General features: G+C 31.1%; 4 protein-coding genes and 2 pseudogenes across 6 annotated transcripts; 4 read left to right on the top strand and 2 right to left on the bottom strand.

Moving 5' to 3' along the window:
* Window positions 1-27,669: 27,669 nt before the first annotated feature.
* LOC145760281 (uncharacterized) lies at window positions 27,670-29,566 on the top strand (annotated as a pseudogene).
* A 196-nt stretch (window positions 29,567-29,762) lies between these two features.
* LOC145760280 (uncharacterized) lies at window positions 29,763-31,252 on the bottom strand (annotated as a pseudogene).
* Window positions 31,253-36,857: 5,605 nt separating this feature from the next.
* On the bottom strand, window positions 36,858-49,468 carry LOC145759138 (solute carrier family 23 member 1-like). The gene is made up of 13 exons (XM_082572893.1): window positions 49,332-49,468; window positions 49,112-49,261; window positions 48,603-48,769; window positions 48,072-48,258; window positions 42,215-42,396; window positions 41,925-42,045; window positions 41,143-41,279; window positions 40,631-40,798; window positions 40,208-40,328; window positions 39,495-39,667; window positions 38,505-38,686; window positions 38,237-38,354; window positions 36,858-37,870 (listed from the first exon to the last, which is right to left on the bottom strand). Exons 1-13 carry the CDS (start codon window positions 49,341-49,343, stop codon window positions 37,801-37,803), a joined length of 1,788 nt encoding a protein of 595 aa, XP_082429019.1. The 5' UTR covers window positions 49,344-49,468; the 3' UTR covers window positions 36,858-37,800.
* LOC145759518 (uncharacterized) lies at window positions 43,114-45,489 on the top strand. The gene is made up of 2 exons (XM_082573357.1): window positions 43,114-43,855; window positions 43,997-45,489. The coding sequence occupies exons 1-2, from the start codon at window positions 43,114-43,116 to the stop codon at window positions 45,487-45,489; spliced, it is 2,235 nt and encodes a 744-aa protein (XP_082429483.1).
* A 1,599-nt stretch (window positions 49,469-51,067) lies between the features above and the next one.
* Window positions 51,068-52,242, top strand: LOC145759388 (mediator of RNA polymerase II transcription subunit 17-like). The gene has a single exon (XM_082573206.1). The coding sequence runs from the start codon at window positions 51,506-51,508 to the stop codon at window positions 52,115-52,117; it is 612 nt and encodes a 203-aa protein (XP_082429332.1). The 5' UTR covers window positions 51,068-51,505; the 3' UTR covers window positions 52,118-52,242.
* A 230-nt stretch (window positions 52,243-52,472) lies between these two features.
* LOC145759389 (transmembrane protein 208-like) lies at window positions 52,473-56,837 on the top strand. 3 transcript variants are annotated; one of them, XM_082573207.1, is made up of 6 exons: window positions 52,473-53,378; window positions 53,746-53,844; window positions 55,122-55,181; window positions 55,505-55,608; window positions 55,958-56,042; window positions 56,651-56,837. In XM_082573207.1, the coding sequence occupies exons 3-6, from the start codon at window positions 55,122-55,124 to the stop codon at window positions 56,744-56,746; spliced, it is 345 nt and encodes a 114-aa protein (XP_082429333.1). In that variant the 5' UTR covers window positions 52,473-53,378; window positions 53,746-53,844; the 3' UTR covers window positions 56,747-56,837. The 3 variants fall into 3 exon arrangements, 2 of the variants coding, with proteins under 2 accessions (XP_082429333.1, XP_082429334.1); XM_082573208.1 differs by having other exon boundaries at window positions 56,618-56,792; XR_014286525.1 differs by lacking the exons at window positions 55,505-55,608; window positions 55,958-56,042; window positions 56,651-56,837 and having other exon boundaries at window positions 55,122-55,131.
* The last annotated feature ends 15,252 nt before the right edge of the window (window positions 56,838-72,089 follow it).

Genomic DNA, 72,089 nt, shown 5'->3' with positions numbered 1-72,089 from the left:
GATACTATTATTGTAATGATTTTGTTACTGGCTTTATCTAATTACGGTAAATGAAATTTTATTCCTAAAATATCTAAATCCGTTTATGATCTTCTTGATGGCATCTGTGAGTTGGGCAACAAACTGACAATATACAGGAATGCCAGACTATTCGGCCCCCGGACACCTCGACCAAGACACTTCGGCCCGAAGATTTTTTTTAAACGGCGGGGATTTCGTATTTTAATTACCGCAAAAAAATTGTAATTTGCGTATTTATAAACAGTTTTTTAGACAGTATTTGAAATAAAATAAGCAGTAAATTAATACTTTTTTTTTAATTTTACAAACTTTTGTTTATTAATTTTGTTTATACCTACATTGACCTATACCCTTCTATTTTACCCATTCCCGCTATTACTAATCTTCCTTTTTTTTAATTGACTTCCTTTAATTTATACATCCTTATTTGCTCTTTTCTTTGATTGACTTACTTTTTCTTTTTTTCTGTTAAGTTGAAAAGTTTTTTTACACCTGTAATACATTTTATAAAACTTTAAAGATCTTCTTGACATGTTTTTCTTGTTTCAACTTTTAGTTTATATCTTTTCCTTCCCTTTTTTCTTTTCCTGGATGAGAGCAACCCCTTCGTCGTTGGATCTGGGCTTTAAACCAACAGTGCTCACTTTTCCAAAAACAACTACATTTTTAAGTGATTACTGTAACCTACTGTGTTTTATTATCCCCGCCGGTATCTTTCTGGTATGACGCTTTCACCCCTACGTCACTTCCCCTTTTAGCTTACCGCCACTTCTTATGTTAGTTAAAGTGTTGACTTGAGATTTGAGGTTGCTTTATATTAATTATGATATTGTTTATGTAAATACTAATGGATTCTATTTAAATAAGGTTTACCGTTATTAAATTGATAAACTGTTGAATATTGTGAATTAATATTAAGAACTTAGTACACGGTTATAACAATATAATTGGAAATAATTTTTTTACCCTAAAACTACAAGATGCAACATAAAGAAAGTTAGTTACCAGATTATTTAACAAAAGTTACATAGTGGATTAGGTTAAGAATATATTTCAATTTTAAAAAGTATGTTTTTGTAAAAAAATTTTAATTTTGTGTTATAGCCGCTAACGACGATAGGTTTTTTTTAAATAAATGGAAAGGAAACAAATAAAACGGAAACAAAAAAAGTTGAAACAAATGAAACGGAAACACCAAAACAAAAATTTAAACCGTATATTATCCGCTCATTTTTTCGAAAACCATTTGACCGTACAGACATTTATCTAAAAGTTCAAAGGCGACGTTTTTTTTTTTAAATTAACAGTAGTTTTTAAATATAAGGTTGAGTTGAATATCGGTACTACAAAAACTGTAATTTTCGACAACGTACTTTTTTTCCGTGATGTTACTGTAATTTGTTTGGTTTTCGGTAAGAATACTTGCGTTCAGAATATAAAGATACGGTTTAAATTTTACCACTGCCGGGTCAACAAAATCAGGCACAAAATAAATATAAATATTAACTGAATATGCATAAGAATAATATACGGATATATTGCTTATATAAAATTTAGTTTTTAAATTTATTTTAAGGAGGTTGAAAGTTAGGTTTATAAAGAAAAGTTGTAACATTAAAAATGTTTTTTTAATGCATCCACTTTGTCTAAATATTACATTAAATTTAATAATTCTGTGGTACTCTAGCCCGGTTTTAATATTTTTTTTTAATTTTTAGATGATTCCTGTAACAAATATTTTTATCCTCAACGTAGAAAGGTCGAATGCGCAACCTAAACATAGAGTAACAACACTTAATCTGACCTAGTCTCAGGTTGCCTTTAGCAGTTTGAAATAGTATATAGATTATAATTTCACGATAACTAAACCGCTGGTTCAGCAAGAAATTATACAATGTATAACGCCTACTTAAGGGCGCTACAGCATGAGAGCAGTGGAGATTAAACGCACGACTTCATTTGGTCTAGCAAGTGTTTTCACCACTACACCACGCTGTCGGTTTTTGTACACATTATTTAACTCATGAATATCGGACACATTTTTATTGGACTTTTTGTGGAAAATTTTTAAAATATTTTAATTGACTAGACTGAACTTGTGACCTTTTAAATCTTTACAATTTTTGTCATTTTTTAATCACGTACTATTCTCTAAATATAAACATAACAATAATATAGCCATTTCGAAGTGTTTTGTTTTTAACAGTTCAAGAAATTATGATAGTTGACTAAACTCTTAAACTTATTGTTTTTATATTTAGAAATAAGAAAATTATATCTGTAACAATTAAACCCTATGCCTTATATTACACAATAAACATATACATGTTTTTTGTGTTTACCAGTTTAAAAAATTATGACGTTTTTTTAATTTTTTCAATTAATTTTTTTTTAATTTTTCCAATCAAATTGCCTTTGCTTAACTTTTTTATATCGCGTTAAACAAAAATGCGATAAGTTACATAATGAACAAGTTAGTTTTAAGTTTGATGATTTTAAGTTTAAACGTTGTATCTGGGCAATGGTATATATATAACAATGAAGAATATTATATTAGTTTAACTAAGGTAAACTATACAACAGCAGTGAAAAAATGTGCAGAAATGAATGCCAAGTTGGCTACTTTAAAAACATCTGGAAATCGCAATTTTAGTAAAGAATTAAAATCGATAAAAAGTAATATTTAATATTAAAAAAATAATAAGTTTTTTTTTACTTGTGTAAAACTTATATTCTGAAAACTAATTGGGACTTTCAGTTAAGTTTTTAACCTTTTTTGAGACGCTAAATGTTTGTTTTTGCTCCCCTTAATGATCGTTGTCTGGACCGCACAACTAGTTTACATGAAATTCGTATTTAATTATTATGTGCAAAGGTCGAATGCGTTTTTTTTAGAATATAATTGCCCGATAATTTTTCTGCTGATTATGTGCTGGCATAACATAAGTTAATACGATTTATAACACACTTTACTTAGATACTTGTTACAATTTGGCACTAAAAACGAAATAAATTTGTTGACTCGTATTTTCAGTGATTTATTTTAAATTCTGCGATCTTTAAGAAAAAACTTATTTTAAATATTTATATTAATAACATTTCAGTAAGAAGTAGCTCATTCTGGATTGGCCTAACTAGAACAAATCCAGGTAATATTAATTCCTCTTTTAAGTGGAACGATAACACAACTTTGCTGAGCAACCAATCCAATTGGAATAATGGTGAACCTGATAATTGGGAAGAGAATGAGAATTGTGTTGGGTTAAGGAGTGATGATTTAAAGTGGAGGGATCATCAATGTCATTATCGTATCAGATATATTTGCCAACGAAATTTACAAGGTAGGTAACTTTGATTACCTTTTTTTATTTAAAAAAAATAGATATATATATATATACTTTTTTTTATTTAAAATTCGAAAATAATTTTAAAATTTTTGTTATTTTACTACTACCACTATGACAACCTTATTTTCGGCAACAATCCCGACCACAATACCTTTGCACTTTTTACAGCCCAACAACATTTTAAGGTTGGCATGTATATTATTTTTGTAGTCAGAAATTTATATAGATTTACCCTAATCATTTGTGATATGTAAAATGTGAATCTATTATATTTTATAATGTCAGTTTACATGTTTAATATCGTTTATATTAACTTTTTATTTAGAACCTTCCTTTGATAATAGGATGTGCAACCGCTGCAACACTTTTACTTCTTATCATTCTTGTTAACCTTCTTTTATATTTTAAACGCAAAAATCGGGCATGTAAGTAAAACGAAATACATTTTTAAGTTTATAGGGTATGTGTTAGCTACCTGATTACATCACATGTGCAAATAGTATGGCATTATTGCGATTAAAACATGATTTTTTACCGCGGTAAACTTCTGCAAAGGCTCGTATGCTACACTATGAAACAATTCGTTTATTAATACCTTTAACAGCGGTTGGTATTGTTATAAGACAATACAAAAGTATGGGATGCGGTATAGTGCGGACTGTATATAAACCTAAACAAAAGTTCGCGGAATACGAGACGGAACGTAACTTTTGTACTTTACTTAATGCACCTAAAGGGATGAATGATGATGGGAAGTTTACTTTAAAAGCTAAGACGGTATAAAAAATTTTGGTATTTCCCGCACGCAACCACAACTTTCCGCCTGCCATATTTTAGTTTTAAATGACTGTAAGTTTTTTTTAACTATCAAGTCGATCTTAAATATTGTTTATTCAAATCGTTAAATCAGTTTTTGATTTTTATTTTGCAGCCGAACGAGATCCTGACTATGTAGAAGCTGTTGCGCGTAAGTTTATTTTATGTTTTTATAACCCCGTTTTTCATTTAGCCTTGGTTTATACCCATTTTGAAATGTTTCAATTTAATATTTGTTTTTAAACTTTTTTTATTCAAATTTCCCCTTATTAAATATTTAAGTTACACTACACCAGACACAATCGCCAATTTTTTTTTCTATAGATTTTGCAATAGACTTATTATGACTCTTTTGAGCGCTTCCTAAAATAGATTTAAGACAAATATCTTTGATTGTGACGTTATAAACTTATACATTTTTTTAATTTTTACATTGTGAGTAATGTAAAGTCCTTATAGATAAAACTTCAAGCTCTTTTGGGTTCTAAAGCGAATCGTATTTGGCATTGCTGCGAATTGAACTGCTTAAATAACTTACACTATCTTATTTTCTATATACAGAATTCTTATATTGTTTTTTCAAGTCTTAAATTATATTTTTTTTAATTAATTTGTAACTTATTTGACAGACAGACAAAATGATAGACATGTAAAAGCTGTCGCAGGTGAGTTTATTTTAAAAATTTATATCTCACATTCTTAAATTAAACTGTAGAATAAAAAAGTTTATAAATATGATCCTATGCAATTTCAACATATACGCCATCTGACATTTTTTATATCCTTTTAAGGTGATAGGTTTTTAATATTTTTATCGGGTAAGGGTGTGCGGTTTGGGACGTCTCTGAGCTATCCGTAAACGCCGGGCTCAAGGGCGAATAGTGTGGCATTTGTGAGGCTCGAACCTGAAACCTTTCGGCTCGTAGTCGGAGGCCATGACCGGTTTACCAAACTACCGGACGCCATCAGACAATTTGCTGATTAATGTTTTGACAGTGGTTTGTTATCACCTGACATGGTAATTTCAGTGCCTTAACACCAAAATCACACTTAAAAATATTTGTTATATAACAGATCTTTAACAATGTTAATTCAAGACTAGATTAATAAATTTTTTTTTTTATAAAATTGGATTTTTTTTTGCTGGCGAACCATATCATGAACATGTAGAAGCTGATACAAGTAAGTTTATTTCAAAATTTTAATATTTTGCGTTGTTTTTATATGTTGAGGTCGCGCATTCAACCTCCCCTTATCAAAAGTAAAAATATAAACTGTTATTGGGAAATATTTAAAGGGTGTTTTAAGCCCATTTAATTTACACTTGCTAACCCCTTTTTATATAGATTTTGTTATACATTTATTATAAATCTCTGGCACGCTTTTTAAAAATAGTTTTAAATAAAGATTGTTGATTGTTTAATTTATTTAATAGAAAATTGACAAGGAATTAACATGCTCCCATTAAAACTGAAAACAAGCTTGAACAAAAATACACCATTTTGGGATTTTATTGAGAATACACATCCAAACTTGCGTAAAATTTAGATCATTAAGTAACAAAATGCTAAATTTTTTCAATTAAAAAAATGTAAAGCATTTATTTTCAATAATTTGCATTTTTGTTATTTATTTTGCCCAACCTTTAGATTATGCTATTTAACATTTCGTTGGTAAATTTTTAACTGTAGAAAAGTAAAAATGGTTATAATATATTGCCTGTTTTTGTTTTATGTGTGTTGAAATGTACAGTTTTTTTAAAATACTGACTTTGTTTAAATACTTTTGTTATATTGTTTTAAACGAGTTAGTTCAATAGTTTTTTTATGTTTAACTTCACACAACTATCAACAAATGAGTTGTTTGTACATTACTTTAAATTTGTAACTTTCTAAATTTTGACCTTTCCTTTTGTTAATTGATAAACAAATAACATATTTGCTATCGTCAAATAAAACATGTATATATTTATTGTTTTCGAATGAACTATATTTTTGTGTGACATAGAAAGTAAGTAGCGTAGTAAATGCATACAAGCTAGTACATTCACGTCATCACAAACATGGCTTCCAATCTGTTTTTTTTTAATTAAATTATTTTTTTTAAACTTGTTTAACTTAAAAAACAAGGTAAATTATTTTAAGTTAAAACTATTTTTGTGTTTAGTGACACCAACTTTATTAATTTCTTAGTAAAAAATATATTCAATATTGGACTTTAAATTTACGGACAGCACCTGTAATAGGCAGGATCGTGAATTAAAATTAGTTAAAACCCCAAGGTTAAGAATATAAAGTTAGTCTCTGTAAAGCAAGATAATTTGTGACTTGATTGGAGTAAAACAAGTTTCTAGTCAATTTGTATTCAAATTTATTTGTACTTATACCAGAAATTATGAGGACTTTTAAACGCGCCAACAGTAAATTTGTGTTTTATAGACTGATATTTTGGTGGACGATCCGTACATGCCAATGACTTATTTGCTATAATAAACTACCCTGGCAAATTTTTTTTACTATAATGAACTGACTTAATAGTTTAAATAAACCCAGGCCTTGGTAACCTTTTAAATCTTTACAATTTTAGTAACTTTTTGATCACGTAGGCACTCTCTAAATATAAACATAACAATAAAATGACATACCAATGTATTTGTCTTTAACAGTTCAAAAAATCGTGACAGTTAATTGAACTTTAAAAGTTATTGTTTTTATATTTAGAAATAGGAAAATTATTATTCTGTTAACTTTTAAACCCTATAGACCATATAACACAATAAACATATTATATGACAACAACTACTATGATACCCTTTTTTGACAACAACTACTATGACAACCTTATTTTTGGCAACAACTACTTTCATTATCACGACCACAATACCTTTGTACTTTTTTTAGTCCAACAACATTTTAAGGTTGGCATGTATATTATTTTTGTAGTTAACAATTAATATAGTTTTATCCTAATCATTTGTAAATGTGAATCTATTATATTTTAAAATGTTGGCTTTAATATTTTATATTGTTTTTAAAAACCTTTTATTTAGAACCTTCCGTTAATAATAGGATGTGCAACTGCTGGAACACTTTTACTTCTTATCATTCTTGTGAACCTTCTTTTATATTTTAATAGCAAAAATCGGACATGTAAGTAAAACTAAATACATTTTTAAGTTTATGAGGTATGTGTTAGCTACCTGATTACATCCATCACCTGTGCAAATAGTATGGCATTATAGGATTGAAACACGATTTTTTACCGCGGTAAACTGCTGCAAAGACTAGTACGCTACACCATGAAACAATTCGTCCATTTATACTATCAGCAGTGGTTGGTATTGTAATAAAACAATACAAAAGTACGGGATGCGAAATAGTGGGGACTGTATGTAAACGTTAAAGTTCGCGGACTACGAGACGAATCGTAACTTTTGTACTTTACTTAATCCGCCTAAAGGGAAATAGGATGATGGAAAGTTTACTTTAAAAGTTAAGACGGTATAAAAAAATTTCGGTATTTCCCACACGCAACCGCAATTTTCCGCTTTTCATATTTTAGTTTTAAATGACTGTGTAAGTTTTTTTAACTATCAAGTCGATCTTAATTATTGTTCATTCAAATCGTTAAATCAGTTTTTAATTTTTATTTTGCAGTCGAACCAGATCCTGACTATGTAGAAGCTGTTGCGCGTAATTTTATTTTATATTTTGTTTTTATAACCCCGTTTTTCATTTAGTCTTGGTTTATAACCATTTTGAAATGTTTCAATTTGTTGTTTGTTTTTAAACTTTTTTTATTCAAATTTCCCCTTATTAATATTTTTATCGGGTAAGGGTGTGCGGTTTGGGACGTCTCTGAGCTATCCGTAAACGCCGGGCTCAAGGGCGAATAGTGTGGCATTTGTGAGGCTCGAACCTGAAACCTTTCGGCTCGTAGTCGGAGGCCATGACCGGTTTACCAAACTACCGGTCGCCATCAGACAATTTGCTGATTAATGTTTTGACAGTGGTTTATTATCACCGCACATGGTAATTTCAGTGCCTTAACACCAAAATCACACTTAAAAATATTTGTTATATAACAGATCTTTAACAATGTTAATTCAAGACTAGATTAATAATTTTTTTTTTATAAAATTGGATTTTTTTTGCTGGCGAACCATATCATGAACATGTAAAAGCTGATACAAGTAAGTTTATTCCAAAATTCTAATATTTTGCGTTGTTATTATATGTTGAGGTCGCGCATTCGACCTCCCCTTATCAAAAGTAAAAATATAAACTGTTATTGGAAAATATTTAAAGGGTGTTTTAAGCTCATTTAATTTACACTTGCTAACCCCTTTTTATATAGATTTTGTTATACATTTATTATAAATCTCTGGCACGCTTTTTAAAAATAGTTTTAAATAAAGATTGTTGATTGTTTAATTTATTTAATAGAAAATTGACAAGGAATTAACATGCTCCCATTAAAACTGAAAACAAGCTTGAACAAAAATACACCATTTTGGGATTTTATTTAGAATACACATCCAAACTTGCGTAAAATTTAGATCATTAAGTAACAAAATGCTAAATCTTTTCAATTAAAAAAATGTAAAGCATTTATTTTTAATAATTTGCATTTTTGTTATTTATTTTGCCCAACCTTTAGATTATGCTATTTAACATTTCGTTGGTAAATTTTTAAATGTAGAAAAGTAAAAATGGTTATAATATATTGCCTGTTTTTGTTTTATGTGTGTTGAAATGTACAGTTTTTTTTAAATACTGACTTTGTTTAAATACTTTTGTTATATTGTTTTAAACGTTTTATAGACTGATATTTTGGTGGACGATCTGTACATGCCAATGACTTATTTGCTATAATAAACTACCCTGGCCAATTTTTTTTACTATAATGAACTGACTTAATAGTTTAAATAAACCCAGGCCTTGGTAACCTTTTAAATCTTTACAATTTTAGTAACTTTTTGATCACGTAGGCACTCTCTAAATATAAACATAACAATAATAATGCCATACCAATGTATTTGTCTTTAACAGTTCAGAAAATCGTGACAGTTAATTGAACTTTAAAAAGTATTGTTTTTATATTTAGAAATAGGAAAATTATTATTCTGTTAACTTTTAAACCCTATAAACCATATAACACAAACATATTATATGTTTTTTTTAACAGTACAACATATTTTGTCAGTTTTTTTCTTTTTTTTACAATATTAAGAAAATGTTGAAAACATTAACTGTAGCTATACTGTCTTTATATTTCGTATCGCATTAATTAAACCACACAGCAATTAGTTTTAAAATGAATAAGTTGGTTTTAAGTTTGACAATGGCATACATATGAGAATGTAGAATATTATTTTGGTTTAACTTGGATTACCTACGAAACAGCAGTGGCGAAATGTGCAGAAATGAACGCAAAGTTGGCAACGCTCAAGACTTCGGCGATCCGTGATTTTATTAAACAAAAACTTGAATCACTAGAAAGTGAGATTAAAATTACATATGTTTTAATACCTATTTGATAACGTTTCACTTAATACTTCTCGAACGAGCTGGTATTGTGTAAATTTTTAACTTTTAGTTGCTGGTTTCCCGTACTGGATCGGTCTAACAAGAACAAACCCAGAAAATGATGATTCCTCTTTTATGTGGAACGATGGTACAACTTTGCTAAGTAGTGAATCTGACTGGGATGGTGTTCAGCCTGACAGTCAGAGAGGGGTTGAAAATTGTGTTTTACTACGGGGTGGTAATTTAAAGTGGTGGGATCATCCATGTATTTATACTGAATATTATATCTGCCAAAAAAAATTACAAGCAAGTGAGTTACCTTTATTCTTAATAAATTACTTTAAATTATTTAATTTTTACACGAAGTAGTATTTAAAAAATATAAAACTTCACTTTTTTTATCCGATCAAAATATTATTTGTAAATTTTCGTTATTGTACAGGTGCTACTACTTCCATTATAACGACAACACTCATGACATCTACACCCATGACAACATCACCCTTAACACCAACAACCATGACAACACCACCCTTGACAACACCACCCATGACAACAACTATTATGATAACAACACATTTGAGAACAACCACTATGGCAACAGAAACAACGTTAAACCTAACAGCAGACTTACCTACAGTCCAACAACAACAATTAAAGGTCGATATATACGTAATTTTATTAGAGGACTAGTTTAATCAAGTTGTAGACTAATTATCAATAAATGTTAATAAGTTAATAAATTTAAATGTTTTAATTTGTATAAATAAGCATTTTTTCAGAACATTCCATTAATAATAACATTGGCCATTGCTGGAGTGCTTTTATTTATTTCTGCCTTCGCCAATCTCAGTCAACTTTATAAACGAAACAACAGTGCAGGTACGTTTAATACGTATATTGTTTTGTATTTTATTTTTTATTTCTTTAAAAATCATTAATTTATGTAATATTTACAGCTCATTATAAACTATATTGTTACATTAACTGCGCTGGTATTAGCCACATGTTAGCGTCACACAAGAAAATAGTCTAGTAATGCCGCCATTTACACTTTAAAGTATATTTTTTGTGGATATGTCAATGCCCTTACTACCGAGCGAAACTAAACTAAACAAAAAAAAACTGACTACAACATTGTCGCTTTCCAATAAACTGTTCTTTCTGCGTAAGTACAGGGTGTAATTTTTTATAAAAGTTAAACTTTGATAGGTACTCACAATGTAATAAATAGTTTCTTGAAATTACGTTACAGACAGACCAAATGGTGTTTATGTGGAATTTGTAGCAGGTAAGTTTATTTAAGTAGTTTTTGTTATATTATTGAACTAAACAATAAACTTTAGACAATTGAATGTTTAAGATGAATTGGTACCCCAAACTTTTAATTTTAAAAAAAGGTTAAAGAAATAATTCGAAATTTTTTTTACTAAATATTTGGCCTATAAATTAGTATTTTTAAACCGAAATCAATGAGTTTAAAGTGTTCTTTTTTGTGTAAAAACTTTTCGTTTTAGTAATGATTATGCTTCAGCGGGTACTGTCAATTATCTACATTTAATAAAGGCATTGCTATTTTAAAATTAATGTATACGAATACCAAACAGAGAAAATATGTTAAAATCTTTTTTGTTTAATTCAATTTCTTCCTTTTTTTTAAATTTATAGATTAATATTTTTAAATTGATTGGTCTAAAATTTTCTTAGTCTAATAATTAAATAAGTTTTTAGTCTAATAATTAAATGAGTAATGTTTAATTTATTAATTTAGTTAATATTCGTGATTAAGTAAAGTTTATGCATAGCTTTAATTATAAATAAAGATTAATTTTAAAAATGATCGAACGATTTCAAAGCATATTTTATTTATCGAATAAATCTAGTTTATTTTGCAGCCAATCAAGATGGTGAATATATTGAATTTGGCGCACGTAAGTGTATTTTGACCCGGACTATGAACAATATATATTTTTTTTTATTTAGGCTTATTAATAAATTGTAATTTATTTTGCAGCCGAACGAAATGCTAGTTACGTGAACTTTGATGCAGGTGCGTTTTTTCTAATGTGTTTTAAAGGAAGGCAGTGTATTTAAGACCTTTAGTTGTTTACATTTATTGCCCTGTCTAAACACATTATTTTGCAGCCAAACAAGATCATGAACATGTAGAAGCTGTCGCACGTGAGTTTTATTTTAATATATTGCGTTATTTAGTTTACCTGTGGACAATTGAATATATATGTTTGGACCAATATTTTTAATTTTAAATATTAAAAAAAATACTAAACAAATATTATCTTTAATGGGCGCTGTTTTTAAACATGTAAAATATATTGTCTATTAATTAGAATTTTTAAAAACTATTGTAAATAAGGTGTTTAATTATGAAAATTTATTAAATTGTAATATATTTTGCAGCCGAGCCAGATAATAAACCTCTACAAGCTGTTGCACATAGGTTTATTGTAATATTTTGAGTTACATTTTAACATTGTAACCAGAACTTAAACTTGCTTATTTAGTCTTACAACGTAGGGTTTTAACTAATTTTTATTTTGCAGCCAAACAAGATAATGATTATGTAGAAGCTATTGAATGTAAGTTTATTTTAATAACTTGTGATAAATTTCAACATTGTAACCGGAATTTTAACTTGCTTAGTCTTACAATGTAGGGTGTTAACAAATTCTTATTTTACAGCCAAACAAGATGATAAACCTGAACAAGCTATTGAATGTGAGTTTATTTCAGAATTTTGTGTTAAATTTCAACACGGTTGAACGTGAGCCATCCCGTGCCGTTTAAGCGACGTACAAAAGATTATGAATATTAAAAAAACTCAGAGACCGTATTTATGTATATTTATGTATATACAGGTTATAAATGGTACAAGCAAATTAACTTCTTTATTCAACAATCAGTTTAATGCCCATAAGGCAGTTGGACGCCCTAAATTTAATCGTTTATATCGAACATTGTCTAATGTATTTTCGTTTTTCCGTGTAAAATTTGCTATTTGTCATGTAAAGCCAGTGTGAACTGTGTGTAACTTTCCGTTCAATTGGACCGTATTATTTTAAAAATGCAAAGGATATGGGTTAATAGTGTGAACCTTTTTCGATACAAATATGTAAATTGACAGTTATCAATTTTTGCTTTTTTTTTCGTGATATTATCTCTGACAGTAGTATATTTTTTGGTTCCTAAAACACACACCTAATTTTTAATATATCAAGTTTTTCTTATTTAGGATTAGTTAACAGTTAAATATCATAATAGATAATGTATTTGATACTCAAAATACGTTTTCGTGTGTAATGTACTCGTAATTATGTTAGTTATTATGTATGTAACCTAGAAAACAGTTTTTGTTGTGTACGTGAGATAAACTTTTTTGTATAAGTGTAATGTAACCTTTCGGATAATAATGTGATAAAAGTGTTTAATTAATAAACAGATGTTGTCTGAAGATTTAACATAATATTTTAATTACATTTGACAGGTCTTAATTAGCATTATAAGGAGATATATCATCTTTCATTCCTATATCTTAAGCATTATAAGGAGATATATCACCTCTTATTCCTATAATTTATATCATCTTTCATTCATTCCTATAATTTATATCATCTTTCCTATAACTTAAGACTTGACAATTTTTATGATTTGATTTTTTTTTACCACATTACCTACAGACATGGTGAGTTCCCGACAGTGATTAAAATTAAACATATCAGAGTAGATAGGAGTTCAGTTTAGACAGAACTGTTCTGAAATAGATTTTTTGTCATTATACTTATTTTTTTTATTATTTTTAGTTCCAAATTTGGAAGAAGATAACTTTTGTTCCTAAGAATTTAAAAATCTAAAATTTTAGTATATTGTAAAGTATCATAATGCGTTTTAGGCCTCCTATTTACAATAATTAATTATCACTTATTTCTAATTATTATGTGTTTGTTTATTAAAATTTAAAAGTTGTTACTATTTTTTTTAAATTTTGGTCAGTTTTATATCGTACTCATATTAACTCAAAAATCAACTAAAAATTAAATTTTTGTTTGTTCATTAAAAATTAAAGTTCAATATTAAGCATCAGAAATTTAGTATGATGTATTTTATAACATGTGTAGTTAAAAAACATATTTCAAAAATAATTTTTGTTTGTTTATTATATTTAAATGCTTGTTTATTTATTAATAATCCAAAATCAATTTTAAATACCTAATATTTGATTAATAAATTGAGTTAATATTTTAAATTAGGTAATGTTTATACATATCTTTAGTCAAAATAATGATTAATTTTAAAAATAATCAAATAATTTCGAAACATTTTTAATTTATCAAATAATTCTAGTTATTAATATTATTATGGTTCGAAATCTTAGATTTCAATACATATTGTCATTATCAGTGTATTTATTATGGTTCAAAATCTTAAATTTCGAAACATATTGTTATTGTCATTACACTTAATATTATTTTTATTCTTTCTAGTCCTAGTTTTAAAAGAAAATAACTTTTGTACGTAAGAATTTATAAATCCTAAATTTTTGTATGTTGTGTAATATCATAGTGCGTCTCAGGCCTCCTATTTACAACATTTAATTGTTACTTATTACTAATTAATAAGTGTTTGTTTATTAAAATTTAAAGGTTGATATTAATTTTTTAAACTTTACTTAGTTTGTATCTTAATATTAATAACTCAAAAATGGATTAAAATTAAATTTTTGTTTGTTTATTATATTTAAATTCTTGTTTGTTCTTTAAAAATAAAAGTCTGAAATTAGACATTAAAAATTAAGTATAATGTATTTCATAATATAAGTAGGTAAAACATATTTAAAAAATAATTTTTGTTTGTTTAATATATTTAAATGCTTGTTTATTCATTAATAATTAAATATCAATTTTGGGATTCAAAAATTAAGTTTAATGTATATCCTGATATTGCCAACTAAAAACTTGGTTGCAAAATTAATTTTTGTTTGCTTGGTATATTTTACTGCTTGTTTGTTAATTAAAAAATTAAAGATCAATTTTAAATATCAAAAGGTTGGTCTAATGTATATGAATACCAATAAGATAAAATGGGTTAAAAACGTTTTTTGTTTATTACAATTAAATTTCCAATCATTTACTAAAATTTAAATGTTAATATTTTATATCAAATTTGTTTTGAAAATTTTAGTCTAATAATTTAAAAAGGTTCTAGTCTAAAATTCAATACATAATATTTGATTAATTAGTTTAGTTAATATTTTTACTTAAGTTATGTATATGCATATTTTTATTTACAATAAAAATTAATGTAAAAAAATAATTAAATAATTTCGAACCATATTTTATTTATCAAATAAATCTAGTCGTTATTATTTTTATTCTTACTAGTCCCAATTTTAAAAGAAGAAAACTTTTGTTCCTTAAAGTTTAAAAGTCTAAAATTTTAGTATGTTGTATAATATTATAATGCGTTTTAGGCCTCCTGAAGATTTAACTCTAGCTAAATATCGTGAATTTGGGTTTATTCATAAAATAATGAATCAGTGCGAGTTTAACGCTTGAATGATTTAATCGCGTTCTGGTCGCTGTAAAATATTGTCTTTTTCGCTTTCCGTGTTAAAGTAAATAATATTGGTTGAAAATATAAGTAAAATATGTGTAAAAGTATGTTTTCTCTCACATGTTTTTAATTTTACTCTCATATGTTTTTGATTTTAAATTTACTTGTTTTTTCTTTATCGATTTCGGTTTCAATTATATTCTAATACCCAGCACCTCAGGACGACAGAACTCCATCATCTAATATATTTTAGCAGCAAACGGAACCCTTATCCCCGTTTATGGAAAACAGGACTTGGCCTTTGATATCACGTAAAATTTACAGTCGAGTTTCGTTAAACTTCTATAGACACTCACATTATGGGTAGTTACTTTTTGTTCGAACACTCTTTAGCGATAGACTTTTCTAATAAACAATATACTCATACTCTTTTGTAACAATCCTGCGAACTCTTTAACTTTTTAACTCAGTGAGAAAGACTTTTACTGGCCAGAAACGAGTTAAAGGTGTACCAAACCCAGTTTCCCTGGTGTATTCTTTACGGTACACAGATGAAGATGGACCGACAACCTACCGACCACAGAAGAAAGCATGTCTAAAAACTTTGTCACTATTGATATATTTAAGGAATGCAAGAAGCTAGCGGATGAGACTTCATCTTCTTCTTGGGCTATGGTCGCACAAAGTTCGTCAGGGGTACCACAGGTAAATTGTTCAAACTCAAGGACCAACTGATAATGTGTAAACGCGGATTTGTTTCAAACTACACGTTTCCCAGCAAACAATGATAAGAAATCGCCCCAAACCCAATAAGAAATCTACTAATTCAAACTAGCCCACAGTTCGCCCCGTCTCATTTAAATTCGACAGATATTTTAAAAAAATTTGACGTTTATTGGAGGAAAATTGCAGTCAATTTTTCGTAGAGGTTAATCTTGCATAATTTTGCTTATAAGATTGGCACAGGCACATCGTTACCTGTAAAGCATGAAATCGTCTGACCAAAAGAGACTCATTTATAATGCCTAACATACATGATTTTACTGCTGAATTGGCAGATATAACCATTTTTTAATCTCAATTTAACTCATGTCTACTATAAAGTAACAGTACACCCAGATGATATACATAAGACATGTATACGAAAGACACATAACCACATTGTTTATAAGAATTTTCGCCACGGCTTCAACATTGTACGACAACGATCAAGAGTTCGTCTTCGGAGCCATAAACAGTTTGGCAAAACAGATATCGAGATCAATCATAACGGACGAACAGTTTTGCTTAATTTAATGGCCCTATTAGCTTCAAATTTCTTAGAGCAATGTTTCTGATTACTAACCCCATAGTTTGTACTTTACTTTTTATTTACCACTTATTATTCCATTTCTGGGGCCTTATTTTAACCATGTAAATTTTAAGGTACTACTTTACTGCTTTTAGAATCATTACATTGGCGAGCTCAACGTCAAACAAACAAAAGCGAGTTCCAACCACTGGATGACACAGCTCAAAATAAGAAAACTATGGCGTCGTAGACCGGAAGGGTCACCTTTTTATATGACATTTATCGGTTACTAATGTTATTCATTTTCCCGCTTGTTTTTGTTATAACGTTAACATTAGAAGTAAACCCGTTTTTATTTGTAAAAAATATAAATAATTTTCCACTTCATTGGTGACCCCGACCTCGAAATCGTCATTTTAAGTAAATTCTTCACGTGGATTTAGACAGTATTAGCAACGGAATCATGGCCGTAAGTAAAATTGCGGCGGTCGCACTTAAGCTGCCACCATTTTGGACAAGAAATCTCGCCGTTTGGTTTCACCTAGTTGAAGCCAGTTTGGTGTACGTAAAATTACCGACGACAACACAAAATATTATTATTATATCGTTTCGGCTGTACTAAACATTACAAAGCATACTAAACATTCTTTACAATCCGCCAGCATCAAACAAGTACGAATATTTAAAAGAACAGCTGATCAATAAGTGTTCGGTTTTAGAGGCAGAGCGGGCAGCTCGTCTGTGCTCAATGCCTGGTTCAGGAGACGGCACAGCTGTGCAGCTAAGGGATAAAAGGCTTGCCTTATATCCTTCCGGTAAGAATACCGATTTTATTTTTTGACATCTATTTGTATCTCCCCTTCCATTCGAAGTCCGTGCACAGCTGACACAAGATGTTACTTTAACTGCTGAAGATTTTCGAGCATTAGCTAAAGACGAAATTCTTACGGCCAGAGAAATTGCAATTACCAATACCGTTTACAAACAACCAGAAAAACAACTGACTTTTAAATATAGCGTCTGTATTCAACCCGCTAAATTAGGAAAAACGCCAAAAAAGTGTTGTAGTCCATGTTCGTTTTAAAATTTGGAAAACTCCCAAGCCGGTTGTCATTAGCTTCATTGGCGACCGGCGATGGCAATCTTTTTTACTTTACAGACCGCACCGCCGGCCACAGGTTTCTCGTCGACACCGGGGGCCCAGTTTAGCATTTTGCTGGCTGCCGCCAAAGAACGTCGCTATCGTGAACAAGGGCAATCGCTTATTGCTGCTAATGGTAGCGCTATCTTAACTTTTAGCCCTGGGAATGTTCTTCTCAAAATAAAAGATCGGCAATATACATGGAAATTTACTCTTGCCAATGTAAATAGGGCAACCATAGGGGGCGATTTTCTTCGTGCAAACAGATTGCTTGTCGACGTGAAAGGACAAATGCTTGTAGAAACTGACACAGACAAAACGTTTTCAACTCAAAGGCATGGTGAAACGCCTCTCGGTCTTCATTTTATTGCCGAAAATGAGTTTGCAAAAATTTTGAACCAATTTTTTAATTTAATTACTCCAACATCTGATAGCCCTAAAACAACGCATGGTGTAGAGCATCATATCCTCACTGAAGGAGCTCCCATTCACGCTCGGGCACGCCGATTGCCCCCAACAAATTAGCAACCGCCAAAGCAGATTTTAATAATATTAGTAAACTTGGCATATGGACTTCAGCACTTTACGTTGTACCCAAAACAGGGGGTGGCTAGCGCCCATGCGGAGATTACAGGCGACTTAATGATTAACAGTGCCCGACCGCTACCCTGTACCCAACATACAGGATTTCTCTGCCCATTTCAGGCAAGACAATTTTTTCTAAAGTAGATCTTGTTTGCTGATATCAACTTTGATAGAGTGGACGGATCAAATGAACAAGGCTTTCTACGAAACGAAACAAGCCCTCGCTAGGGCCGTGATGCTTGTTCACCCGCATCCCGACGCACCAACTGCCCTTACAGTTGAAGCTTTGGATTTAGCATTACAGTTGAAGCTTCCGATTTAGCAGCGGCATCCTAGAACAAAAATTAAATTGTGTCTGAGAACCAACTGCCTTTTACAGTCGTAAGCTGCGCATATCAGAACAAAAATATAGCGCCATTGACAGAGAACTTTTAGAAGTTTACTTGGGAATCAGGCATTTTCGCTATTTCTTAGAAGCACGGCCGTTTACTGTTTTCACTGATCACAAACCTCTCACGTTTGGCATGGCGAAAGTCTCTGAACCGTGGTCCGCCTGGCAGCAGCGTCACCTCAATTCTATATTTGTGTATACGACATACCTCGGGCAAAAAAATAATACAGTCGCCGATGCTCTTTCTCGTGCTGTAATCGGTTCGATCAACGACGGCATTAATTTTTAAAAAATGGCTGTTGACCAAGCTGACGACAAAGAAACCCAGGCCTACCGCACTGCCATAACTAACCTACGCTTCGAGGAGTTTTTTTTGGGCAATGATTCTTTCACACTGTTTTGTGATGTCTTTACTGGTAGACCAACTCCCGTTGTTCCTGCGAAATGACGCCGACGAACTTTCGATGCAGTACACACGCTTTCCCACCCAAGTATTCGTACAACACGCAAACTAATTTGTCAGAAATTGGTCTGGCATGGATTATTCAAACAGGTTGGCGAACGGGCAAAGAGTTGTGTGGCCTGTCAACAATTTAAAATCCACTATTATATCCGCGCACCTTATGCCAAATTTGATATACCAGACATACGTTTTGACTATATCAACGTTGGTTGGCCCGCTTCCACCATCACAGGGCAACACATATCTTTTTACAATAGTGGACCGATATACAAGGTGGTCAGAGGCAATTCCACGTGCCGACATGTCTGCTACACCATGTGCACGAGCACTGCTAACTAATTGGGTCGCCCGTTTTGGCCTTTTGACATCTCTTCCGAACGAGGTTCTCAGTTTATTTCATCTTTGTGGTCAGTAATTGCTGAACTACTTGGAACCAAGCTTCATCACACAACAGCCCAAACAGCTAAGCTAATGTATGGAACACCATTAACTGTTCCCCGTGATTTTGAACCTGATTGTGAAAAGCATTTCTTAATACTACGCATCTTCAGCAGCTGCAAGACAGGGTCGGATCTTTGGATCCTGTTCCCACATCTCATCACAGTTTAACCAAACCGTCCTTGTCTAGCTTGCTTAACCAGGCAAGATATGATTTTATTTGCCGTGACGCCTATCGACACCCACTTTAACGACTTTATGAAGGACTCTACGAAGTTTCAGATCCAGGAGATAAAACATTTAAAATGCAAATGGGCAATTACAGTCAAGTCATCTCCGTTGACCGTTTTAAACCCGCCCACTTGGATATTGACCAACCTGTCATGTTGGCGCAACCACGTACCCGCGGTCGGCCAGCGACAAACCGATCAACAGTCAAAACACGGTCAAGTGTTCGGTCAGGCCACAACGTAGATTGCCCTACAACCGAAACAAGCTGTCAGACTCGTTCGGGGAGGCGAATTCTAGTACCCTCGCGTTTTCTTTAGCCTCTTCCTAGTCTGGAAGGGTAGTGTGGCGTAGTAGAACGGAAGAGTCACCATTTTATATGACATTTTTCAGTTACTATTGTTACTCATTTTCCTGCTTGTTTTTGTTGTAATGTTTACATTAGAAGTTAACTCGTAAATTATTTTTATTAAATCAATTAACATTCGTTATATATAAAAAATTAAATAATTTTTCACTTCAAGGTTTTATTTACTAAATCCTTATATATTTTTGGTTTGGGTTAATAAACTTAGATCATTTGTAGTTTACGGTCATTGCCAAACACTTTTGTACTATGTGGACCCCATTGTGTACTTCACAGTCCTAGCAAATTCATTTTCAGATTTAATTGACACTGAGCTTTTTTTATTATAGTATATACCCCCTGATACTGCTATTTCACGGACAGAACTTTTTTTATATATAAATTTATCTTTAATGTGAGAATGCTAACTTTATGTAAACATAAAGTAACATCAGTTACTCCCCAACTGTCACAAATTGTTTTATCTTAACAGCTGTAATTGTTATCAATAATCACCTTTCCCGTAGAAACAATAATACGACTTTAACAACTTTAAAGTTGAACAATAGATTTATCGCACTTTGACCTTATCAGACTTGTGGGACAAACTCGCAAGTACCCGCCACGCTATTGTTTTTGTGGTTTATAAAATCTGTACGCATTCCGTTAACTGGACCACTCAGCGTTTGAAATTGCTGAGATACTTATTGCCGTTGTTTAATAAACGTATTTTGCTAAGTAAACTGTGTCATTATAACTTCAAATCTACAAGGCCTTTCCTGTTTCCACCGTTACGTCTTTAGACTCTACACTTGTTTAAAACGTGACACCAACCTCTTCTTGCTTTTTGCAGTTTGAGATGATTATTATTGTCTGATAAAACTGCTGATTGAGTGCTGACTTAGCAAGTGTTCATACCGTTTACTTAAAGGCGCTACAGCATTAAAGCAGTGGGGATTAAATCCACGACTTTATGAGGTGTAGCAAGTGTTGTTACCGCTACATCACGCTTTCAGTTTAAACTTATTGCATTGACCACAGTATACCTTAACTCTCCCCTAGGAAAAGAAAGCCACATAAATTAATTAAAAAAATGTTGACCTAATATTTCAATAAGATTTCGTTTTCAGTCAACATGTTTTTAATCATTTGGGCGCATGCTAAGTGGGTAAAGAGTCAGGGTTAGGAAATATATTTATACTTACAGGCAAGTTTGCTAATTCAAAATAACCCATAAAACGATTTTTACAGCGAATTTATTAAGTAATATAATAAGATTAAATCATAATTTAAGTAAATATGACCTAGGGGCATTTACTATGAATAGAAAACATAACCACAAAAAATGAGCTAGATGTAATTTAAGTTCGACAAATTCCTTTATATTGCAGATTGCTCTTTTCTACCTGTTTTAACATTTATAAGCAAATGCTGTTGGGCTGAAGTGGTTATAACATATGACATACCTTTCATTATATAAAACATTAAAGTTTATGGATAAATTAAAACAAACAAACAATACTCAAAATTAAATTAACACCAATATTAATGAAAGCACAATTTAGTAAAAGTTAACAGGTCTTATAATGAATTGTATTGGTAATTTAAAAGTTAAATTTGAACGCAAAAATCATACTTGGTGTAACTATCTTAATATATCGGTTGTTAGGTTTGCGCTATCTAGTGATCAAGTTAATGATGTTATTATTGACGATGTTGTTGTGTGCGATCATGTAAAACATATAGGAGGGTGCAACAAATGCTTAATTTTTATTTTTACGGCAACGCTTGAATTTTAAACCGCACACGTTTGTTATTTTTTAATAGATTTGTTTTAAATTGCCAGTTGGAATATTATTTATTGTAATTACACAATAAATAATTTGATGATTAATTTTTGACCTAAACAATACTCGAATTTTAATCTCCTTAATATAACCTAAGGGCTTCTATTTAAAGATATAACAAAACATCATAAACTTAACCACAAAAGCAAGCCAGCAAAAAAATGAAAACAAATTTCGTTAAATTTTCAGATTGCTTTTTTCCTAACGATAATGTTAAGTGATTTAGCTATATACAAATACAAGTTTTTATTTAACGGCATCGCTGGCTTTTAATTCCTTACAAGGTAGATGTTGTTATTGGTTATCGCAAATCCTCATTAATAATTCGTTGATTAGTAATAGCTTAAACACAATACAAATTAATCAATTTTTATATGGTTCGTTTGTTGAGTGGAACTTGAGATAGATTTGTATCGGGTTGTTTATACTAATAATTAAATTTGTAGCATTTTGTGACTTTGAGAGTTTTTTTATGATTAGGTTTTTTAACAGTATTTTTATGATTAAATTTATTTTTTGATAGTTAATAATGCGTTAATAAAAAAATTTACAGAATTTTATTTGTTGTTTTTTCATTGCTTTGTTTTTGGTAATATGACACAAGGTCGCCAACTTTAAATAGTAAACAAAACCACAAAAAGCAAGCTAGCTGTAATTTAAGTTTGATAAATTTCTTTATATTTGCAGATTGCCTTTTTCTACCTGTTTTAACATTCATAAGCAAATGCTGTTGGGCTGGTATGGCATATAGATGGCTAGGCCAAAGTGGTTATGACATATAAGATACCTTTCATTAAATAACAATATTGTAGTTTATGGTTTACTTGTATTTAATGGTTCTTGAAAAAAACTTAAGCCATAAGATACAAGAAAGAATTAGCAAGGACTGTAAAGCACATAAGGAAATAAGCAAGAACCACGAAGTACAAGAGGAAATTAGCAATGACCTTATACACAAGGAAGAACTAGTGAGGGTCTTAAAGTATGCAAGAGAATTAGCAAGGGCCTTTAAGTAAATTAGCATATTAGCGAGGACTGTAAAGTACTACAATTTGTTTAACAATTATTTAAGTTCACTTTACTAAAGAATTATTTTTTTGTGTAATTTTTTATCATCAATGTAGGAAGGTTAACTTTCAGACCTGAACAGCGTAACAACCATTATTCCAACCCAGTCTCGAGTTGCCTTCGGCAGTTATTTAACAAAAAATGCAATAAAGATTAACATAAAATAGATATTGATACATTTTAAAATAATAGTGTTAAATAAAAAAGTTTTAAGTTCAGTTGAATTCCAAATTGGTGGTGATGCTTATTGTTAATTAGCAGACCGTACATTATTTTAATAATTTACTTTGTAGGTTAATTTAACTTTGCAAACTTGCCGGTTTGGTAATTTAATTTTGAAAGTATAAATATATTCCCTAACCCTGACCTTCTACCCACTATAGCATCCGCCCAAATGATCATGAACATGTTGACTGAAAACGACATCTTACTAAAATATTAGTTCAACATTTTTTTAGTAATTGATGTGGCTTTTCCTAGGGGAGAGTTAGGGTATACTGTGATCAATGGAAAAAGTTTAAACTTGCAGCGTGATGTAGCGGTAACAACACTTGCTACAACTCATGAAGTCTTAGGTTCAATCCCTACTGCTTTCATGCCGTAGCGCCCTTAGGTAAACGGTATGAACACTTGCTAAGCCAGCACTTAATTATCAGTCAATTTTAATCTATATAACATTTCAAACTGCAAAAAGCAAGTCGAGACTAAGGAGTAAATGATGTTACTCTATGTTTAGGTTATAAAATTAGTCTTCTCACATTAAGGATAAAGATATATACAAAAAGGAGTTTTGTCTGTAAAATGGCAGTATCAGCCATATAAACTATTAAAATAATAAAGAAGCTTAGTGTCAATTAAGTCTGAAAAGGAATTTCCTAGGACTGTGAAGTACAAGAGAGAGTCCACATATTACAAAACTGTTCGGCAAGGCCCGTAAACTACATATGATTTAAGTTAATTAAACCAAAAAAAATATAAGGATTTATTAAATAAAACCTAAACCTAAATTTAACGTTGTATAATTTGTGATAAGAATTTAAACTTAACTAAAACTAGCTTGTTAATATTTAATTTAACTGAGTTTAGAATTAAACATTCCTTCTTTGATTGTTGTAAAAATGAGTTTAAAAATAATATTAATTTTGTGTTTCTGGTTATGCTTAGCTGCATCCGTAAAAAAAAAAATTTGTTTAACCGTAAGCCCCAATGGCCCCGCTTTTATGAGGTCAGCAGAGCATGGGGGGCCAGGCAAGTTTGAGCAACTTGGGGAGAAGGGTGAACAGGGTTTAATTGGCCCCATAGGTCCCAAGGGTTCAGTTGGGGCTACTGGAGAGTGTTCTTGCGAAGGGGAAGTTGTGTCGGAAATGAAAAAGATCCTTCCCCAAATAAAAGGTATCTTGGTTACTTTAATAAAAACTATTTAAAAATAATTAACTTTAAAAAGGTATTTTTAAAGTCTTTATTGTGTTATTTAGTTTTTATTGTATTATAATCTCTTTATTGTATTATTTTTTTATTGAAATTTATTTCAAAGAAATTAGATACACCAAACTTTATCTATATTGTCCACTGATCTCCATTATATTTAAAACAAAAAATCAGTTTAAAATTATTATTGAACGCTGTCGTTAAAAAATATGTTTTAAACTGCCGGTTAATATGTTGATAACCTGTAATATAATATTTTGTTTAATTATTTTTTATATTTATATAAAAAACTTTGGAAATCACATTTACATAATACTAGATATTTTGAAATTTTTTTTTTAAAGTAGATTAAAATTTTTTACATTGTGAAATTTAATAACAAAAATCAAAAAAATTTAAATAAACAACCTTTGCATGTTATTAAAAACCATAACCCAACTTGTTCTTTTTCATTTAAAAGTCACATGCTACCAGTTTTAAATAAAAGCTGGCATTATAAATAATTTGATTAAACCTTTTTTATTAGGAATCTAAAAAATGTATATATTATTTGTGTAAAAGCACTCATAGTTAGTTCATGTGGGCTTGGATTAAAAGATGGGAGAATACCGGGTACTGACATCACAGCTAGTTCTTATGTCAACAAATTCTATTTACCACATACAGCAAGATTAGATGCTCATACCTATGGTTGGGCACCTAGTCGGGGTGAGTTGTTGGAATTTTTTTCTATCTTATAATGAAGTTTCACAACCTTTAAATAGTGGTGTAGGGTATTCTAAATGTTTTTATAAGCTTTATATATCAAAGATAATGGTGATGGGGTGGTTTATGAATTTTAAGTTATGGATTGTTAATTGTTGATTTGGCTTCACCACAGATAGCCTTCATTATTGCTAAAGTTTTGAAAAACCTGACTATTTTTTTTTGACTATTTAGTTTTGAAAAACACAAACAATAATAAAACGAGATCATTAAAATTTAATATTTTAGTGGTTATCATATTATACCCATTATATTTAACCTATTTCTTATTAAACCAAACCCTTTATAAAGATATTCTTGGGTAATGAAGATAGAAATGGTTACAAGTTTAACAACTTTCCTCAACCTATAAGTGCTCGCTATGTTCGATTGTACCCACAAACCTGGCATAGTTTTCCATTTCTTCGCATGGAGCTTTTATCCTGCTAGTTATCACAATATTTCTATTTTTTTATTTGTTAATTGTCACTCTATAGCTATGTGATGTATTATTTAAACTTATAAACTAATTAATATCTTTAAATATTTTGTGTGAAAATCCTGTAAATATATTTAAATGCTACACATAGAAACCAAACCAAAATTCCAAATTTAATTGTAAAAAATATTAGAACTATTATGGCTGTAGTAGTTGGGTTTATTAAATGTGTTAATAAACATAATGTATCAAAGTCTATAATTGTAATATTCTTTAAAAGCACATCATGTTTAGGTTTCAGCAGTTTTAATGTAAATATGTTTTACAAGGTTAACCTGTGTTTTAAAAGCAAGCCAAAGTTACTGTAAAGGGGCGTTTACAACTGGCGTAACATAACTTAACGCACAAATGCTAATGTTAAATAAATACAATTTTTTTTGGCGTACGCCAAAAAAGATGAGTTCATCTTCGCTGAAAATTTGCTCTGGCACGCGTTTCCAGCGCAACCCGGTAAAACTTTAATTGTTGTTATGGCAACAATTTAAGCAGACGACAATACGTTAGTGGCTTCGTTAGGCCATACTAGTTTTTAGTCCATAAAAAAACGTTCTGTTTGCAGTTATTAAAAGTTTTTTTGTTATTGCAGGTGTCACGTTTAGTTGACATTTGTTTTTTATATATAACAATGTTTTGTTTCAAGACCATGTGTGTTATTGTGAGTAGCTTTGTTAGTAGCTAGTAGCCTACAAAAAGTCTAATGGTGTGTATGGACCTACTTGTATCCTAAAACATTTTCTATTTTAAAAGCACCTTAATACATTTTAGGCTAATATAAACATAAGTAACTTAGAAAAAACTAGTTTAATACACGAAGTGCTTATTGAGGAGGTAAAAAATCATCCATGTTTGTTCGACCAGCACCTGCAAGGGTACAGCAATCGCAGGCTAAAAAACAATGCCTGGAAGTCGGTGGCAGAGTCCTTACCCAGGTTTTATAGCTGTTTATTAAGTAGCTTATAAACTATTTGTATCCCCGGACGTATTTCGCACCCACGTCATTCGTCCCAGACTTTTCGGCCAGTCTAAGGCTGCGTTTTCACATAGGCACAGAGCTAGGTTTTTTTTCGGCACCAGAAACGAAAACTAAGCCCAGTGTGAACGACAAAATCAGGTTTCGCACCAGGTTTCACAACGCGTAAAATGAGCGGTTTTCATGCCTGGTTTAGGGTATGAAATCCCAGTGTAAACGCTTAAGTTATGAAAACATACTAGTTGTAAGTGTAAACGAAAAAACTTTTTTATTCACGCGTTGTTGTTTATGTAGCCACTTTTTTAAATATTATAAAATTTGTAGAAAGAGGTATTAAAAATGTCATACAATTTATACAAAGTGGTTTGTTAGTAAACAAAGGCAATTTTATAAGTATAACATGCAATATGTTGTTATCACGCAGCTATTTCATTTTAATATTTTATTGCAAGTTTTGACTAATCTACCTTTAACATGGCTGATAATTCAAGCCTGGGGAACAGAGAAAATTCAACTTATGATTTCCAGTGCCAAAAGTCATAAGGAAGTGTTTAAAAGTGTTGCTGAAAGCATACCAAACAGGGATTATATTGCTTGTCAGAAGAAAATTTAGTAGTTAAAACGAGATTATATTAGGTATAAAAACCTATGCAATAAAACAGGTCAATCTGGAGATCTTTCAATGCCAAACTTAATTGCTAGGCACTATGAAAAACTGGATCAAATCCTTAGTGACAGCCAATAACTCAACCTGTGGTTCTTGAATCCTGCAATGCTTCAGGTGAACATCATTTTTAAACATTTATGTAATTTTATCTGAAATTATTTAATGGGGTTGATTCATGTACGCGTTTACCGCTAATGGCGCTAGACCTCGGTCCTACGGTTTATAGTTACGAGCGACGCCAAAGGTAAAACATATATTTATTTAATATCATAACTTTTAAAAAATGAATTATGAAGAGAAAACGGTTGCCGAGTTAAAAATACAATTGGCCAAGCGGGGAGCTAAAGTCACGGGAAGAAAAATCGATTTAATTAATAGGTTAGTTATGAAACAAATTATCTAGCCCAGCTAGCTTAGCTACTAAAAGGCCGATCTTAATAAGCCCGCTATCAACTTCGTGCTTTCCAAATTTGATATATTTTCAAGTTTCTAATCATTTCTTTAATGTTACATTTAACCACTAAACGCTAATATTTATACGAAATATTCAATATTTTAGACTTAAAGACTATGACCGTAACAACAACTTTTCTGTGGAAGTTACCATTCCAAAAAACTTGATTGTTAGCTGGCCCACAGAACCTTTCAGAAGTCTGTGTGTGTTGGATCGCCATATAATTCCACAAATAAAACATTCATTTATCAAAGCCTATTTTGTATACCGAGGTGCTTTAGACAGCACAAGTAACAGTGATCTGAAATCACTACAAAAGGGAAAGCTGCTACTAGAAAGTAAAAGCATGTAGTATATTTTATACACAGCAATCAGTTTATTCTAGTGGGTTAATTCAGGCTGCAATGAAAAAAAATGTTACTTATTGCTATAAAATTAAAATAAGTGAGTCAGGAGAAATAGAAAACACTGATTGTGATTGCCCAGCAGGTCAGGGTTCCCATGGTACATGTAAACATGTTGCAGCTGTATTGTTGATGCTAGTTGACTTTGTGGATACTGGTATCATTAATATAGCAAAATCATGTACAGCAGCATTGCAAAAATTTCACCATCCAACCAGCAAACACGAAGGTAAAAAAACTACAAGTTAAGAATAGAAACATATATTAGTAGTTAAAACAACTTGGTTTAACAAAAAGATCAGAATATTAAAAAAAACACGATATATATTCTATATCTTAATAGTAATAAATCATGTCTATTAAGGTGCATCAATAGCTGCTGAAAATTTACCTGGGTCTGGATCACCATCCTTAGATGATCCAAGGCCAATGCAGTATCGCAACTCTGGCGGATATTGTGACATGGTCAGAAGTAGCGTAATAGCCTATTGTGCTTCAACCTCCAAGAGTTTAACCATGAGATATCTTTATGAAAAAGCAGATTTAGCAACAGCACAGCTAGACCATGACTACTTTTCTCGGCCATTTGTTGAATTTTGGGTAGAAGATATGCTTAAGGTAAAATAGTGAAGTAAGAAATTTTCAATTATTAGAAAATATTACATTTAGTAATATATATTTAAATGTAGGTTAGTGAAGAACAAGCACAATTAATAGAAAATAGTACTAAGGCCCAAAGTGACTCTAAACTTTGGAATAAGGAAAGGCAGTGGCGTTTAACTTCTTCGCGCTTCGGTGAAATAATTTCAGCCACTGCCAATAGGGATATGGAAAAATTTTGTGACAGTATGTTTAGTGGAAAAAAAATCTTTAGTTTATCACTTATGCATGGACACCAATTTGAACCAATTGCCCTACAAAAATTTTGTGAAAAATTCAATGTTGAGGTTAAAAAGTGTGGCTTTAATATTTTTGTTGAGAAACCTTACCTTGGAGTTGGTCCCGATGGTAAAATTGATGATGCCACTTTAATAGAGGTAAAGTGTCCTTACACTGGAAGAGAGTCCAGGATTGTTCCAGGAAATTTGTTTCCTTTTCTAGAATATAAAAATGAAAAAATTACTTTAAAAAAAACAACTCAGGCTCAAATAGCCATTTGTAAGGCTAGGGTTTGTTACTTTGTTGTGTATACTTTTAAAGATATGTTTGTAGAGCTGCTTACTTTTAATGAGAGTTATGTCCTGAACGACATGTTTCCGAAGTTGGAAGAGTTTTACCTCAAGTATTGGCTCCCTTTTATTGCTAAAAAAATAAGCTGCTAAAATTTAAACATTTCAAAAGAAAAAATCTAAATTTTTTTTCGTTAATTTGTATTATAATACAAAATAATTTTGTTTTAAAACAAGGAATAAAAACAAAACATTAATTCGACTTAAAATATTATAAATATAACTAAATATAAATGATAAATTTATTAAAACAAGAAAGTTTAAAAATAACTATTATATTTATATCCAATTAAGTAACAATAGATGTACGAAAATTTGCTAACATAAAACACAAAAATATTATTCTCGATCCAAGTGGGACCAATTGATGAGACAGAGTGCAATTAAGGATTTTGTAAGTTTTGCTTAATCCAATAACCCGTTCGACATGTATGCGGTGTGAAGCAACTCTACGATCTTTAACTACATCTTTTGCATCCAACTGATGTTTTCCTTTAATGTAGGAGTATTTACCAGTACATTAAATGTTGCAAATAAGTCTTGGACTAAAATTCCTCTATCGGCCATTATGCTGTCTTTTGTAATAAAATATTGATAAGCTTCTTTATATAATGAGGAATCTTCAATGATTTGCCGATCACTAGCAGAGCCACCAAAAGGTGGGCTAACATAACTTACAAGGCCATTGGGAGAAATTCCAATCATTGTTTTGAGCGTATTTTTATTTTTGTAACTCGAAAATGTTGCTCTTTGAGCAAGAACATGAGATGGTTTATCAATTGGTATTTCTGTAGCATCTAATATAACTCGGGTTGTAGGAAAACTATTGCTAAAGCTTTCTGGCATATGTTGTTTAATAATTTTTTGAGATGGCCAAATATCTAATTCCTTTAGTTGAAAGTACATAAAATTAACCCACACATTAAATATTCTTGAAACAGTACTCTCACTAACCTTAAATAAAATAGATAGTTCTCGATTTTCTTTTGCCTGTCTTATTTTTACTAAAGTCAAAAATAGCTGATTTTCAACAGTTAATATTTCACATTGATAATTAAGGTGGTATGCTGCAGGGCCCAGACAACGAAAAAATAAAATGAAATGATTGTAGTCATCAAATCCAGTATAGTATTGTAGAGCTCTCTTATCATCCTTTATTTTATTTATGTTCAGAAGAAGGTCACCAGAAACTAACGTACACTGAGAACTACAATCTACCTTCAAACGTTTATTTGTCCCAACTTCGCTGTTTAAATTATCTGCCTCAACCACAACCTCATTTGAAACAGTGGGAACAATATCATTACTATTTTTACTTAAGCAATTAGATCTACGCTTTACTGCCCTTTGTTCTCTTTCATTTATTTCTGTGTCAGCGATAAATATGGATGGTATTGCTGTTTTTTTCAATCTTTTTTTTGTTTGATCTTTACCTAGCATGAAAGTGAAATGTTAGAACTGTTAATATTAGGGATAGTCCTTGGTAATTTGACTATAACCTACCTGAATATATGTAATCAGAAGCTTTAAAATGGTCCGAACAAACAACGTCGTGTTCTCCCGGTATCCACAGTTTTCCTGTGGGAGTTTGGGCACGTTTGATTTTGATTACCCAATCACGTCGTAATGAAGGGTTGTTGGGAAACAAATGGCCACCCTTCCTATTTTTACAAAAAGGTACAGCACAATATTGCGGCATTTTGTAATATTGTTATATATCCTGTATAAGTTAAGTAGAAAAACACTTAATTCAATGCGGTGGTAACTAATTTGTATACATATTTCAATATTTAACGTTGTTCATTTGCTTACACTATTATTGTTTAGGACTGATCGCGCGCGTCCCCTATCGGTTGGTGGTAACCTGGTGAATCAACCCCATTTTAAAACTATTCGCAGATTTTATTGTATCTGATGAAAGTTTTAATGAGTTATTCAACGTTTCTGGTCTATCAAATGCTGGAAGTGAAGAAAGTATTCCAAAAACACCACCGCCAAACAAGAAAAAAGTTTCAATATTAAAAAAATAGATTTTTAGTGTTAGTTATAAAAATTTTTAAAAAGGTAAAATTAACCGTAAAAAAGTAACCATAAAGACATAACTCAGCAAGGTCATTTTTACTTGTTCTTAGTTGGAAAAAAGTCAGAGTAAAAATGAAAAATTGGTAGATGGCACGAGTAACTTGTGTTCTTAAAGTGATCCAGAGTATAGAAAAAGAATCCAGTCTCATTACAAATGAGACACCAAAGGCTGCATCAATTTTGTCTATTTTAACATCCCACTTCAACGAGGAAATAGCAGCAATTCTCAAATATGCGGAGGTAAATTTAATTACTTTTAATCTATATATCACTTGTTTCGGTCGTAATCTTGTAATTGCATGTTCAACTTAAACTTAAAAAAGGGCTTACAATAGCACTTTCATTTTTAACTAGCACTATAAAGTACCATAATATTTGTGTTAAATTTAGGAGGAGAGTCTTCTTTTGGAAGTAATTGAGAAAAGTGAACCAAGTCGAACTCTTTTTGTGTTAGGTAGGTTTATGTATTTTCGAATAATCTTATGTTAAGTGTTTTTTTATTGCTCTTCCCCCAAATCAACAGTCATTTACTTTTTAGGTGATTCGCCAGCAAGGGCTCCAAACTTTGTCCTAGCCATAGAAAATAAATTGATACTGAGGTGTGACAATTATTTTCTGGGTGTTGCATGCCTGTTTATTTCATACTATGTCTTCAACATGCTATACCCAAAAAAGGCTGTGGCAACACTGGAATTCATACAAAGGTTAGCATGAATGCGAGATATTGAATTTCTTCCAGTAACTTTTTTTTGAAATACCTAAGAACTTACTTTTTTATTCGATACTTCACCTTATGGTTTTAGGTTTATTTTCTTTGTAGTTGGCAAAAATGTACTAAGATGACTAAAACTAATCAAATGTTTTCTTTTATACAGATACTTTGCTGGAATTAATGCTCCAGGTTCAAAATGCAGCAAAAAACGCTATACTGGGGGTGCACATCCGAAGGTTTTGGCTTTGGGAAGGCTAGTGCAATTCACTACCCAAACTTTGGACTAAAAAGTACATGTGTGTGTTTACTGTTCTTTTTTGTGTAAAAACTGCTGCCAGTAATTTTGAACGTAAATAAAACTTGAAACGTAGCAGTAAAAAATACCTTAAATAATCGCGTACTTTTTACGATAAAAATCAGTAAAAACTGGATAAAAACGGCGTTAATCGCGTATATTTTTACAGTATTTCGTACCGTAAAATTTATGGATAAATTTATGGTAATAATTTTACCTATTTGACAATGTATATGGCTTGCTCCCTTTTGCTTTTTTCATTAAGAAAATAAAGCTAAAGAACGACCAGCGCTACCCGTATTGATTTTTGCCCTTTTTTCCATATTAAAAAAATAAGGCTTGTAGTGCGACTAAAATATGTCAGATTTCTTAACCAATAAGAAACGGACTAATTTAACACAATACGTGGCGCAGCAAAAAAAATGCAACCTGGTGTTAGGAATTTATAATTAGTATTCTTTATGTTGTCAGCTTGAAGCCTTATAAGGTCTTATTTAAGCACAGAGCCTAATAGGGTTTGTAAATTCTCTTATAACGACTTCCGTAAGTTTCTGACTATCTTTAATCAATTTCGAATTTAAAGTGGAATTCAACTGCTTCATTTTTAAACAAAACTAAATAAGTAATTAGCTTTAAATATAAATTTCATTTAACTTTGTTATTCTTTTGCAATGCCAGTTCACAATACAAAATGATTCCGCGAGCTTAGGGGCGAACACTTTCGTTGCTAATTAATTATATATTTGCACATAATTTTTTTTCTATATTTTATAAAAAGTACTATTCGTCTTTTGAAATTTGGGAAGGTGTAATTGAAAGATTTTTAACGCTTATTTTCACCAAAATTGCTTTTTACCATTTTCTGCGTAAAAAAGGTTAAAGCTTGTAATAAAGCTAAACTAGGTTAGGTCTCCCAATCAAAAAAAGGGACTAAACTAACTCGATAGCCCACGTAGAGCAGCAAAAGTTTAACACCCAACGTGACATTAAGAATTTATAATTAATTATCTTTATGTTGTCAGCTACCCCGGTCTGATATATTTAAGCACGTTTCCGACTACCCTTAATCAATTTGGAAAAGATATGAAAAATTCAATTCAATTTTAATCAAAACTGGTTAATTAATCAGGTTTAAAAATCAATTTCATTTTGTTTAACTTTTTTTTTGTTGTGCCAGTACACAATAAAAACTCATTTCCGTAAGCTAAGTGGCAAACACTTTTGTTGAAATTTTATCCGTCTTAATTAAGATAGGAAGTGTGAATAGAAAACTTAAATTTGTAATTTAAATAATACGTTATTTAGTATCTCCTTTAAATTAATTTAAAAGTTTTAGGGATATTTTGAATATATTATTTGCATCAGATTGTGTTTTAGGTTTTGACGTAAGGATAAAAATCGTTTTGCTATACAAAAAGCATTTAAATATTTATAATACTAGAACAAACACGTAACAAAAGTTCTAAATTTTTATAATATTATTAAGCAATAATTGAAAACCGAAAACGATGCCGAATAAAATAACAATTTTATTCAATTCTTGATGCACTTATAACAGTGGAAATTATTTTACTTTGTTTGATTAATAATTCAACTAGCCTGTGCTTATAAAATTTTTAAACAAAAAAACGCCTAGCGCTACCCATATTGGCTTTTGCCTTTTTCCTGCTTATAACAAAGACTTGTAGTGAGACTAAAAAAAAGGTCTCTTAACCAATGAAAAGCTTACAAAACCATAACGCTACGTGGCAAAACCAAAATCCAAAACCTAACGTTGTATTAAGAATTTATAATTAATATTCTTTCTGTTGTCAGCTACCCCGGTTTGATATATTCAAGCACAAAGCCCGATAAGGTTTGATAGATTAATTTATAACGACTTCTTCCGTAAGTTTCTGACTATCCTTAATTAATTTAGAATAGAAAATGAAAATCTGCTTCAATTTTGAACAAAACTGAATAATTAATCAGCTTATACATTTTACTTTGTTGAACTTCATTTTTTTTGCAATGCCAGTTCACAATACAAACTCATTTCCGTGAGCTTAGGGGCGAACACTTTTGTTGCCGATTAATTTATATATTTGCGCATATTTTTTGTCCATATTTTAATAAAAACACAATTCGTTTTATTAAAAGAGGCTGTTTAAATAGAAAATTTAAATACGTAATTTAACTATTACGTAATTTAGTATTTCATTTTTCAAACATGTAACAAAAGTTCAAAATTTTTGTAATTTTATTAAGCATTATTCAAACAGCAAAACAAATTACATAACAAACAACGTGGCCCAATAAAATAATGTTTTTATTCAAGACTTATGCACTTATAGAAGTGAGATTTTATTTATTTCGGTTACTTAATACTTACAACTAGCCTGTACTATTAAAATACTTAGGCGAAAAACGCAGAGCTCCACCCAAGTCGTTTTTTGCCCTTTTTCTGTAAATAAAGAAAAATGCCTGTAGTGATACTAAAAAAAGAAAAGTCTTTCAACCAATGAAAAGCTTACAAAACTGTAATGCTACGTGGCGAAGCAAAAATCCGAAACGCAACGTGGTATTAAAAATTTTAAATTAATTTTCTTTATTTTGTCAGCTACATCGGTTTGATATATTCAAGCACAAAGCCTAATAAGGTTTGATAGATTAATTTATAACGACTTCTTCCGTAAGTTTCTTACTACCCCCAATAAATTTAAATAGAAAATGGAAATCTACTTCAATACTGATCAAAACTGGATAATTAATCAGCTTTTAAAATAAATTTTACTTTGTTTAACTTTATTTTCTTTCGCTGTGCCAGTTCTTAATACAAACTCATTTCCGCGAACTTAGGAGCGAACACTTTCATTGCTAATTAATTATATATTTTCGCCTACTTTTTTGCACATATTTCATTAAAAACACAATTCGTTTTATTAAAATTAGGCTGTGTGAATAGAAAATTTTCATTTGATATCGAAATTTCAAACCCCCCTTAATGAGTAAAGCTTCCGATAGTTAATTCAAAAATCGATAATGACTCAGGGTAAAGCTATATAACAAGGTAAGCAGTGTATACTTGATCACTTACTTTGCGCTTCTGCCAAAAAGTGATAATTAAGTTGTGCAATATTCCAAATTCGTTTTAATTCAGAAGATATTGTGAGAAAAATGTTCTTAAAAGTTATTATCGTAATTTCTTTGATTTGTCTGGGACTGGTGCATGGGAGAGGCAATTGTGGTAATTTAAGTTCAAGTATTTTTTTCAAAATAACTTTTAGTGCCGTTCAGGTAAAGTTAAATATTTTAAATTTAAACTTGACTTGTTAATTTTTAAAGCTCTACCCCCTGTCATAATTAATATACACAAAGAATAAAAAAATATACACAAACAATATCTTAAAATTAAACGTTTATTTTACGTTTGTTTAGAAACTACAAATTGCAAAGGCGTGGTGAGCTATAACAAGTGCTACAGGTTGATCTACACGGTTGCTCCAGTGAAAGGTTTTACTTTGGCCCAGGCTCATGCTATCTGTAAATTTCATGGTGGAAAATTGGCTGAGATTGCCTCGTAAGAACAGTACCACTTGTTTTACAACTACATTCAAGATAATTGGAATGTTGCTTTAAATGGTCGTTGGATCTGGGTTCAAATTTGGCTTGCTTCAAAGCTTGAAGTATTTTCTTTACATATTTTATAATTCTATAAAATAGAATATTAAAATTGTGTAAAAAATATTTACACAAAACTTTTATTTTTTCGATATTTTTATCTTTTAATTTTAGAAAGGCGGAATTCGACTTCAAAACGGTAACTTTTGGCTTCCAAGAAGCGATTTATGGCATCGAGGATTTCCAAATAACAAACCAGACCACGATAAAATAACACTTCAGGTAGAATAATTTATTGCGTTTAAAAAACTCTTAAAAAAGTATTTAATAAAGTTCTTAAACTAAAAAAAAATGTTAGTAACAAATAAACTTTAATATTAGAAATATATTTAAATTTCTTTTAAGGTGGCAATGACTTCTACCCGTAATGTTAAAGGTTTTATAAACTACCTTGGAGGGTATTTTAATAGCGCTGTTCCATTATGTTCCTTTGATCTGGAATAATAACAAAATGAAAAATATTAAATAAATGTTGTGTTCGAATTTTGGCAATTCAAGTTGAAACAAAATAAGGCATTTTTGTATGTTGTTTTTTATATATTATACTTATACATCTACAAAAACTGCGCTAGACAAAAGGCCACATGGAACATGTTAATATTAAAGAAAACAATTTTAACAGTTGACAAAACCAGTTCTTATTTTTGTTACTAGTATAAATAATTAACAAATGTTTTATAGTTTAATAAAAATATTAAGAATAAATTATCAAACAAAATAAATTACAAAACAAGCAATGTTTCTTTTTTTACATATAAAAAGGCTTGTGGTTAGAGTAAATTAAAGTAGGTCTTTTAACAAAAATAAAAAGTATAATAAACTAATATCATTTGTTGCACAGCAAAAATCCAAAATGCAACGTGGCATTAGGAGTTTAAAATTGATATTCTCTTTGTTGTCTGCTACCTCGGTTTAATATATTCAAGCCAAAGCCCGATAAGGTTTGGTAGATTAATTTAAAACGACTTCTTCAGTAAGTTTCTGTCTATTCCTAATCAATTTTGAACCAAATTTAAAAAATCAGCTTTAAATATAACTTTTACTTTGTATAACTCTTCTTTAGCTGTGCGCCACTTTACAGCACAAGTAATTTCCACAGACTCGGGAAAGAAATCTCTTTGCTAATTAATTAAATACTTGCGCATACATTTTACCCATATTTCATTTTTTACACTATGTATGCTAATGTTTATTAATATTCGTAACTTCAGCATAGTATGAAAAAACACTAAATAGGGGTTGCAACCGAATATGACCAATTACCCAATGTGACAATAAAGTTAAAATTCATAAATTTAATAATGAGATGCAAGAATATGACGAATGGTAGCACGCTGACTGGTGGCATGGTGTAGTGGTTAGAGCAGTCCAATTTACAACATGAGGTCATATGTTTGATTATCTCTGCTTTCGATTTTAAGTTCCTTGTTTCCCTTTACAATATTTACTATGTTTTGAATCTTTTTCATACATTACTTCAAGTAATTTTAATGCGGTAAAGGGTAAGGACTCTTCCAGCTTTTATTAATTGGTTATACTATGATTAAGCGCAAAGTTTTTAATAAGCCAGTAAACACATCATCGTTTGTTAAATTGTTTTTCAATCGTACTTTCATAGAATGGCGATATAGGAAGATAATTGCAAAAACTAAAAAAAAATATTGAAACAACATTTTTAGTTTAACTTTAGAATAAAGTTTATAGAGGGCAATTTTATATATATTTCTAAAGTTTTTAGATAATCAAGAAAATTGATAAATAGACCATGGTATTGTGTTAGAAACTAAAGGCTTTTAGTTAAAGCCGCACCAATGGCATATTACTCGCACTTTATTTTACAAGGGTTTTTTTTTAAAACGCCTACACACCCTATTTGCCACCTTTTTCTAATAAACATTACAAAATTTTTATAAAACGAACCGCTTTAAATTGCTCCTAGTTAATAAATGATAAAAATAGAAACGAACTTATGCCTTTTGCACCAACAAAGTCTTGTAAATTTTGAATGTCTTACCTGCAGCAACTTATGAAAAAAGGAAGACCATACGCTTCTTTTACTGATACAGCTGCTTCATTTAAGTAATTTTTGTCAGAGGTTTGACCAACAATTATGCCCCTTTCCTCAGGTGTACCTAAGAAGTCAATGTAAACCGTTCAACAAAAGTTAAAATAACCACAAAGTTTTACAAATATCAATATAACACGAAGATTTTAATTATTCAATAAAAATCCAATAAATTTTACAACCGTTCTCCTTGTTATCGACCAAATACATTTAAAACCTGGCAAAGTGTTGTCGAGAAACGCTCCAAGCAAGCCACCAACAAGCATAGCTGAGCTTAAAAGCACAGTTAAAACTTGATCCAGCTCACTTAGCCCCGTTTGAATTGCTCCTCCATGTGATTTGGTCCAGTTGGCTACCGACATGCCCATGAATAACGTAAACCCAATTATAAAGATGTTTCTAAGAAATTTCAAAAAATTAATAAGATCCACAATGGTAGACGATATTCAAATAACTACCTATTACTTTTTGGGTTCTAGTTACTACTAAAAAGCAATTATAGTTTAACTTTTTTATATTTTTATTGGAAAATGGTGTGCTGTTATGGCGTAATCGAGCTATCCGTAAACCCCAAGGGCAAATAGTGTGACGTTAGTGCTTCTCGAACCCGAAACCTTTCGGTTTGTAGTCCGACGCCATGGCTAGTTCGTCACACTATCCGACAATTATAGTTTGTTTTATTACAACTCATAGCCTAATGTTGAACCTTACAGCTTTCAGCGGCCCTAATCAAGACGCTAACATTACTTACCTTTTCCAAATCCAAAATCATTCTACAGAATGATAATCTAATTAGTATTTAACACCTCAAGGTAACAAATGTAACCTTTACTATATTATAATAAACTTGGCCTAATACCCTCGTTATAGATAATCAAAAGAAACCAAGCTCTTATAAAACCCGGCAGCGTGGTGTAGTGGTAAGAACACTTGCTACACCAAATGAGGACATGGGTTTATTCCCCACTCCTCCCATGCTGTAGCGCCTTTGGGTAAGCACTATAAACGGTATAAACTCCTGCTGACCCGAAACTTACTTAGCAGCATAATCATCAGGCGATTATAATCTATATAATATCCGAAACTGGTAAAGGCAACTTAAGACTGGGTCGGAGTAACTGATGTTACTCTATGTTTAGATCGCACATACGACCTTCCCATATTGAGAATAAAGCTATATACAAAAAAAAATTCAGAATCACTACACCTTGAAGAACGTAAATCTACATCCTTAAGATTGGAAAGTCCGATAGATGCTATCATTGAAAACATAACAAAAAATATTCCAGCTATCACAGGGTTAGGAATTGTCACAAATATTGCACCAAATTTTCCAAACGTTCCAAGAACGATAAAAATTATTCCAGCTGATTGTAAAACCTATAATTCATTTGTGAGACTAAAAACGTCGTACCGTTTATATTTAACTTGTAAAAATATGAGCTTTAATGTCAAAATTTGTAAAACTTAATAACAACTTAATATGAAACGATCTTCCTAATTTAGTAATCGCCTAGTTACTTTGCTATAATAGTTACGTGGCAAAAACAAAACGTAGCAAACTCTTTCCAGCAGAAAAGTTACATTTACAAATAAGGTTAAAACTAGAAAATTACGTCAGTACTTTTTAATTTAAGGCAATGTCCGCACTGGAATACGTTATTAACAGTTACGGTAAGAAGGATACACTCATTCTTACGGCATATAATCGCAATCAATAGTTCCAAGTTTTGAGTTACCTTTAAAGTTAATATTATAAACTAGGTAAGATTGCCTAGCGTTAACACTGTTTATTAAATTTTAACACAATTAAGTTCTATTAAACTTTAAAACTCAATCCAATAGTATGGAATACCGGTTCATTGTAAGAGAGTCGCACACAGAATGTTTTGCGCTACGGTATCTAATTTTATAACTCACCCGTCTGCTGGCTACTTTTGTTATTCCAATTGCTGCGATATTTGCACTAAACGAGGTTGTGCCCGATGTCGTACCAACCAACCCGGCAAATATGCATCCCATACCTTCCATCATTATACCCCTGCAATAAATATTGCAAGTAAAAAAGTCAAAAATTACTATGAAAAAATTTTTTTAAACAGAGCAAAGCATTCGAGAATGAGCCCTTGTAACAAGCGTAATCTTAATATTGGGATTTAAGGTTTTATTTTTTATTTGACTTTATTTAAAGGAAATATGTCTTTTAACTTTTAATTATGCCCCAAATTTTAATTGTTGTCTCCTTGAAATAATAAAATTAAATTGTAACAAAAATCCTCCGTTTATGGTTTGCCCACTTTATTTTTAGTTTTATTAGTGCATGTTATTTTAAATATAACTTACCTGTTAAACGCATGACTTGGTGGTGGTGGCGCTCTGCACAAAGTTGCGCATGCGCTGTAGTCCCCGATCGATTCCACCGTACTCGCAATAACGGCAGCAAACATTCCGAATACTCCTGCGATTGTAACTTTTGGCATACCCCACTGGCCAGGATAGGGTAAACGAAACCTTGTTTAGAAAAGTTTGATAACGTTTAAAAATAACAATTATTTACTAAAGAGATATTTATGTTTTTTATAGTTCTCTATGATCCGTAAAAGTAATGTAACAAAAACATTTATTTATTTATAGTATTAAAGTGTGTACATCGATTAAATTTTTGAATCGTAAAGTACCAATGATTTGTGATATGTAACAAACTAAAATTTAAACCAAAAAAAGTTTTGTTTAACTGAAAAGCGCCATTTTTACATTAAGAACAAAGAGTGTCAAATAGAAATTCATGAAATAATACGTAAACACATAACGGTCATATCTTCGGTTTTAACATATTAAGTTACAACTTCTCTTACCACGGGCTGCTTTGCAAAATGTCAATTTTGGTATCAGTCCGAGCTTCGTAAAACACGTGTTTAGGATCATCTGGTATTACATTTGTTACGGTCAAAATAAAACAAAGAAACCAAGAAACACCAAGTGCTATAAACAGCTGTAACAGAATACCTTTAATACATTTAATGAAGAATAATCAGTTACTTAAAATTATATTATTCAAGGTTTTAAAACCGGCCGAGTGTTGTAGGGATATGAACACTTGCTACACCACCATGAGGTCGTGGTTTCAACCCCACTGCTCTCATGCTGTAGCGCCTATGAGTAATGCGCTATAAACAGTTTGAACTCACGCTGAGCCAGCACTCGATCAGCAGCATTTTTTACCGGGAATTATAATCTATATAGTATCCAAAACTGCTAAAGACAACTCGAGACTGGGTCGAAGTAACTGATTTTACTCTACGTTTAGGTCGAGCTATCGACCTTGCCACACCGAGGATAAAAATGTAAACAAAAAAACTGATTGGTTTTTGTCTTAGCACCAGAGGCTGTGGTAAAACTTTTTCAAACTCGAGTTGACTTTAGCAGTTTGAAGAATATATAGATTATAACTTCCCGAAAATTGTGCTACTGATTGAGTGCTGGCTTAGCAGAAGTTCATACGGTTTATAGCACCTTACTTAAGGGCGCTACAGCATGAGAACAAAGGGGATTGAACTCACAAAGTCATGTGGTGTGGCAAGTGTGTTTACTCCTACATTACGCTGGTATTAAATGATTTAATTTTTCTGCAGCTAACCGGGAACATTTTAAAAAATTCCACGCGCACGATGTGAAATCCATATTTTCTGTTGAAGGCGGGAAGGGAAATTTTTTTGTTATTTAGGTATTGTGACGTCACAACCATCGTCACAGCTCCTCTGTAAAGATATAAACTTTTAAGCTAAAGATAAGTAATATTCCTGGTTAAAATTAGAACGACTTTCTAAATAATTTCTTTAAAAGAATCCAAATAAAAAGTTAGTTAAAACCTGGGCCCTGTTTAAAATATTTGTTTCATTTAAAAACTTTTTTAAAAAAATTTCTTACAGAAATGCGATTCCCCACTGCCCGTCGGCTTTGTCAGCAGCTATTTCAAACAAGTCCAGTCCTATCAAGGTAATAGTTGGCATTACTGTTAACGGTCCTATAAAGCGCATCAACCAACCGATCAGTCCTGAGAATCCTAAAACTACTTCAAGTACAGCTGCAACTGCCATTGAGCCTTGAATCTATTTTGAATAATTTAGGGAAAAACAATATTGTAGCCTACTAATGTTTTTTTTAACAGCTTTGTATTAAAAATGTGAATTTTTCATTTCCTTAAAATGAGAAATGTATTTAATTTTCAATAAGAATTTTGGTTTTTGAGAAATTGTTCTTGTTATTCCAAATAAAAAAAACTTTACCATGGGTGACACAAATTTTGTCGTTTTACTTATCACATAATATGTTATATTGGATTGCTTGTGTTTTCCTTGTTCTTTTATTATAATTGGGGACTTATGACTCATAAATGGGAGTATAAAATATGTTTTGGTTTAAGTTAATATGACGTTCTTATCGCCTTTCATTCACTAAAGTGTCACGCTGTTTTTGGTAAAACTAAATTCGTTAGTATCACAATTTTTGGACTTAGTATTATGTTCTCTGTGGTTAGTATGGTTTTAACTATTAGGTTGGTTACTTTATAGTATATTGTTAATATCGGTTATTAATGTTTTGTTTTATTCTATTTGAATAAGGTATTCGTTCATGTTCATTTCTAACGTAATAAAAAATATAAGCGATAAGGTTTTCTGGTAGTATTCAAGAACATTTAAATTAACAAAAAATCCCACACGTTTACTTTTAAAACGTGACATCTGGGGGCTCGTCCGGGAGATATTGTTGTTTACTTTTTCTGCGAAAACTCAGAGAAGAGAACAGTCTTGTAAAGTTATTGCGAAATGAGTGAAATGGAAAAACTGATTGAAGCTGGTAAAGCATTTGGTCTGGAGGGTAACAGTTTAAAGGAATATGTCGAACAGCAACAAGCTGTTGAACGAGAGGAAAGGGCCCGTGAAAGGAACGTGGCAAAAGAAGCTGCAGACCGCGAATATCAGCTTAAGATGAAAGCATTGGAGCTGGAGTTGGCTCAGGCGGCTGCGAGTAGTTCTGGCGGAAAAGAAACCCGCGCAAGAATTCCTAAGTTACCATCGTTTGTGGACGGTAAAGATGAGCTAGATAGCTATTTGTTAAGGTTTGGGAGATTTGCTACTAGCAGTGATTGGAAGAAAGAAAATTGGGCCTTATCATTAAGTGCTTTGTTAACGGGAAGAGCATTGGACGTGTATTCACGGTTAGCCGATGAAGACGCCGTGAATTATGATCGATTGAAAAATGCGCTATTAAAGCGGTATGACTTGACCGAAGATGGCTACCGAAAAAAGTTCCGACAGGCAAAGCCCGAAACTAGTGAGAGTTCGGAGCAATTTATAGTTCGTTTGCAAAACTATTTGCAAAAATGGGTGGAAACTTCTCAAACGGAGAAAACTTGGGAAGGTGTTCGTGACCTTATAGTAAAGGAACAGTTTGTGGCAGCGTGTTCAAAGGAACTATCCGTTTATCTAAGAGAACAAGCGCCGGAAAATCTAAATTTGTTGGCGAAGGCAGCAGATCAATTTCTGGTGGCCCACGGCCGAAATCTTGGCTAGAAAGACGTAAAAAGTGTAAACATGGCAAGCGAACCGCAGTGCTACTTATGCAAATCGTTCGGTCACCGAACGGCTGATTGCAAAGCAAAAGTTGAGCGCCGCATTGTAAGGAAATGTTTTATTTGTGACAAAGTAGGTCACATTGCCAAGGACTGCCGAGCACGTTCGTCACCAAGCAGACCAACTGCTCGACAATGCGCTGTAGCTTTGATTCAGGATCAAGGAAACAAAGGAGAAATCAATGATCAGAATTATGTGTTGCTTCCTAATGGAGATAGGCGACCCGTGTTTGGTAGCGTGTGCATTCAACGCTACGAGAAAAATAAAAATCTACCGATTTCTATTGGACGGATTGGAGATGTTAAAGTAGAAACTTTACGCGATACCGGATGTACAGGCGTCGTGGTTAAGAAAAAATTCGTGCGACATAACCAACTGTCTGAAAAGTTTGGGTATATTCATCTACTTGACAAATCGGTCAAGAAAGCACCGATAGCGACGATAACAGTAGATACCCCATATTTTCAGGGCGAAGTTGAAGCATTGTGTTTACAGGATTCGCTTTACGACCTAGTAATAGGAAACATAGAAGGCGCGAGAGACCCTCAGGATCCAGACCCAAACTGGAGACAAACATGTGCTGTAGCGACCCGTCTGCAGACGGCAAAGAAAAAGGTCAGCAAACCGCTAGAAGTTGGATACGGTAGCAACTGGCCAGTAGCAAGCAAAGAAGAATTTGTTCAAGCTCAACGCGAAGATTCTTCGTTGGAATATTTTCGCGGAATGACGGAAGAAAAGATCAAAGGAGATCAAACCGTTAAGTTTTACGAAGAAGGGGGCGTTTTATATCGAGCGTTTACGCATTCAAACGTAAACAATGGCAAGCCGATTCAGCAAGTAATTGTGCCGAAAGCTTTACGAATGAAAACAATGGAGATAGCGCATGAAAGTATTATGGGCGGCCACATGGGAATTAAGAAGACGACCGATAGAATTTTGTCAAACTTTTATTGGTCAGGGTTGCGTGACGATATAAAGCGATTCTGCAGGTCATGTGACATATGCCAAAAGACAGTTCATAAAGGGAAAGTGACGAAGGCGCCACTGGAGAAAATGCCTTTAATTGAAGTTCCGTTTAAGCGTGTAGCAGTAGACTTGGTAGGACCGATATACCCGCCCAGTGAGAAAGGCCACAGGTACATTTTAACACTTGTGGACTACGCAACACGGTACCCTGAAGCGGTGCCGCTGAGAAATATTTCTACTGAAGATGTTGCCGAAGCTTTAGTAGATATTTATAGCAGGCTTGGCATACCAGAGGAATTATTGAGTGACATGGGAACCCAGTTCGTGTCAGAATGCATGAAAGAAGTAGAGCGTCTTTTGAAAATTCGTTACTTGTCAAGTACACCTTATCACCCCATGTGTAATGGACTTGTAGAAAGATTTAACGGCACGTTAAAATCTATGTTAAAGCGACTTTGTTGCGAGAAGCCAAATCAATGGCATCGTTATATCAACGCATTATTGTTTGCCTATCGAGAGGTGCCGCAAGAATCGACCGGATTTTCACCATTTGAACTGCTGTATGGCAGAACGGTGCGGGGTCCAATGCACATCTTAAAGTAGATGTGGACCAACACTGTTTCAGAGCCAGAAGTTAGAAATAGTTATTTATATGTGATGGAGCTAAGAGAACGCATCGATAATACTTTGAAAATAGCGAGAGAGGCTATGGAGAAAGCGCAGACGCGTTACAAAAAGTACTTTGATCGCAAAACAAAGCGAAGAATATTCGAGAATAACGATCTGGTTCTCGTGTTGTTACCTACTGACAATAATAAACTATTGATGCAGTGGAAGGGTCCTTTTCGAGTAACCGAAAAAGTTGGAGCAAATGATTATAAACTAGATATCAATGGAAAAACAAAGCTTTTTTATGTGAATCTGCTTCGAAAATATTTGAGCAGAGAAGATGCCTTTAAAGGAGACGATTGGCAGCAAAGTGTCGTAGCCGATTCAGCTGTCATCGGAGGACAAGATTACCTGGAAGAACAGACTGTAGACGGCGAACAATTACTTGAGCTAAGAGCACCAAAGTGTGTGGAATCGGTGAACGATTTAACTTTCGGTGAGCAGCTTACGGCGCCACAGCAAGAAACCGCGTTTGGAGTGGCAAGAGAATTTAGTGACGTATTTACCGATGTGCCGGGTACAATGAACTGTGTTGAGCACAAAATAAATTTGACATCGGATGTTCCGATTAGGTCTAAACCTTATCCGGTACCATATGGAATACGAGGTGAATTAAAAGAAGACATCGACGAAATGCTGAAGATGGGTGTAATTCAGAGGTCTGAATCGCCATTCGCTTCGCCGGTGGTTATTGTCAAAAAGAAGGACGGGACGAATCGAATTTGTATAGACTTCAGGAAATTAAATAAAGTGACTGTGTTTGATCCTGAACCTATGGTGACAGCGGAAGAAATATTTCGTAAATTATCGGGAGATGTATATTTCACGAAATTGGACTTAACGAAGGGTTACTGGCAGGTGCCGGTGAACAAAAGTGACGTTTACAAAACAGCGTTTGTTACGCCTGATGGCGCCTATGAATTTCTTAAAATGCCATTTGGAATGGTAAATTCAGGGGCGACGTTTGTACGAGGTATGAGACAACTGTTAGTCGGATTAGAGAATGTAGAAAGTTACATTGACGACTTGATTGTCCACACAGCAACTTGGGAAGAGCATGTAGTGGCGTTAAAGAAACTGTTTCAGCGATTACGCCAAGGCAACGTAACGGCGAAACCGTCAAAGTGCGTTATTGGGACTAACAGCATCGAATTTTTGGGTCACAGTATTCAAACGGGATTTATTGGACTATAGGAAGAGAACGTTCGCAAGGTGAAAGAAGCAGAACGGCCGACGACAAAAAAGAACCTGCGAGCATTTTTGGGACTGACTGGTTACTATCGTAATTTTATACCAAATTACGCGGCAATAGCCGCACCGTTAACCGAGTTGACAAAGAAAGGTCAATCCAATATAGTAAAATGGGAAGAATCGCAGAATGTTGCGTTCAACTCTTTGAAACAAAGTCTTATGTGCAAGCCGATACTAAGACTACCTGACATTGCAAAACCGTTTGTACTGCGTACCGATGCATCCAACGTAGGTGTCGGTGCGGTGTTACTTCAAATTCATGAAGGACAGCATTTTCCAGTGAGTTACGCGAGCAAGAAACTTACGAGCGCCGAGACAAAGTATTCGACGATCGAACGAGAATGTTTGGCCGTGATTTGGGCCATTAAAAAGTTTAAAAATTATTTGTATGGGGTAGAATTTACTTTGCAATTGGACCACCAGCCCTTGGTTCACATAGAGCGTGCTAAATTTATAAATGACCATGTTATGCGATGGGCAATGTTTTTACAAAGTTATCGTATTAAGTACGAGTATATAAAGGGGTCTGTAAATGTTGGGGCGGATTACATGAGTCGAATTTATTAACTGTATTGTTGTGTATGTACTTATTTGTGTTTTGTTTGAAATTAACTTGTGTAAATTTCTTTAAAAGGGGGAGTCGTGACACAAATTTCGTAGTTTTACTTATCACATAATATGTTATATTGGATTGCTTGTGTTTTCCTTGTTCTTTTATTATAATTGGGGACTTATGACTCATAAATGGGAGTATAAAATATGTTTTGGTTTAAGTTAATATGACGTTCTTATCGCCTTTCATTCACTAAAGTGTCACGCTGTTTTTGGTAAAACTAAATTCGTTAGTATCACAATTTTTGGACTTAGTATTATGTTCTCTGTGGTTAGTATGGTTTTAACTATTAGGTTGGTTACTTTATAGTATATTGTTAATATCGGTTTTATAATGTTTTGTTTTATTCTATTTGAATAAGGTATTCGTTCATGTTCATTTCTAACGTAATAAAAAATATAAGCGATAAGGTTTTTTGGTAGTATTCAAGAACATTTAAATTAACAAAAAATCCCACACGTTTACTTTTAAAACGTGTCAATGGGCTTAAAGGGGAACTAAACTGAAAATAGTGCTATTTATTTAAACTATACCAAGTTAAAAAGTGTTGTTAAAATTAGTTGTTTGTTAATTTATAACGGGCTTAATTTGAGGTTTTAAATTTTTCAGTTTAGTCCCTCTTTAAATCTTACAAAATCTAACTTTAAGCCACCTCTCTTATTCTTTTTTGCCATAACTCATCACCGCTTACTGTTTCGCCATCCATATCCCTATATAACAACATAGTTGAGTTTATTGAAGAAGGAATTGGGCCTAATGGACAGGTGTTGTGAGGTAAGGATAGAATTACCAAAGTTGGCGCAAGAAAAGCAAATGAGCTTCCTTGCATTATGGGCAACCTGCAATAGCGAAAGATAAATCAAGTTTAAGCACCTGTCAATGTGTTTACGCATCGTTGGACTCTAACATAAGTTTAAAAAATCCTTTACTTAAAAAGTAACTAAATGCCTTTTCTTATCTTTATTTAAGTGAAACGTTTTAACGATGCGTAAAAAATTTCTGTTGGAAAAATTATTTATTAAAAATGCCACGGTCTGTGGTTAAGCTTTAAAATTTTACGAACCGTGCCTTATCGTTAGTAAGCTATTTTAATGATTACTTATAGTTTACGGCCTTTGAACAAAATATTTGCCTGCATGCATATTTACAGGGCCGATACTACAAGTGATCTATCTCAACTTACCTATTTCCTATAGTTGTTTGCAGAACTGTGCATACGCCCGACACGAAAAATATACTGCAGATAAAATTTGCCCGAACCAAGTTACCATTTACATCGTCTTTTAAGCACAATTTATCCGACACTATAAGAGGCACACCAACAACTACGCCAAGCGCTAGTAGATAATGCTAAAGTAACAAAACAGTAAAACTATTTATATATATTCAATAATCTACCCAGAATCTTAGTTACAATAGTGCCTTGGTCTAATGGTTGGAATACTTGGTTTCTATCCATGGAATCTGTCTGGGTTTGATTTCCTCTGTATCCATGATTAACCATCCTTGAACGGCACAGTACTAACTCTTGCCTACCCAAAAGTCTAGTTGTAGATTAATTATCGGATAATAAAAACTAAATAACCTTAAAATTAACTCGAACATAAAACAACGTTTATATTTTTAAATCAACCTTGGTAAATAACTTAAATAGTTAAACGTTAATTGTACAGAAAATTAATATTAGAATACCTGTAAGCCAAATACAATACATAAATACCAGGGCGGTACATCTGTTAAGCCATATAGAAGATCATTCGATTTGTTAATTTTAGCATCAACATTACTTTTGCGATTTTGTGTTATCGGTTCAGTTTCAAGCACAGTTATTGTAGCACGATCCTTAAAAATGACACTTGTTTATAATTGGAATTATTTTTTAGCCTACATATAACAATAATATCCTTATTACCTCATTTTCCATTGCTTAATTTCCCTATTCAGCTTAAATAAAATTTAAATTATTTAACCTTGTAGCTATTTTTTGAAACAATAATACAATTTTAAATACATGGCCCGATACGCGATATAATAAATCATAAATATCATGCCCGTAGGTAAAATAGTCAACTAAAAATAACATGGTTGCCTGCATTCACTTTCAAAATTTGGGGTCAAGTCGCTAAAGAGCCCTAGCAATATGGAAAAAAATGCACTATTTATTTAGCGGCTTAAACAAAAATTAGACAGTAAAAAAACGATATTTTAGGCTTATTTATATTTTTGTTTTGTGCAAATAAACAAAAATTTTAAAACCTGTACGCAAAGGCAGGTATTTTTTTCTTGGTAAACCAAGGTATAGAGGTAATAATTCTTTACCATTTGTGCCCTTAAAAATTAAAAAGGCATTTAAATTTATTAATAAAATTATAAAAAAAATAAAATAATGTTTTAAAAAAATTTGTAAAATAAAACATAAACTCATTGGAGTTATACCACCAATTTAAACATATTTAGTAAGCAATGCTGTTCAAAAATATTGTGTGCACAAATTTTTTTTAAATATGACTAATGGGACAATTTATTTAGTAAAATTAATAAATTAAATAATAAAATGCAAAACAACTGCCGAGTTAACCGGTGGCGCGGTGTAGTGGTTAAAGCACACAATTGACTAAAAAGACTTTTTTAAAACTGCTGTTTTTATTTTCATTTTGTCAATTTGTTAAATATATCATTTTTATTTAAGTTTTTTTACGCATTAGTGAAAGTAAAAAAAATACAATACACATTATGTTAACACGACAAGAAAAAATTACACAATCAATAAGTCGAATGCGCGACTTAAACATAGAGTAAAATCAGTTACTTCAACCCAGCCTCGAGTTGCCTGTGAGTCTGGGATAATATAGATTATAATTGCCTGATAATTATGCTGCTGATTAAGTGCTGGCTCAGCAGGAGTTTGTACCGTTTATAGCGCCTTACTCAAGGGCGCATTGAACCCACGACCTCATCTGTGGTGTAGCAACTGTTCTTACCACCACACCACGCTGCCGGTCAGACCATTTATTGTTATGGGATCTCTATAGGCGGTGTCCGCCGGTTGAAACGAGTAGTACTTCAATAATTGTAAAAAGAAAAAAAAAATTGATGTGGAATCAGAATGTACAAAAAAAGATTAGGGTTAGGTTATAATTCCACATTTTTTAAACTTGGCGAAATCTACCAATTTTGTAAACTTGGTGGACAACACTAATAGAGCTCCTTGTAATGTTATAGTGTATTATAGTATGGCTGCATGGTCACCAAACCCTATAAGATAAATGCAAAATGCAGTTTCAATGGGCCAATCTATTATAATTTCTATAAATGGGCCAATCTATTAAAAATTTTATATTCATACCCTATTAAACTGCTTCGGTTAAAAATTGTGAATATATATACATTGCTGCACCCATGGGTTTTACCAGGTATATTTTGCACAAGTGATTTAAAAAATGGCATAAACTTTACCAGAATTAAGAAAGCTATCACTAGTTAAGATGTTTAAATTATTGTAAAAGTTTTCACTGGCATAGAAAATTTGAGTTTTGCGATATAGTAAAATATTATTTTTTAAGTTTTCTATATCCCAAAATATTTTTTTTACTTTTTTAAAATAAATTTAATGTTTTTAATAGATTAGATTGTTGTATAAATTTTAAACATATATATACACAAAAAAAAGATCAAAAATGGATTCTATTAGGATGGAAGAGAATCCACTCAGCGTTAAAATCTCTCTGCAATCGTTGTCGGAAAACAAGATTCAAGAAATTTCTTACAGCGGCCAAGAGACTTTTATTTAATCTCTAACAATGTCCCAAAGCTTAACGGACTTAGCAAATCGGATTGATTTTTTAGAAGACAAAGCCTAAAGAAGAAAAAGCTAAAGAAATGTTGGATGAAAAACAATCGCCGTGGAAAAATATTCCGACACATTTGCAAAGAGCGCTTATCGAAATGAACGTGTTAGTTGATGTGATGTCAATTTCTCAAAATAAATTGGTCAATCAACCAAAAGAAGTCGGTGATACTGGACAATATTTAATGTTTGATTTAGCCAACGATGAACAAGAAACTCCCACTAAACCCTGACTCAAAATGTTAACCAAAAACCGTTGTCTAAATGCGGCTTCTAATATTTTACTTGACGGGGCTATGCGACTGAATAAGGCAAAATCTGAGGCATCCACACAGCACACCTTTTATTCACAATTACTTAAACTTCGACAGCGATGGCGTGTAAGACGGGTCGGGGATAAAATTTTAGGGGATTTAAGTTACAGATCAGCAGGTTCGGATTTTTGGCACTCGAGTGCTTTCGAAGTTATTAAAAAATCTCTAGATGATGATGTTGATGAAGATTCCAACATCGATGAAGCAACAAAAAGTATAATATACCTGGTTCCCTCTCTTCGGCCTCCTCTGCAGGTTGTCGTTAGTGCCGATTTAAAAGGAGTTGCAACCATTTTAGTTTCTACTATCGACATATCTTCAAAAACTTTAAAATCATGCAAAGTGAACAATTTTGATCTTTTCTTGAAAAAAACTGTAAGCAGCGAGCCAAATTGGCACAGAAAGTTATGCAATGCTCAAAATGTTTTGTTTTGCAAAGAGTTATTTGCGAGGCTAACAAAAGAAGCTGTGCAGCATAAAGCATATGGACTAAAGTCGCCATTTATTGTCATCGAAAACACGATATCGACAACTTGAAATTAAACTTTTATATAGTCAAAGTTCACATCCAACGAGTGTTGCAACTGAAAACTCATCGATATTTACCTTAAAACATGCCCTTATGCAATTACTTTTAAAATTCCATGCCAAACGTCTCAATATCGAGCCTCTACACCCTATAAATGCTGCACTGAGTTTAACAAACCTTTTAAGACGGGCATCTGTTCAGGGTAGTCCATCCAGACACTTGGTAAAATCGACAAAACAGGGTGAAATCTCGTTTATAGAGCCGCTTATTAAAATGGCTAAACATTATGAGGTGCAGCATTGCTTGAACAAAGTTATTCTTAAAATAGCCAATGAGTTCTTAAAATAGCCAATGAACGACCCAGATGTGCAAGCTCATTGGTCTACTGTCACCAACATGTACGAAACTACAGTTCGTGTTATGCTTGTGAACAGTGGGTATGAATCCTATAATAAATCAGTTATGTTGCTAACAGCAAAACCCCATGAAATAAGAGTGATACAACGAGAAGGTAAGGTACTAACACTTCCGATAGAATCTTCAAAAATTTACCAATATCTTTTGTCTCGCATTTGTATGCATCAACTGTTGACCATTCAATCATTAGCTCAAACCTTAGGATGGACTTTGTTGAATTTATCACCGCATTGTGGGGTAGTTAACGATAACAACCTGCGTATTCGTGGGACTTTAATAATCGCCGAACCCAATGGTAGTAAAAACGTTTCTGTGTGCTGCAGTTTGGACAGCAATAACAATATTAAATATGAAATTAATGTCCAGCAACCCAGAGGTGATGACCTTAACTCGTTTGAAAATAAACAGTGGACTGATAACGATAAATTTTTATCTCTTGGAGGAAAATGGAGGGAGGTTTCATGATCTGATGTACCGGGAAGACATTTTGTAAATAAAATGGAAACTTTATTGACTTGCTTAAAAAAATAATTACATTTTTTGGTAAAATTAATGCTGTTAAAATTATTTGTTTTTTACAAGGGGTAGCTATAAAATTAACTGAATCGTCTGTTTTGAATCTATACTGAACGAATTACAAAATTAAACCCTAAAATTAGGATTAGTGTAATTAGTACAATTTGTCCTTTAAAAACATAAAATTTTTTATGACTAAAATGAGAATGGAATGCAGTGCATTTTTATAATTTTTTTTCTCTTTCAGAATATTCATAAATTTTTAATAAATATATTTTTAAATGAAATTTGAATTTATAAAATAGCCATCTCAGAGACTTTTATATCAAAATGCCAGTAAGTTTTTTTTATTCTAATTTTGAGTTTGTAGAAATGTTAATATTTTTTAACATGAAATTTTCGAAATTTTTTTTTGTATATAGATATATCCTAGATCTGGGAAGGTTGAATGCGCAACCTAAACATAGATTAACAACAGTTACCCCAACTGCAGTCTCGAGTTGCCTGCGGCAGTTTGAGATAATATAGCTTATAATTGCCTGATAATTAAGTTGCTGATTAGGCTTGCTTGCTCAGGAGAAGTTTATACCGTTTTTAGCGCCTTACTTAAGGGCACTACAGTATGAGATCACCGGGGATCGAACCTAGGACCTCATGTTGTGTAGAAAGTGTTCTGTAATTATTTGTTTTAATTATTTTACAGCCAACCAAAGGTAAACAAGGGACTAAAGGAGCAAAACAAATTAAAGAAGAAAATTAAACAACTTATAATTTTTACAAATATGTTATCATTTTTGAAAATGTAAGTACAAAATTGTGATCATTTGTATATATGTCATATTCTTTTAAAAGTAACAAAACAATATTAAAAAAAATAATAATAATAAAAGAATTTAAACCTATTATTAGATTTACATTTTATTTGTCATAATATGATTGCAAATTAAAATAGTATTTGCCTGCGATAATTTAGCCATGCACCACAAGTGGCAGATATTTTTTATGTTAAAAATAAAGAAATTGGACATAGTCCACTAAGCTCCATTATATATAACAAGAACAATCGTTTTAATCTTAGTTGATATTTAAACTAAACAAAGCAAGTTTATAACCAGTTTCGAAAGCTGGCATATTGAATAAATGATGATGGCCAGTTGGCATTTGCATACACTGTTAAAAACAACAATTAAACCCAAAAATTTCAAACAGTTAAACCCAATGAAAGATATCAAATATATCCCTATCGTAGCATGGTTTACTTATAGAAATAACGACTAATATTAATGAAAGCTTAATTTAATGAAGTTAACTGGTTTGCTATAAAGTTAAATTTTAACCCCAAATTTCACCTTGATTAATTAATAATTAACAGTTTGGTACCCACCTTTGTTTATATACACTAAATAGATTAAAATAGTTTCTAGATCTGGCATATTGACATTAATGATGATGGCCAGTTGGCAGTTAGATACACTGTTTAAAAATTACAACAATTCAACCCGAAAACGGCAAAAAAATTACGAACAGTTAAACCCAATAAAAGATATCAAATGTATAAATCCCTATCTTAGCATGGTTTACTTGTAAAAATATAGAAATAACGACTAATAATAATGGAAGCTTAATTTAATGAAGGTAACAGGTTCGCTATGTTTTTTTTTAAGTTAAATTTAACCTTAAATTTCGCCTTGTTAATTGCCTTGTTAATTAATTCATAGTTTGGCACCCACCTTAGTTTATACACACTAAATTTGTTATATACCTTTATTTATATATTCTTTATTTAACCAGATAAATTGTGTTGTGGTCAAAACACTTGGCTTCACTACATGAGGTCTACTCTCATATTATTTTGTCTGAGAAATGCACTTTAAACTCTCGCTAAGCCAACACTTAATCAGCAGCATAATGTAAGGCAATTATTATCTTTAATATCCCAAACTGATAATGGAAACTCGAAACTGGGTTGGGGACACTGATACTTTTCTATGTTTAGGTCGTGAAGTCAACATTCCTTCATTAAGGTTAAATAAATATAAAAAAATTAAACCTTATTCTTATTTTTTATTGTTGTAACAGATGCCAGTTATATTTTTCCATATCTTATTGAAGTATAATGATCTTCAGTGGAGTCAAATGGTAAGTAGACTGTTAAAAACACTGGCAGCGTTGTGTAGTTGTTAAAACACTTGGCTTTACTACTGGATGTCCTGGGTTTGCCCACCACTTCAGACTGTAATGCCCTTTAAAATAGAGTTGTAAAGAGTATAAACCGCTGATAAGCTCAAAAACAATACGCAGAATAATTATTGTGCAAATATAAATAATAATATTTAAAACTACTTAAGCCAACCTAAGACTGGGTCAGGGTAACAAATTCACTATATGTTTTGGCCATGAAAATTGGTCATTCCAAATCGAGAATAAATAAATACAAAAATGTTTGTTTTTTTGAATTTCAGAGCATGTTTATTTTTCCATCAGTAACTTATGCACTTTGCATGAAATTAATGAGTTCAATGGTCAATAGTGGATTGGATTTAAATATGGATTCAGGAATGGCAGAGTAAGAAATGAAATTAAACAAGTTCAGCAGTGTGGTATAGTGGTCAGAACACTTTCTACACTTCATGAGGTCCTGGGTAGATTTCTAGTGTTCTCATGCTGTATCGCCTTTGAGTAAGACGCTATAAACGATATGAATTCCTGTTAAGCAAGCACCTAATAAGCAGCTCAATTATCAGGCAATTATTATCTATAATATTCTAAACTGCCATAGGCAACTCGAGACTGGGTCGGGGTAACTGTTACTTTATGTTTAGGTTGTGCATTCGACCTTTCCTTACGAGGATAAAGATACATAAAAAAAAAGTTTTTCTTAATTTCAATAATAATTGTTTTCTATTATATTTTAGACATGCAAAAGATATTCTTATTATTACAGCTGTATGTCAAGTTCTAAGCTGTATATCAATGTATTTATGGCTTATTTGGCTTGTGGTATGTATTCAAATATACAGTTTATTTTATTATTTTTTGCATAAAAATTAGAAGGCCAAAGTGTTTTAAAATATTTTTACTAAAATGCCTAAAACCTACACTACTATAACTATATTCTAAAGTGGCTGTTTTTTATTTACCTAATCCTGTTACGTGTTTTTGTTTAAATATATTTTTATCCTCGATGTGGGAAGGTCGATTGCATGACCTAAACATAGAGTAACCTCAGTTACTCCGACCCAGTCTTGAGCTGCCTTTATCAGTTTTGGATATTATATAGATTATAATTGCCCCATAATTATGCTGCTAATTAAGTGTTGTGTCAGCAGGAGTTCATACCGTTTATAGCACCTTACTCAAAGGCGCTACAGCATGAGAGCAGTGGGGATTAAACTTACAACCTCATGTAGTGTAGCAAGTGATCTTACCACTACACCTCTAGTTGGACAAATGGTGTGGCTTAAACCTAAACCCCTCGGATTGTAGTTCGATGCGATGACCTATATACCACACTACCCACATTATAAATATATGTTTTGACATGCAAGCATTAATTAATTAAACCACAATTTTAGGTGCAATGCCCTAAAAATTAATTTTTACTCCAGGTTCCTGGGGCCCCATGGATTTTTCAAGCGTCACCAGAATTAAGCGAAAAGCAAAAGATGGAAAAAAAAAAGATTTTAAACCTTTTCTGGTTTTAGGATGTTTTTATTAATTTATTTTGTTAGTTGAATGGATTTTACAGTAGAGGAGTTTAACTTAAATACAACTATAAAATTGTGATTTAAATGATAATAGGACTTTTTAAAGCAAAATTATATTAATATATAAAAGTTAACTAATGTATTTTGATGGTACAATATATAAGTCTAATCTAGTGCTTTTTTTAAATAAGTGGTGAAAATGTGCAATAAAAAAGAACTGTTTTTTTTGGAATGGTTGTTCATTTAACAAGAGAGTACAAGGAAGAATTAGCAAGGACTGTAAAGTATAAAAGACAATTAGGAAGGTTATATAATTTTTTTGTGCGCGACTTTAAACATAGAGTAACATCAGTTACTCCGACCCAGGCTCGAGTTACTTGTCGCAGTTTAATTGCCCGATAATTATACTGCTGATTTAGTGCTCAGCAGGAGTTTATACCGTTTATGGCGCCTTACTTAAGGGCGCTACGGCATGAGATTAGTGGGGATTGAACCCACAACCTCATGTGTGGTGTAGCAAGTGTTCTTACTACCACACCACGCTGCTGGTTTATTTATTGTAGTTATTATAAAATAAACTATCATTAGATATCTATTAATTATAGGAAAAGACTTGGAGAACATAAGTTTAAAAATAAATATATTTGTCAAAGAACTGTAAACTTATTTACAATATTGGTAAAAAACGTAAAAAAGGCGCTTAGAAAGGGTAGTACTCAAACACGAAACAAAAAATCTGTGAATGCGATTAAGGACGTAATTTTTATACCCTTTTCTAATCTTCGCCTGCGCGTTATGGTTGTTTTGCATTATTTCTTGGCATTGAAGTCAATTCTGCATTATACCTCAGTCATTTAAATAAAAATATCATTTATCCGGCAAAAAAGTACAATCGTCCCGTTCCACATTCCGCGAATTACATACGGTCATGCACCATCTCGCAACCCGTATTTTTTTAATATTGTTTTTCAGAAAGCTCACACGGACAACATAGCACTAATATCAAATTGTATACCGTCTAGTTTAGAGGGTCTACAAAATTGCCATTTGTTGTGCGCGGGCAAATTTTTAATTAAGAGTTGCCACTATATTAAGACAATAAAAATCCCAACTGTAGGGCAGGCTATCAACTAGTTTCTATAACATACTCAGCACTATAACGGATTAATATAATATCAAAAGTGCCACAAAAAAATTGCAATTAAATTTACGTATTTATTTTTTGGGTTTGATATTAGTAAGTGAGGTAAGCCTATTCTTAAAGGGATTATGGTCAAAGGCCATATTTAATTATGTTGGAATTTTTTCAACCTGCATGAGAATACCGTTATTTTTAAAATTGGTAGTTTTCGAGATGCCGAGGTTTAAAGTAGTTTTTGAGATAAATTTAAAAAATTCCAAATAGGAATAAATTTTTTCACCCACAAGTCACGTGACGTAGTTTTTTAATTTTTTTTTTGCGCATTGATAAGAGTAAATAATAAATACGATATACCATTAATACTACAACAATGCGACGTGATTTATAATAGTAAAGCAATTCTATCACTGTCAATGGTAGTTACAGTGTAAAAAATAATAATTACATTGAATATAACCCAGTATGCCTCTAGTAGGAAAGCACGAACTGGTCACGATAAATTGCATGTGATAAAAGGACTCAACTAAATAAACCTACCTAAAGAAGGAGCGTTCCAGAATGGCCTTTCAAAACGTATATCACATACAATGCACAAATATATTAAACAACCCATCAACCAATGGGGGTTTAGATAGAAAAGGTAAGTGAATATAAATGTTTGAAACTAGTTCATAATAGAAATAAAAGAGAAAATTTGATAAATTAAAATATATTGCATTGTTAGTTTAAAGAGAAGTTGCATAGTTAAATTAAGTTTGTGACGCAAATTGTTAGAGTAGCTGGATAGGTAAGTAACTTTGTATGGTCCAACTTTAGGAGGAATGTGGTAAGGTTGGTGTTGCTTTTTAAAGTATATGAACTGAAATCTCATTTGAAAAAACATTTTTTGGCTGTGTAAGTTCTTAGTTATATATTTATAAGGATAATTTACTGGTAATTTATTAAAAACCTAGAAACTAGTTTTTGTTGTGTACGTGAAATAAACCTTTTTGTGTAAGTGTAAAGTATATTCTTTTGGATGATAATGTGATGAACGTGCTTGATTAACGAACATATGTTGTCTGAAGCTTTGAATGATATTTTGATTACATAAGATGGGTCTTAAACCCTTTAGCATTATACAAAGACTTAGTATACTTATAGTTCATATTACCTTCCATTCTATTAACTTAACAATTTTTATGATTTGTTTTTCTTGATCACATTCCCTACAGACAAGAAAACATATCACGACATTTTATCCGACAACACCAAGTATTGCCAACTTTTTGAAAAACTTAAAAAACACGTTAATGATTCTGTTCCTAAATTTATTTCATTTTTCCCTAAAATTGAAAACAACTTAAAAGCATGCTTTTGGCAATCAATTACAAATGTCACATCCCGAAATTGGACAAACAACGCATGTTAAGCAATAAATCACATACTAAAATTGTTAGCCAATTGTATTTTTAAAATTGCCCCAGTTAATTACTAAATTACAAAAAAATTGTAGAGTTGCAATTCCTAGATTTAAAGCTTGCCATATATGGGAAGGAAGATTTTGTATAATTTCGAGCGTTAAACGCTTTACCAGAAAAAGGTTGGTTTGGAATTTCAAAAGTGAGGCTGAAAAACAAGGTATTTCAACAATTTATAAATTACAAAAAAAAATCATATATCAAAAAATTGATTATTCCGAAGACTTCCAAAACTGCAAAAAAAAATGTTGTCGCAACGCTAAAACGACAACTTGGCCAAAATGGTAAAAAAGTTTTTGAATTGTTCGGTTCTGTTGTTCCGTAATTTTACGTTTTTTTAAAAAAAATAATCTTTTAACTTTTGTTATCTTTCAACCTTTACTCATATAACATACTTTAGGCCTAATATAAACACCTCGTATCTCATATAAACACCCTGGGACTTTCATAAACACTCCGGCCTTATCTAAACACCCAGGCCTCATATATAACAGCCCAGGCCTTATCAAAATACCCTAGGCCTTGTACAACACACACCTGGCCTATATAAACACCTCATGCCTAAAATAGAGATCTTGGGCCTCATGTAAACACCCCTGGCATCATATAAACATCTTAGGCGTTATCTAAACGCCCCGGGCCTTATAAAAACACCCCAGACCTAATATAAACACCCCAGGGCTTTTATAACGGGTCACTAGCAAAAAACTACGCCATAACAAACCAGTGACTAAAAATCAAAAACTCATATGAAAATTCGACCATTATAAATAGCGGAAGACACGGATTGGTGGTGGACTTTTTTTTTTGAGACAGAGTGCCCACCCCCAAAACGTTTAGTAAAAATGTTTTTTAAGAAATCTTGTTATAAACTTATTTAACGAAAGTGTCTACTCAATAGTTAGTTGACGTGCCTACCCAAGAAAAACATTGTTTGAACTTACTCAAGTGTCTAACAAAAGTTTAGTTGAAGTACCTGTAGGGACTGAGGTCAATAAAAATCTAATCATAAAAAGTATCGACTCCTAAGGGTGCTCCTATCCAAATATAATGGCAGTAATGTATAAGTCTGTAATGTCTAAAATAAGGTTTAAGACCGACAACACCAAGTATTGGCAACTTTTTAAAAAAAGAAATGGTCAAAAATAGCAAACCAAATCTACAGACAAAATCTGTTTATTAATCAAACACGTTTACCACATAATTATCCTGAAAGTTACATTACACATATACAAAAATGGTTATTTTACGTACACACAACAAAAACTGGTTTCTAGGTTACATACAGTCCAATTAAACAGGAAATTAGGCACAGTTTCTACCCGCTCTACATAACAAATAGCGACAATTTTTACAATGGCACGCAAAAAATACACAATTGGACCATGTTCAATATAATACCGAGTAAATTTAGAGCGTCCAATTGGCTTATGGGCGTTAGACTTGTCCTTGAATAAAGGGGTTAACTTGTTTGTCCCCGTTATAACCTGTATATATTTAAATATGCATAAATACAGTCTCTATGAGTTTTTTCATATTCATAAGTCTTTTGTACGGTGTTTAAACCGCACGGAATGGTAGCGAGTTTGCACTGTTTCGGTTCGCCGAACGAAAGTTATTATTGCGCCTGTAAAAAGGGGTTTCTTACGTTTTCTCTTGTTTATCTCATCGATATCAGCTAATTTTGGTTGGAAACGTTTTGTTTTGGGTACCCCAGTGGCCAGCATGTGTGTAATTGTCCAAAGCCAACAGGTTTTCTTGTCGTTTGTCGCGAACCGGCATCAAGCCTGGTTTGAAGCTAGGAAAGCCTTGGCATTGGAATTGATGGAGATGCTAAGCGCTTTCCTACACAAGAACGAGCGGAAAATTACTCAGAAAATCTAGTCTGGAAAAATGGGTAACACACCCTTTTTGGCCATAAAATACGACTTCAAATATGTAAAAATATAACATGACTGGCTTCTCCTGTCAGTTACACAGTTTTTGTAGTATCGATGACTTTTAGTTGGAATGCGCTTTTTGAAATATAGTAGCGGGATGTAATCGTTAAAAATATCGTTAACGTTTTCGCGTATAATGTAGTTGTAAAGTGTAGTTTATGTGCTTAATGTAGTATATTACAACCTTTTTGTGTACGTTGTTATTAATAAACAGACACTTTTATTTGATTTTTGTCATGACTTTTAATTAACTTAACGTAACGACCATCTTATACCTTCAATTACCCGTCCAGACTGATTATTTAACGTTTATTTTAAAAATCTATTAAAACATGCAAAATTTAAAGTTTTAAATACTTTGCACGAAATCAAAAATTGTCATAGTATATAGAACCTGGATTTGGTAACATGCTATAACATACTTAAAATCTATATGTAAATATTTATATTTGTGGCAAGTTTTAAATCATTAAATTGATTTTGTCATTTTCTCCCGTCGCATTGATGTAATATTTATTATATATATATCTTACTATTCACTGTCATTAATGCGCAAAAACAAAAAAAAAGCTGTTAATATAAAATGTTCACAAAAATACATGCAACTATTTCAAAAAGCACAATTTTGCTATAAGAAAACGTTAATAAATAAGAGCATAGAGAAGTTATTCAAAAAGGGATCTCTGAAAGGCAAGGTTCGAAAATCAAGGTATAAAATCTTACAAAAAAAAAACACCCAAACACAAAGCTGAAAATCTAATAAAAAATATATACAGGGAACGAAATAACGGGTCGCTATTCGCTAAAAGCGAATCGTTTTTTAAAATTAGCGAATCATTTTTCACAAATATATTAGAATTAGCGAATCGACCAAGAAAGTTCAACCGATATTAAAACATTCGTGTATATTTGTGTATTGTTACAATTTATTTTTACCGGTTTCTTTTATAATTACATCAATATAATTCTGCTTAAATGTAGGTTACAGGGCATTTAAGAACAAAAACTTTTCATGATCTCACAATGCGTATTTTTCACTCTCGCATTTTGTTTAGTTAAGTAGTTGCGCAATTTTTTATATACATAACAGTCTTGATGTCTTGTTTTTTGTGCGAAAAATAATTAACGATTGTTTAACAATACGTTACATTTTAAAAATGCCACGCAACGCGTCAAGTGTTATTAAAAAACGAAGATCATGACTTGGACCTAACTATTGCTCTAAAAATGCGACCTCCTTTTTAGCGAATCGTTCTTTAACCGTTAATTCGTACCCTGATATATATATATATAAATCACAAACACTTATAAAATAAACAACTTAAAAAGCAAAACATACACCTTATACAATCAACTTAAATCCGAAAAGGCACACCATTTATCTTATAGTAAGATTAAAAGCAAAAAAAAACATGTTGTAAGTACTATAGGTAAAGTATAAAAATATAAAGAAAGGTGTTAAATTTACTTGGAGCATAGTTGCTTACAAAAGTTAATAAAAAAAGGTAAAATTTTAATATGAATTTAACATAATTGTAAAATTGCATAATGTTTTGCTATAAAAGATGATAAATAAAAAATCGATAAAATTAAAAAAGAAAAAACAAAAATTTTGAGTCCATTTCATAGGTTGGACTAATAAAAATATCCATTAAAACATAGAGTGGTAAACAAATTTAAGTACAAATAATTTATGTACAAATAATTTTGGTCCCAATCTGAAAATAGAGTTTTCGTATGGATAGTTAACTTACTTAAATAAACCAAGTCACAAGTCACTACACTTCACAATATAACATACCTTTAACTTACATAAACTTTAAAACATTATCTACAAGTTAACAATAAAACAAACATTTAAGGACTTATATCAACCCAGGATCCATTAAGTTCAGACTTGATTGCTAGAAGATGGTTGGTTAGAATCTTCTAATATAAATAAAATAAAACAAATTATCCATAGAATTTAACGCACAGTAATGTAAAATGCAAAATGTCAGTTTTAACACATAAGTTATTAAAGAAAACAAATTTCGAGGTGACATTCTTACATTAACTACATATAGTTTTGCACAGGTAAAAGTGTAAACCATTGAACTATATAAGGAAAATTAAATCTGGCACAGAGACAATAAGGTGAAAACTACAGGTTTGGGTGAATGTTTTGTTTGTACTTAATTTAATTATGTGTTAAACTTATTTAGAAATAAATAACCGTGTTTTATGCTGTTAAAACCAACATACAATATTAAACTTAAATTTTTATATTACATACTTGGTCCTGGGTATCTTGGATATTCTAAAATACTTCCTTGGAATTGTTGGGTTGAAAGATTTGTCATGGAATATTTAAATATTTCTCCTATAGGACTTTTGTTTTTAAATTCTGGTTTTGGTTTAATTTCAATCAAATCGGATATAACAGCTTTACTGTCATAGGTCTTAGAAAATGTTTTACGTTAACTTTGTCATTTAGTCTAAAAAAAATTTTCACGTTAACTTTGTCATTTAGTCTAAAAAAATGAAAAAAAAAATTTAAAATAATTTTTTATATTGTGACAAATAAAATTGAATTATTTCAAACCTTGAAGACACAATTGCCATAAAAGCTTGAGCCTCATCATGTTTGGGTAAGTTCTTTTTATCGAGGTCAAACATATTTAGAGTTAGGAAAGTTTTTTCCTTTTTAATGTAGCATTGAAAAACCTGTTTTTTTTGCAGGATTTCTAAGATATTAAGACTGTTCAAACAGCCAAATCGCAATGCATCGAAACCTGAAACAATATACCAGTCACCAAACTGTTACAACTTAAACAATATAGAATATATTAGGTTAGTCAAAAAAATTACCAAAAAAAGTGGAAATTTATAACTTAATAAGATGTTTAATATTTACCAAGATAAATTATCAACTTGAAACTGAATAGAATTAAAATCCCCCAAAATGACCTGAGTAAAATCTTTCCACAATATTCCATCATGATTTTCTTGAAGCTAAAAGGAAAGGTTGCCATATTAAAGAAAACAAAATAGAAGAATATTTGGAATAAACATATTAACAGACAAATAATCAAAATTAAATTAATAAAAATTACTTTAACAATACTGTTTTCAGTAGTTGAGTAAAATGGGATAGAAAGAGATATTGTAACAGGAACCTTAAACTTTAATCCATGTGGCAAGCAATTAAATTGTGGAGTCAACAAATATGTTGGGTTTTCCTGAATATACTAGAATTTTTAACAAGTAATAATAAAGAAACTGATACTAAAATTGATACATTTATAGTATCCATTTATATAAATTAACATTGTAAAAGTAAATACCTTTGTGGGAGAAGTAATATCATTGCAATGATTAACACGAGCAGTAATTTGAACATCCTCATTAAGTGCACCTACAGGAATATCAATGTTACATCCCAATACTTTAACTCTACCTCCTTTAACACCAATTGCTTTGCTTACAGTGTCTAAATAATAATTAAGTTAATATTACTCTTATTTAACTAAAAAGAAAACTGTAAACATTCAATAAAAACCTAAAATTAAAAAAGTAAACTTTTTACAAAAGTTTACACTAAAATGTATATAAAAGTAAAAAAGCAAACTAACCAGAGGTATATTTTGCTTTTATTTTATTTTCTGACGTTTTCGAATCTTTTTTCTTTAATAAAACAAATATTTAAATTTTTTTTTAATTTCTGGTTTAGTAAAGAGTAAAACAATTTGTTTACCTGATTTTCCGTTACATTAGAACCTGGTTTTATGTTGACTTGTTCGACCTTGTCTGCTAACATGTTTGAATCTACAACCGTGTTTCCCATAACTTTGTGGCCTTTGAAATATAAATTTAAAGTTAGGTAATAAACTGCAACACAACCTACTCAGTTAAATTGTTTAACTTAATTTTAAAACAATTTTATTTTAAAATTAGACAATACAAAGAAGATAAACCCAAAGTCACTATAAAAATCATTTTCCATATAAAAATTTAAGTTTACCTGATGTTGAGCTAACATTTGCATGGTCTCCATGAATATTGTATATTTGGTGTCGTACTGTACCCTGCTGACATACTTAATATTTACAAAAAAAATTAAACTAAACCAAAATACAATTTCAAATTCAATACTTTGATAAAATACTTATTAGTTTATTTTAAACTTTAAATTTTGTCCATTTTCCCCAGAAATTAAAATTTTAAAGTTAAACCATATAACTAAAACGAAAAAGAATAGCTTAATAACTATTTTTAATAACTATACAAACCTGTTTGTGAAATTGGTATTATGGGAAATTCAAATTTTCCTTCATCTACTTTTTAAGTTGTAATATTTTCAACTGCATGGGTAAATATTTCTCCCGATGGACTTTTATTTTTAATTCCAGGATTGGGATTTAATCTGATTGCAACAGATTTATTATCTGTGCTTCTACATTTCATTTCAAGAGTTTCATAATCTTGGTGAGAAATTGTGAATAACATTTCGTCCATTTGTCTAAAAAAAATGCGAATGTAGGTAAAGATATTTTAAATTTTAAAACAGTATGAAATTTATTAATAAAAACTTCCACCTTATTGAAACTGTAACATAGAAAACCTCACTCCCACTTGATTTTTTGGGATTATTTGCATCTTTAATATATAAAGTTAAACTTGACTTTGGTGGTTCGTGGAAGCAAATAAATATTTTTCTCTTTTCTGGATTTTCGGTTCCATATATCCAATTTCTTACAACTTTGAACCTTTGTCATGAATCATTATACTTAAGAGTAGAATTCTCAACAGAATAATACAGTTAATAGTTACCAAGATAAATGATCAATTTGAAACTGAATTGTTCCACAATCTCCCAAAACAACACCAGAAAGATCTTCCCAGACAATTCCATCTTGACTTACTTAAGGCTAAAAAATAACATAGAAATAAAACAAAAAAAATTGTATAATGAATAGCAAATCTATGTTGCTACAAATGCTACTGCTAAAAGTGGAAATATAATATTAAAGTATTTTTTTATATTTAAAAAAAAATTACAGACACAAATGTTTATTACCCTGACAACACAGGTTTTAGTTGTCGAAAAAAATGGTGTGGAAAGAGATATTGTAACTGAAACCTTAAAATTTAATCCATGTGGCAAGCATTCAAATTGAGGAGTTATCAAATATGTTGGGTTTTCCTTACATTATAAGTATTTTTAAACAAATGATAATAAAGAGATAAAAATAAACATAAAGACAACTTTTGTTATAAAAGTCAGTTTATGCAAAATTCATAAAATAATGTTTTCATTTTTTAAACTGATAGCAAATTAAAAATATTTATAGCATAAATAAAATAGCATGATAAAAAGATAAAAGCACGAAAGATTATACAACTTTGTAAATACCTTGGTAGGGGGAGTATTTTTAATGGCTCAAACAACATGCAGAGTAATTTGAACATCCTCAGTAAGTGCACCTTCAGGAATATCAATGTAACATCCGGATAATTTAACTTTGTCTCCTTTTACACCAATCACTTTGCTTTCAGTTTCTTAATAACAATTAATGTAATTTTAATCAATAAAAGAAAAATGCAAAATCAATTAGAACATAAAGATATACAAGTCTAACTGTAAACTATATAATAAAATAAAAACTAACCAAGTTTAAGTTCTGCGTCTTCGATTTCCTTTTTCTTTAAATAATTTAAAATTTTATTTTGAATATTCAGTTAAGTTAAAATCCCAATAAAAAAGTATTTTTTATTTACCTCGTTCAGAATTTCATACTTTTCTGGCAAACCGGAAACTCCATGTATTTCAGTTATTAATAAGTTTAACTGTACAAAAATATTAGATAAAACATATCAAATTTCCTTAAAGTTGGTTTAATTAACCCATAGTTTTAATATTATGCTACAATATACAAAACATATTTATGTTTTTAATTTTTCCAAATCATGGATCACTTTCGGCATTAATTTAATAAAAGAATATTTTATTTGCTGGTGCCCAAGTATCTGCATTATGATTTTTAATTGTTAATTAAACCACTAGTAATTAATGACAACAAAAATTAATAAAAAAAACTTAACCCCATTTTCAGATTGATTTTGTGACGTAAAAGAGTCATACTGTTTTTGCAATATTTTAGAATTATCCAATAGTTATTTATTTCTGTCATAGTTTATTTCACCAAATATTTTTAATATTTTCTCAACATCATTAACCACCTCTGTACATCAACCTTAAATACATTCTGAAAATTTTTGAGACTCAATTATTTCTTGCAATAAATTTTTAATTACTGAAATTTGGTGCTTTTAAACTTATTTTTGTTTTTTTATTAATATTTATTTTTCTTTATTTCTAAAATCACACTTTCCCACTTCTCTTCTGAATTATTTAACTGTTACGAAATGAATCAATTAGCCGCATATTAAATCTTTTTAGTATTAATATTTATTATTTGGTTAGTATGCATTATATTAAATTAAAACTAATGTAAAAGTAATGGATTAACCAAATTCAGAGGTACACCAATATTTTCGACATAAATCGGACTTGGTCTTTTGTTATTTGTGGTTGGTTGACAAAATTCTCATTTTTGTTAGAATTTTTAAACATTTTATATCTAAATCTATACCAAGCAGAAATTTATCGGGTATTATGTGCTAAAATTTATTTCTAAATAAATTAACAGTATTAAACATAAAGCATAATTCAGAAACATTTCTGAAAAAATCCTATAGAGTTGTACAGATTTTTTTGGCAAACATAAAGTTGGCGGATTTCCAAGCTTTATCCAACTAACTGTCCTAAATTTTGAAACTATTAAAATGCTTGCTACATTTAAATGCTTTATTAAGTTGTCGTCAGTCCCGATATTTAAACAAAATTTGTCACAATGTTTGGCTTTATATTAAAGTACTTGTAATATATCTTCCCTTTCGTTTTCATTGGCAACAATAAATAAATTAATATTTTAAGACCTGTGAGTGAAACTGCAGCCTGGAAGACAGCAGATTCTTCCACCTTTTAGTGTTGACATTTTTATTAAACTGATTTAAAAAATTTAAAATTAAATTCATACATTTGTTAAAAGTTTAATATAGCTTAAATAAAAAATGATCAACTTAATAAAACAACTCTGCCTTTTCATCTGTGCCTAGCAATTAGTGCACTGTCAAAGCTGACAAGAATACAATAAATATAGCATAACTTAATTGTCCACATTTAACTTAAACTTGTGACGATAGACTCCAACTTCTAATAGTGTTTTTACGTGAGCGCTGTTAGATTATTGTATGTATGCACTAAGGTAAAACATAATTTTTAATTAAAATTAATTCCAATAATTTGATCTAAAAACAACATTTAACAATAAAAGTAAGAAACTAGCAGATAAATAATATAAGAGTTTCTAACCTTGGCTTCTGCATTGTTTTTTCTTGCAATTTTCAGTAATTCCCTCCCTTCAGAACTAACTTCACAATCAGAAAAATTCAAGTAATCAATTTTGTGCAAACAATCACACAGTTTTGTGATGTTATCAAGTGAGAGTTTGTTAAGGATAAAGTCCATGTGAGAAACGTAATTACAGTACAAATCATATTTTTATATTTATAAAAATTAAAAGAAAAAATCCACAGATCATTCAGAACTAAAAATTATTGCTTACAGTTATGCTTGGCTTTTTGTTAATTATTGGAAGAACTTGGTTAAAAAACATTGTTAAACTGCCATCCTTAAACCATGAATATAGAACTAACTTGACTGGTTTAGTTGAGCTTTGTAATGTGTCAACAAGTTTAATGATATCTTCGGATAAACATCTCCCTCAATTAGCATTTTTAAAAGTATATAACCAAATTGTTATTTAAATATTTCTTATATTTAAGTAATACAAATAATATAATTATTTTATTTAGTTAGAGTTAAATTATGCTTAATTAAATCTTAAACGAAATGCAAGTGACATAAATAAAAAAAACAAAAAAAATTTAACTTGAGTTAACAAAAATTACTGAAAACTCTGTTAAAAAGGTTATGTTACATGATATATAAACTTTGTTAACATTGTTAAGTTTTAAAACTTGATTTTTTAATTATACACTTTTTAAGCAAGTCTAATTTGTGTTTTGCAATTTTTTTTTTGTATATATCTTTATCCTCGATGTGAGAAAGTTAAATGCGCGACTTAAACATACAGTAACATAAGTTACCCCGACCCAGTCTTGAGTTTCCTGTGGCAGTTTGGGATATTATAACTATTATTGCCCAGTAATTATGCTACTGATTAAGTGCTGGCTGAGCAGGAATTCATAACGTTTATAGTGCCTTACTCAAGGGCGCTACAGCATGAGATCAGTGGGGATTGAACCCACGACCTCATGTGTGGTGTAGCAAGAGTTCTTACCAGTACACCACGCCGGCAAATTAGCAGCTTACAATAAGACAAAAATATTTAAGAGTTGATGTTTTTAGTATTACTAGTTAAAAAGTTCAATCTGTTAATAAATACATAAACAGCAATAACAAATAATATGTATATACATTCATTGTTAATATTGCTGTAACTTATATTATAATACTTAAAATGCTTTAATAGCAAATAGTGGGTATTTAAAGCTATCAAAGAAAAAAGTTTTAATAAAATTTCAATAAAACTTAAAATAATTTATTTAAAAAGAAATAATGTTACATTATTTACAGTAGTTTAAATTACAATTTAACAATGAGGTAACCCGTGTACAAAACACATACTTCACAATGTCACCCTTTAAAACAAAAGAGCTAATTTGAGCGGCTTTCAAGTCCTGTCAATTTCTAAACAAGGATTCCTATTTGGTTTAATATATTGTTGCAGAATTCTACAAGAAACTACACTAATAAAATTATTTAATTGAATTCATAAAATTTATTTTTACTTTAAGTGGTAAAAAAATTTCTTACAATTAAAACAACACCCAAAAACAAACAATTTATTTTAAAATTAATCTTAGTAATTAAACAATTAAAATATATTAATTGCTGTCCTTACCTCATCTTCACTTTCACTTGAATTTTCTGACAAATAAGGAGAATGTGAGGGATTCTATTAAAAGTAGAATAAAAAAAAATATTAACCAGGTGTATATTATACCCATTAGTAAAAATGCAATAGGTTCCATAATACTATTTGCCATTTAATTTAACATAGGCACTTAACAAACATAAAATAAACCACTTTAATCAGTTTTATAGTTATAAATATAGTTATGGGAACCTATAAACTATACAAGGTCGAATAATTTAAATGATCAAATGTATATCAAATGGTTACAAAAAGGACCGAAAAGATGGCATGAATTAAACCCAACACTAACTTTCACCCATTCAAAATAACCTTAATACATTCGATCTATTTGATGCATTCGATTCATTTGTTCCTGTATATTTTATAGGTACTGTATAATTATACAACAACAGTACATTTAAAAAAAAAATAAAAGTTAAGTATCTCTACTAGAAGTTAACAACCATGTTTACAGTTAAAAATGGTTTAATAATAAAACAACTTAAATATATGAGAGTCAAATGAAGAAATTTTACTGGAGCATCCTTGTTTTAATCCATAATGATAATAAATGTACTTGATTTACAATTTAAACACCATTTTTTTACAAAACTATATTAATCATGAGTTAGGTATTTAATTTATCATAATTATATTAATTATTATAATAGCTTCAAATACTTAATAAAATTTGGTAAATTTTAATATAACTTTAATTTAGTGTTTTAACTTACATCCATAATTTACTGAGCTGTTAGTCAATGTGGTTTAGTTTATGTTGTTAAATTAACTAAATTTACATTAATTTCCCAAGAATTATAAAGTTCCTGTATAAAAAAGCTTGTTACTTGATTTACAATTTAAACACCATTTTTTTACAAAACTATATTAATCATGAGTTAGGTATTTAATTTATCATAATTATATTAATTATCATAATAGCTTAAAATACTTAATAAAATTTGGTAAATTTTAATATAACTTTAATTTAGTGTTTTAACTTACATCCATAATTTACTGAGCTGTTAGTCAATGTGGTTTAGTTTATGTTGTTAAATTAACTAAATTTACATTAATTTCCCAAGAATTATAAAGTTCCTGTATAAAAAAGCTTGTTACTTGATTTACAATTTAAACACCATTTTTTTACAAAACTATATTAATCATGAGTTAGGTATTTAATTTATCATAATTATATTAATTATCATAATAGCTTAAAATACTTAATAAAATTTGGTAAATTTTAATATAACTTTAATTTAGTGTTTTAACTTACATCCATAATTTACTGAGCTGTTAGTCAATGTGGTTTAGTTTATGTTGTTAAATTAACTAAATTTACATTAATTTCCCAAGAATTATAAAGTTCCTGTATAAAAAAGCTTGTTTTATTAAATGAAAAGATATAACCCCATGTTAAATTTGACAAAATTTTGCCGAATGTGGGACTGTATGGTTTTCTTAATGTTTTAATTAAATTAATAATATTAATAGGGGTTGGTATGTGGTTTATTGATTTTGGGTTGTGCTTGCCACAGGACAAAATCTTTTTAGATGTCACGACATAAACATGGAGTAACATTTGTTACCCCAACCCAGTATTAGGTTGACTTTGGCAGTTTGGAAGGGTCCCTCTAAATAGGCTGTGTGCAATGTGTGTAATAAGTGCAATGAGTGTAATAAAAGTAAAAATGTACATATTGGTAATTGATTCTGAATGGCTAAATGGCCAGTGTGCACAATTACACACAG

This window comes from Corella eumyota, chromosome 7, assembly GCF_963082875.1.
Source record: "Corella eumyota chromosome 7, kaCorEumy4.1, whole genome shotgun sequence".
Classification (NCBI taxonomy): domain Eukaryota; kingdom Metazoa; phylum Chordata; class Ascidiacea; order Phlebobranchia; family Corellidae; genus Corella; species Corella eumyota.
This window is presented reverse-complemented; position numbering and strand designations above follow the sequence as displayed.

Coding starts and splice junctions, on each gene's coding strand:
- LOC145759518 (XM_082573357.1), top strand. CDS start 43,114: ATGAGTGAAATGGAAAAACTGATTGAAGCTGGTAAAGCATTTGGTCTG. Junction 43,856..43,996: donor GGCCCACGGCCGAAATCTTG/GCTAGAAAGACG, acceptor GTGACAAAGTAG/GTCACATTGCCAAGGACTGC.
- LOC145759138 (XM_082572893.1), bottom strand. Junction 40,329..40,630: donor CCAAGTCATGCGTTTAACAG/GTAAGTTATATT, acceptor TATTTATTGCAG/GGGTATAATGATGGAAGGTA. Junction 38,355..38,504: donor TCTCGACAACACTTTGCCAG/GTTTTAAATGTA, acceptor TTGACTTCTTAG/GTACACCTGAGGAAAGGGGC.
- LOC145759389 (XM_082573207.1), top strand. CDS start 55,122: ATGCCAGTTATATTTTTCCATATCTTATTGAAGTATAATGATCTTCAG. Junction 55,182..55,504: donor ATCTTCAGTGGAGTCAAATG/GTAAGTAGACTG, acceptor TTTGAATTTCAG/AGCATGTTTATTTTTCCATC. Junction 56,043..56,650: donor TATGGCTTATTTGGCTTGTG/GTATGTATTCAA, acceptor TTTTTACTCCAG/GTTCCTGGGGCCCCATGGAT.
- LOC145759388 (XM_082573206.1), top strand. CDS start 51,506: ATGTTAACCAAAAACCGTTGTCTAAATGCGGCTTCTAATATTTTACTT.